We start from the raw sequence: 70,092 nt of genomic DNA on the forward strand, positions 1-70,092 counted from the left end.
TAAAAAAGACAACACATGACCTGTTTTGTATCGTTTTGAAAAATCAGCACTTGAATAAACTGCCTCTTGTTAACTCTGTATTGTGATTCCTGAAATTGTGCTGTTTGCCAAGAGTTTCACGGGAACTTTTTTGGTCCATGCCAGGAGGTACTTTGAGTGCAAGCATTTCCCAGAAGTTGTTCTTCACCCCTTCGTTATGTTTCAATGAACTACATGTGCAGCCCATGCCGTTTGTAGAGTCCAGACAAAGACTGATTGTGATGTTATGCTTTAAGAAAGGACCCCTCTTCTTTACCTTTTACCTGTTTGTGTCCTCAGCCTGACTGAGGTTGATGGCACGAGCTCGTCCAAGAAGGCTTGCGGTAATCTTGGAACGGTGGGTTGTGTGAACTCCACTGAGCTCTGTGTGCAGAGTTACGGGTTGTATTGGGTACTGTCGGATTGGAGCCACAATGGCGGCCGCGCTTGATTTGGGCGCACGGGGCCGCGTTGGCCGCGCGACGGAGCGGCCTGCGGGAACTGGGAGGGAACCACGGCGCTCCCGCGAACCCGCCGCCGTCTCTTCCAGCGCCTGGGGGGAAGCGATAGGACCCGGAGCCTCGACGACTTCTCTGGAAAACTTTTCTGGAAGGTTTTTAAAAGACTTCACCGTCGTTAGTGTCTGAAGAAAAAAAAACCCACTTGTCTCTCTTCCTGCAGTGATTTTAATGCGAAAAATAGAAGTTTAAGTTCCATTTGGGTATTAAACAAGGATCCAGCCGATCATAGGCCTTCGTTTTACAGAAAGCAGACCCGAGTGCTCTTTGAAATGTCTAGCTTTTGGATTAAAAACACCTGGCAAAACATTAATCCAGAACCAACTGGTGTTTGGCTTATAGTGTAACTGTAAACGGAATTTATTTAAAATCTGTAGTGTAGACCTACTGTAGCACTAATGCACAGCCAATGGCAGCACTAGACCGAGCCGTCATGACACAAGCATACTTTGTATTATTAAAATGTGTTTCGCATTCCATCACAGCGTTTTGCCACAAGCCAATGTAATCATGCTCGACTCGTGTAACATTAGGCCAAGACAACTGCGTTTCATTTACCCCTTTGTCTAACCAGCACATCCGATTGCAGAAGTTCTATTTGTATATGCCTTATTCATAAAATGGGTGGGTGGGGGTGGGGGAGCTAATGTTCCTGAAAGGTTCTTGGTTATATGCAGCAAACTGAACCTGCTAATAGATAAATCACTATTTAACAACTCATAAGTATTTGTAAATAAGATGTAGAAATCATTTGTGTACATGTACAACATGTTTTATACTCTTGTATTTACTCATGTAAATACAAACTCATTCACTAGTGTATGTTAAAAATACATAAAATGCATGAACATAATGCTTAAATAGATGCTGTATATAAAAACACGTGGAACATGTTGAGACTTACCCCAGCTTTTGTTTTTTGGCTGGACCGCAGCAGCGGGGCCAGCCCTATAAACGTGCATGTCTGTGACTGAGTGATGAAGTTACACCATTGGTCAGCCGGTTCGGTCCAGCCATATGCTAGGTTTTGACCTGGTCTTGTTTTTTTGTAAATCATGGCACGTGCTTATTTTAGCTGTGGTCGGCAGAAAAAAAGAGAACTCATGGAAAGCTAGATGAATGACACGCTGATGGGTCATCTTCTTTAAATTACATAATGAAAGTACTCCTTTTTGTAGATTCTGGGTTCATGACACATTAAAAAAACAAAAAAAAAAACAACAATCATCATAACTGTGTGACCCTATTCTGGAGGTCAGTCTGACCCACACCAAGACCACTGTCATTTTGGGGAGGGCGGGGGGAATACCGACTTCTCTCTAATCACTCAAAGCATGCGGTTGTGTGTGGGTTTACTAATAATTTTGTGCAAAATCAATTCCCCCTGTCTTCATTCTGAAGGTCCCTGCTGCTTTACCACCCGGGGGGGGGGGGGGGGGACTTGAACCCACAACCTCTGCATTTATAAAAATCAGCTTGCCGAACACCCCTGCATTAATCAGCGCCTGCAACAGTCCCACAAACAGCCTCTGGAAAGCAAACGCTGCAATAAAATAAAAAAAACCCCAATATATCCCCAATGTTTCTCATTTCAATATCTCCTCTGGGGAAGTAGCCAGATAATACAGGGTGGAAAAATGAGATCTAAACCATAAGGGAAGTGTTTATAAATACAATGCAGCGCATATAGAGCGTTGGAGAAGTCATTTTCTCCTCAATTTCAAACGGTCAATCACAGACGTAATCCCGTGAGCCAGGCCTTACGTTTCATATCCCTTTATGCTCCTGTGAGAGCCAGACATTTCCCCTTTTTTTAACGATAACAGGCAGACTTGCTTTTTAGGGGTTTGTGTTTTGAAAGACGTCGCTTTCTCTGCGAGGTGCGTGCTGAATAGAGGTTTTTTTTTTTTGTGCGTGCGTCCGCGGGGTTGCAGCAGGAAGCCGCTCTGTACACACGGGCGGAGGTGAGGGCACAGGACAGGAAACGGAGGCTGGGAGGGTCAGAGTCCTGGGCTGCGCTTTATTCAGTCTGCTCAACACAGAAAGGGGGGAGGCACACCAACACCTCTCTCTCTCTCCCGCGTGCACATCCCAAGACAACAACCAAAAAAAAAAGTTTTGGCAAAAAGACAAAGTGAGTGGGGAAAAAAAAACAACTATTCTGGGTGAACAGCTTGCAGTCAATCATACATACCTGCAGACATAACATTATTGTAAAAGAACAAAAAAAACAATGAAAAAAAATAATTACAGTCCCATTGTTTTGAAAAGAAAAACAAAAACACGGAAGACACACTTACAATATGGTGCCTTAAAAAAATCACTTATCCAGGGGGCTCATGGGGTTCCTCGCTGTGGTGAAAACAAGGGAAACGCCCAGAGACATGCCGAAATGAGGGATTGTAGGCTTATGGTCCGTTAGGCGAAATGGAGGCGGGGCTTGAATAACAAGGCAAGTCCCACTGAGCTGTAAGCCAATCCAGATCAGTTGCTGAGCAGTTGGGATCTCTGGGATTGATTCTAATGGGCTGAGCAGAATGCATGCACACACACACGCACACACACACACACACGCACACACACACACACACATGCTCAGAAAAGGCCTGGGCCATTTTTCACAGTCCAGGTCCCCAAAAGTCACCAAAACCTGTATTCATAAAGCATCTCGGAATAAGAGTAATTGATCTATGATCAGTTTTCTCCATACATGTCCTACATTTACCCCATTATGAGCTAAAGCAGAAAACCTAGTTTCAGTCAGGGGTCTGTATTCAGAAAGCATCTTAGAGACGGGGGGATTTCTCAGATCAGATTTGCCGAACTTTACGCCATTATGAACTAAAGGGGAAAAACCTCAGACAGGAGCCTGTACTCAAAGCATCTCTAATATGAAGGGACAGCAACTGGTCTTCAATTCTTGGCAACAAGTCAGCCCTGGTTTATTCAGGTTCAGTTTGGTTTTGACCAGTCGAAGATTACGATCAAATTCTGTACAAGAACATTCAAAACCAAAGAGGGTCTGCAGCCATGCACATTTCAAGAAGCTTTAATTAAATTTTCTGCCAAAATCTCAATTGCTTCTTTTGGTAGACAAAGGCTGTTTTTTCCTTTTGTTTGGAAAGGCGATAAGATGCTATCACCACAGGCTGATCCTAGATCAGTGGCATTCTTTTACAGAGTGGCCGGGGTTCTGATTGGGAGGGAAGGACAGCTGATCCTAGATCAGTTTTTGGAACATGCTGCAAAACGTTTCACATGGCAGTCTGTCGACGTTATCGACAGTGAAGTAGCAGGAAGACAGAAACTGATTCGAGTGAAAAACTAAATCTAAACTGCAAGGCCACAAATCGCAAAACACAATACTGATAATGGGGGTGGGTCAATGGTGGAAATGGAATTAACCAATGCAGTTGTGCATATTTTTCAAAGGTACAAGTGAAAAAACACACACACACACACACACACACAAAAGGACATGTACACAAACCCTTGGCATCGGGAGGTGAGGGAGCATCCTCATTTTGTTTCGCAGGTTTCCCCCCCAGGGAAACGGTTTTCCCTTTCGGTTTTTTTCAGTTGGGGAAATGGTGTGGAGATTTCAGACGACCCCTTAGGAGGATCCCGAGAAGTCCACACGTGGATCTTTTAAGCAAGAGATTCCAGCATGCGTTTTAAATCTCTAAACTCCCGCAAAAATCACAACACCGGAGGTTCTCAGCTCTCGTCCAGCTTGAGAAACGAGTGAATACTTTCCTTTAATAAAACACACAGCGGTCCCTCCGTGTCCCCGCTCAAAGACAGAGATTAATCGGAGGCTTAACACATTTCTCTAGACATAGTCCAGTAAAGAAGCTGAATGTAGGTTTGAGGGGAGGGCGGGGTGGGAACTTGTGGATATCCGGGCTTCTAAGTGCTAGTCGGTCGGGTTAGGTTGGGTGGAGCTGGGTTGGGTCAGGGGCAAAGTGGAAGAATGGAGGCTTCACCGGATTGGCCCTTCATCCTGTTTAAATAATAAAAATAAAAAACATCAGGATTACCAATTTGAGATTAACCCTTTGAGGTTATGTTTAAGAGTATGTTTATTGTCAAAATTCCTTGTTCTAGAACTTTCAATCACCAGTAGTGATAGTTACATCAGCATTAGAATGTTCAGTTAAGAACATTCTAATCACATATTTGTGACACCTCAAAGGGTTAAAGACCCTTTTCCAAGAGTAGGGTCAATCAGCATTTAGGAAGAAAATTTTTTCTAACAGACCATGCTGTGAAGAATCTTGGTTACCATGTGCAATAGTCATTTAAGCATTAAAAAAATAGTATACGTAATTAAATCAATCCACAACTCAAACCAATTTCAATTTTTAAAATGTTAAAAAGTTGTGCAGAAAATTTATACAATTGTACATTTAAAAAAATTAAGGTGTTAATTTTTTGAGTGTGGATTTGTCTCTGAGAAGCAAATTGAGAGAGAGGGGTGAAGGGAGGGAAGGAGGGGTGAATAAGAGGAGCCATTATTTCCTGGTCGGCCTTCACACTTCAGCAAACTTCCTGAGAGTGCTTTTAAAGATTGAAATGTACCAGATAGACCACTTCCTGTGATGTCACATCCTGTCTGCCTCCAAAAGCCCTTACACAGCTCTCTGCTGTCTTCCCAGGGGCCGGGAACTGGGTGACTCTGCATTTTTTGACTCTGTGACTCTGAAGGTGACTCACAGCGGCCGTGCCCCTGCAGAGCATGTTCGCGCACGAATCTCCAGACGGCAGACGTGTCCGTTTTCCCCTCCCGACAAACGGCTTAAACGGGCGCCTTTCCCCATCAGCGAAACTTTGACTTCTTTGATCCAACCAAAAAACAGATTTCACATTCTACGACCAATCGCAGCTATTGGTTCAAATCGGTCACTGAGCCTATGGTAGCTCAGCCGATTCTAGATCCCATCAAAAGGATCCCGTTATAAATTACTCTACAGCTCAATGTGGTTGACTAGCTGGAATGATTTTAAAACAATATGAAGCAAGTTGATCTGTATTTTTGAATAGTCTATAGTCTGTAGTCTATAGTCTATTTTTGAATGCAGACCACCTATATTCTGCATTCATGAAGAGTACAGGTAGGGGACATAGAAGCGCACCCTGCTGAATTTTGGTAGATTAGTATTCACAAATACACTGTGCTGCCCACAATTCTCATTCATCAAATCTGTTGTACATTTAATTTACATTTGCACCTATCCTCAAATACACACATTCATTCATTTAAAAACTTCACTTAAGAGTGAATTACGTTTCAGTTCACTGTCAAATAACAACATGGATGTGATTGACTACAATGCCTTGTCATCTCAGAAATCTCAACCAAGCTAGGCCAGCCTGAAGACTAGCACAGTTTTTAAGGCGAATCTGACTGCTTGAGCTATGGGGTACTGAGCAGCTAGTGTGAACGTAGGCGCTAGACCCAAAACACGACCAGTATTAGGGGGCAGTATCGTATAATGGGTAAGCAGCTGGTCTTGTAACCTAAAGGTCAAAGGTCAACTCCCAGGTAGGACACTGCCGTGGTACCCTTGAGCAATTTCTTCAGTATATTTTTGCTATACAATGCTATGTAAAATAGTTGTGCAAGTCGCTTTGGATAAGAGCATCTCCTGAATGCCTGTAATGTAATGTAATGCGACCGTCGCTAACCGTTAGCGTAGCGGTTACTCACCCGCTATAACAGGCTTCTCCGGCCATTGGCGCTAGGTCCTTTTGACCTCATCTGTTCCTGGACCGACCCAGACTGCAGAGGAGGCACAAACACATCCGGGTTAAAAGGTCGCTTCCCGGACACGTCCCTTTCCTGCCGGCTCTAGTTAACCTCGAGTCTTGGGTTCGAGAAGGGGTCCAAACGAACAAGCAGTGACAAGCTACCCCCCTCCCCCCAATCTAAAAATACAATTCCACCGTTCGGAATGACAATGGCACGCTTTTCATAATATTTATACAGTTTTGGCGAGAGGCAGTATGAACTATGGTTGTTTTGAAATACGTCTGCAACCCATTAGCACTTCCTATTGTGAGGACAGAATATTCCGGAAGGGAAAGACTAGCGTCGGGAGCCATTTTTACACAGTGAGGCGGATACTTTTCCCCCCAGTGTGCATCCTTTACTAGGCGTCTAATATTCCCACTCTCTCTGAAGAAAGGACTCCTCTAGGAATTTCCCCAGAATATATTTTCGGAAAACACTGTCTGAGAGAGGGGGGAGGACACACAAAGTGTGTGTGTGTGTGTGTTTCCATGCGTCGAACGATCATTATCATTATTCCATCAACGGTTAACCCAGATGTTCATGTGTTCAAAAAAAAATTGACAGCAAGTGAGGGTTGTGCTTCATCCCTTTAAAGGGGAGAGTTCTGGGCCCCGAATAGCCCAATCAGGTACCCCCATCTCGGTTAGTCCCGCCTCCGCGCAAACACCACGGCGGGATCTTAGGGGCCTACAGCTGCCGTAACCGAACACCATTCCCCGTTTCCGTTTCTCCCGTCTCTCTCTCTCTCTCTCCTTTCACTCTAATCGCCAGGCCCTGCATTACTGCGTTTTAGTCGCTAGGCAACCCCTGGCACCGGAATGCTGAAGAGGCCTCCGTTGTCCAATTATCAGATTCTCCCATACTTCACTTGTCCCGAGCGGCTCGAATGACAGCAGCCTTCCTGGCAAACGATGTGCCTGCTCCGGCGGAAGAATTACCTGCCAGCTGGTGTGTGTGCGTGTGTGTGTGTGTGTGTGTGAACGCTGTGTTTTCAGGACTGAGATTAATAAGAGAAAAGAGGGGGTAAAAAAGTCACAAAATGTTCTGTTACATTTCCTTAATCTTCAGGTCCTCATAGAGATGTGAAAACCAGACCGGAGACCATGGGGGAATGGGAGTGGAGTGGGGTGGGGGGGATTAATGTGATTCTCAGTTCCAAGTAGCATGGCAAACAATTTCTACAAATGTTATAAATGTATGTGGTGTATACGTTTGTGCGCGTGTGTTTGAGAGAGAGAGTTGTGAGACTGCTTGTACTGAGAGGAAATCCAGCCTACGCATACACAGGTGGATGGTGACTGGGAATGCTGGTAACTAAGCAACATGCCATGACAACCTCGGAACAAAACCTCCATAGCTCTACCCTACAATTCTAACTTCCCACACACGCACGCACAAACGCACGCACGCACGCACAAACACACGCACGCACGCACAAACGCACGCATTGCCCTTGAGCCTGTTTGCCGCAGCGGGGTAGGGTAGTGTAAAGGATGGCGAATAAGGCAGTAGGAGTTGTGTCGTGCCTCCGCAGGACTAGCGGTGTTATGTAACGAGAGTGCACGGCAGAAATCAGCGCTGCCAGTTCAGCTCATGCACAGAAATACGAGTCCGGTTCTCCTTCCCTTCTCTGAGCTGCTTATAATGGTCAGATGTTACGTGACGATTAATAAACCATCGACCCAGACAGGAGAATTAACTGAGGAATTTACCTTCCTATTATCATGGTGAAATATTTCATAACCTCCCCCCCCCCCCATCCCGCTGTGCCACTGCCCCTCATCTCTTTCGGTCCGGGCCCTGTCATGGGGGAGGATGGGCGGGCTCTATTTTAACCCTTTGAAGAGTAGGACTACATTTTTTTTAAGTCAGTGTTCTAGAACTCCATTGCTTTCAGTCACCAGCAGTGATTGTTACATCAGCATTAGAATGTCCAGTTATGAACATTCTAAATCACATATATTAAAGGGTTAAGACTTCCTGCTACAGCGGTTGGAACAGAGTGGCGACTCCGACCCCAGCTGTGCCCTCGCACAGAACCTTTTCCGGCAGTATTCCAGAACACAGAGAGGGGAAGCTGGTGCCGTGACAACACTCCTCCTGTCAGGCAGCCTGCTACGTGGTTCCGCTGGAGAGCCCAAGTGGAGCGTGCTCAGTCCGCCACGGCCCGATCAAGTAACCCCCTGATACAGACAGCTGGGCCATCATCAAGGATCCCGAGCAAGCCTTCACCCCAGCCCACCCCAAACACGCACACACATACAGGCGCACAGGCGCACGCACACACATACAGGCGCACAGGCGCACGCACGCACACACATACAGGCGCACAGGCGCACGCAGACACATACAGGCACACAGGCACACAGGAGCACGCACACACGCACCTGGATCTAGTAACTACTTTAAATACTTTTACCCTTCATATACCAGCACAATGCCTGCAGATCCACTGACTGTTTCAAAACAAAACTAACCCATTTCCACCAGTATTCAGAACAAAGTTTTTCTTTAATGCAATAGTTCGTGGATAGTAACATAATTAAGCTAGTTAGTCCATTATCAATGATCTAGATCCATTCTTATACCTGTAACTGCTCCCTTAATCACCTGTACCTGCTTTTACACCTGTACCCACTCCTATAATCACGTGTACCAGCTCTTACACCTGTACCCGCTCCCATAATCACCTGTACCTGCTCTTACACCTGTACCTGCTCCCATAATCACCTGTACCTGCTCTCACACCTGTACCCGCTCCTATAATCACCTGTACTGGCTCTTACACCTGTACCCACTCCCATAATCACCTGTACCTGCTCTTACACCTGTACCCGCTCCCATAATCACCTGTACCTGCTCTTACATCTGTACCTGCTCCCATAATCACCTGTACCTGCTCTTACACCTGTACCTGCTCTTACACCTGTACCCGCTCCCTCTCACCCCCTCCTTACCGCCGGCAGTCCCTCTGCCATCTCCCCCGAGCCGATGTGCGTCAGGTGCATGAAGTTCATGGGCTCCCCAATCATGGTGCGGTCGATCTTCCTCCTCCTCTTCCTCTTCTGAAACACAGCAGCAAACATGGGGTTAGCGGCGAGAGAGCGGCTCCAGACGGACCCCGAAGTGTTTTTACAGCGCGTGGATTCATCTGCGCGTGCAAGTAAAGTGCACATGCTGATAGATATAAATGTCACATTATGGATCGCCAACTCTGGTTCTGCAGAGACAGAGACTGCCGTTTATTATTCTTACTGTTATCATCTCACGGGAATTGATACTGATGGATTAATTGCATTTTATATAGTGCCTTTCACGTGAATGATTTTCATGATCTGAGTGCAAAACTCGCCCGCACCAGCGCCACCAGGTGAGGTGAAAGTGAGTTAGCCGTGCAATTAGTGCTTGATTAATTAACCTTCTGAGTACCAACAAAAACCAGCACATCCTGCATCTCTCCAGTACTGGGGTTGGCCACACTTTTATACCACACAAATACTGTACGCATACAGTGTATATATTTTTAAAAGGTTATACATTACATTTCCAAAACCTATGTGGACACCCCTTCTAATCAATGGTTTTGACTATTTCAGCCACACCCATTGCTAACAGGTATAATTAAATGAACATACAGCAATGTAATGTCCATAGACCACCATTGGCAGTAGAATGGGTCATACTGAAAAGCTCAGTGACTTTCAACATGGCACTATCATAGGATGCCACCTTTCCAACAAGTCAGTTCGTCAAAATTTCTGCCCTGCTAGAGCTGCCCCGGTCAAGTGTAAGTGCTGTTATTGTGAAGTGTAAACGTATAGGAGCAACAACAGCTCAGCCGCTAAGCAGTAGGCCACACAAGCTCACACTGCCAAGGGCTGAAGTGCGTAGCACATAAAAATCATCTGTCATTGGTTGGAACACTCACTGCAGAGTTCAAAACTAACTCTGGAAATAATGTCAGCACAATAACTGTTCGTCAAGAACTGTTCACGAAATGGGTTTCTATGGCCGAGCAACCACACACAAGCCAAAGATCACCATGTGCAATGCCAAGCGTTGGCTGGAGTGGTGTAAAGCACACCACCACTGGACAGAAGACCAGTGGAAATGTGTTCTCAGGAGTGATGAGTCACGCTTACTAACTTCCTAACTGGAAGTCTGTCTGGCAAATCTTGTTTTGGCGGAATGCTTGGTGCTAACTGTACTGTTTGTTGGAGGAGGAATAATGGTCTGGGGCTGTTTTTCATGGTTTGTCATGCTACGCCCCTTAGTTCCAGTGAAGAAAAATTTTAATGCTACAGCATACAATGAAATTCTAGAGAATTGTGCGCTTCCAACATTTTGGCAACAGTTTTGGGAAGGCCCTTTCATCTTTCACAATGACAATGCCCCCATAAACAAAGCAAGGTCCATAAAGTAATGGTTTGCTGAGTGTGGTGGGGAACAACATGACTGGCCTGCACAGAGCCCCGACCCCATCCCCATTGGGACACCTTCGGGATGAACTCTAATGCCGACTGCGAGCCAGGCCTTACGCCCAACATCAGTGCCCGACATCACTAATGCTCTTGTGGTTGAATTGAAGTGAATCTTCACAGCCATGTTACAAAATCTACTGCAAAGCCTTCCCAGAAGAGTGGAGGCTGTTACAGCAGCAAAGGGGGGGTCCAACTCCATATTAATACCCATGGTTTTGGAATTAAATTTTCTACAAGTACATAAGGGAGTGATGTTCAGGTGTCCACATACTTCTGGAAATGTAGTATATATTTACAAACACAGCCCCCCCCCCACACAGGAAGTAGCTGCGCATCTGGCAGTAACTTCCTCCTCAGTTCCACAGAAGGGGCTTCGCCCGGCATGGCGGAACGGGCTCGGACTCGCCCAAATAGGGCCGGATGTATCGGCAGCCAACCGGAACCGCCGATTCCTCCCAGCTAATCTGCACAACCAATCAGCATACAAGCGGCACCTGGGACCCGGGACCCGAGGGCTGAATGGTGCGCAAACGGCCAATGAACTGAGCTCTGAGGCCTCATGCACATTAAAAGTTTCAAAATCCACCGAATGCATTCAAGTAAGGGTCTTCAACTAAAGGGTCTCCAGAAACGTTTGGAGACTAACACCGCTAATGTGCCTGAAGGCCTTTATCTCCCTGCCAGAGGAAGAGTGTGAATGCTCTGAAAGCTAGTCTGCTTGCCCTCCTCTTCACCGTACAGGACACATTCAAAAAATGGTTCAGGTCAAGCTTCACATTCAATATATTAAGTCTACAGTTAGAATGGGAAGAGGGCACTGGTGCCGATCACTTCTGAGCTGGAGTCAGTATTAATTTATACTGTTAATAGCCATGTCTGGAAAATAACAGTTACATATTAAGAGTTTACCCAGCATGTATGCAAGAAAAAGCCCACATTAATAATAATTTACACACAAAAATACTATATACTATAACTACTACATTAATAAGCTCTTCATCATGGATCCAAGCAACCGGGTTGGCAATCCGGTGGTGGAAATCACCGGAAGGATAAGAGATTATTATTACACAACTACCGACTCCAAAAACACCCTAACTCAGCCCCCCAGTCAGCCGAACAGCGACAGACCAACTGGAGCTGCCTCATCGTTCCTTACGCACAGCAATAGCGCAAACGCAGGCCTAAAAATAAAGAGGAGGGAGGAATGAAAGAAAAGGGGGTCCCAGCAGGCTCTGAGCCGTCCGCTTCCTGTCTCGCTGGTCATGGTTGCCGTGGCGAGCAGAGGGGGGAAGAGGAAACCGAAACGCGCTCCGCTCATTACGCAACCCCCGGCTCCGTCCAACCCTGGGCCAGGAAAGCAGGGAGAGGCAGGGGATGTCACTCTGAAGGGAGGGTCAAAGGTCAAGAGACAGTCAAGGCCCGGGCAACAGAGAGCTGAGGGGTGGGGGTGTGGGAACCAGCGAGATCGCAACAATAGGGCAGGTCTTTCCTCTGAAACCACGTAAGTCACTGACTCCAGACTATACACAAACAACACACCACCACACTCCCACCCGCAACCTCACACACACACCGCACACACACACCACACACACCACTCACACAAACACACACACGCACACCACCACACCACGCACACACACACCACAACACACCAACCACCAACACACATCCACAACCCGCACACCACACACACATGCATACACCCACACCCGCACACACACACACACACAAACATGCACACAAACACATGCACACACACTCATACACACACATGCATACACAAACACGCACGCAAACACACATGCACACACACACGTGCACACACACACACACACACACACACACACAGAATACCCTCCTTCCGGTCAGTTGCACCTTCCCTTGATATCATCCCATACCTGCAGTGCAGTGGAAATCTGGATTTATTTGTGCTGAAAGTGGATCCAGTTTCAGTCACAATTTAGGTCACCTGAACTACAAAGGACTGAGCGCACGGCAGAGATGTCTTAGAAGGGGAAGGGCTGTCGACCACCCCGACCCGTACAGAGACAGGCAGCAAGTCACATTCTCAAAGAGTCAAAACCGCCGTGACGTTCCTACAAAATATCACCATTACACCAGCATTTAGAATACAGGCTCTCCTCAACAAAAACAACAACAAAACGCACACGTTTGCAAGGAGTGGAAAGGAGTCGGTGGAAAGACATCATTAGAAAAAACGCGTTTCTGGAAACCCGATTTCCTGGCTCCTCGTCGGTCCCCGTCTGTTTACGAGCTCGCGGCCCGAGTCACGAGGGCCCACGTCCGGAACACTGCTGGCACTGTTGCCGCGGCGGCCGTACTCGTTCCCGCGTGGGACGTCCCAGCCCGAGACAGAGCGACCTTTGTCATCCGGCCGTTTATTTCATTTTTTTTATTTATTTATGTTTTTCCTGTGTTTGGGCAGCCCCTCTCGCATACGTCTTGGGGCCCCTGATAGACCACCCCGTTACTGGGCGGGGCCGAATGGAGAGGGGTGGGGCACAAACCCGTTAAAAAGCTTAGGGCAGGAGGTGGGGACAGGCCCATTTGAGCTGCTGGCTAAAATACCAGGGCCTGCACCTTGCATGGTGGACTGACCCGGAGCCAGAACCACTCCCCAAAACCGGACCGCTTCGCTCGTTTCCGTGGTGATGGAATAATAATCAGGAACAAGCTAATAACGAGTGAAGTGTCAGATGTCGGCAGCCATTAACGTCAGCCCCCCCCTCGGCCCCAAACCACCACCCTCCCCAAACCATCATAAACCTTGACCTGAGACTCATCTGGGTGTACATTCTGTGGCGGAAACAAGTAAAAAAAAAAAAAAAAAAAAACGATTTACGTGAAATACTGTACAAGTGAAGGGCTTTGTTCTGCTTGCTAGCTTCCCTTCTACTAGGGTTGGCTACGGTCCCATCCCAAATCAGCCATCTCCTCAATACAAACGCACACACCCCTATAACGCTCGATGGCATAAGAGGGAGACACTCCAAAGGGATTGTGGGTAGAGGCGGCGGCGGGGACCACTCACCGGCGGTGGTTTGGCCACCACGCAGCAGCCGATCTTGTGCCAGAATTCACTCATCCCCGGCACGCCCGGATTGCGCTCCCGGCTCTCTCTCGCCGCCCTGCTGGTTGTGAAGGACACTGCGGGGGAGGGGCCCGCCTCTCCGTTTCCTTCAATGGTGGAAGCCCTGGTGCGTCCCGCTCCGCTCAAAAACTGCCTGCGCCCCCCTGTCCCGGTCCCTGCCCCTTCCCCACCACCCCCCTGCCAGCCGCCAAATGCACCCGTGATTCCTCTCGGACCCTTCCGGCTCTCCGTCCTCGTTTTCCTGCCCTTTTTTGCTCCAAGCTCAACTTCCTGTTTCCTGTTCCTGCGTCTCCGTGGTGATTCCCAGCTACACCTGTTGAGACAAAAGTAGATTCCGTTTTCCAATCGGTTGTAAACAACTGCCCAGTCTGGCGTACAAACTGTGGTTGTGCTCAACACACTGGTTGTTAAGCAAAAACAGAAACAGTCTTAGCATTACCAGAAGCAATGTCGTCAAAATGAGGCCAGAGGAGTATATTGGTAATTGGAAAACAAACCATAAAACAGAAAATAGAATGACCTACTGGAATATTTAATGTTTGGAATTTCCTTGAAAAACAGTGTGTTGCCATACTGATGCCCATGTTCTACACACTGAGCTGGATTAAGGAAATACCATAAGAAAACATGACAGAAGAAAGTAAGACATTTATTCGTTTATTTTAAACTGCGTCTCACACCAGAGAGCAACTCCACCTTCCTCCTTCCTTTTCGTAGAGAACTCTTTATGTACTCAGGTTTGGATCAGAACCAGAAAAATCTCTCTCTGAACGTTCTCACACCAAAATAGTAAGACAGTCCCCCCCCCCCCCCTTCGTGTGGCAAGGAAGGGCTTAAACACCCCCCCCCCAAAAGGCTGTTCTTCACCACTGGGCTCATTCCTGCCACTGATTTTTGGCGCTGAGCCGATTACACCACTTCAAGTGCCTCCACCCCCCCGTGCCTGCCCCAACCCTCACTGCCGGACACAGTTAAGAAGAAGATAAGGACTTCCCAGCATGCATCGCTTCCGTGTCCCACACAGGCTATAGCGAAGGGTTGAATAAAGAGTCACCCTGAGGGATTTGGGATGGGGGGGGGGGTTCTGTCTAAGCATGTAGCACTATGGCTTAAGACCACAGTTTCCATGGAAACCACACAAATATACGTACATCTGAACAAGAGATCCATCCTCTTCTCCCTACAACTGCCACTGGAGATACAAGCTTCATCTCTTTGAAGAGTAGGTTTTGTTGGAATGCTTTTACAGGATTCTAAGTCAGTGTTCTATAACTTAATTGCTCCCAGTTAACAGTAGTGATTGTTACATCAGCATTAGAATGTTCAGGAAAGAACATGCTTATCACACATTTGTGATTTTACCAACGGTAATGATTCCGTTTCCATGGCTTTGCAATAATTTTGAAACCCTGCTGGAATTCATTTTCATGATGGTCACCAAAAATAACAGAAGCAGTACTGAAAGTCCTGTTTAAAAGTGGATTTTCACATGATGGTTTCCCATACATGCAGAATTAATTGGAGCCGGTGGCAGATCAACGGTCACGTTCAGACATTTAAAAGCCACCCAAATGATGTGCAAAACCACATTGAAAGAAATGCAAGATCAACTATTTTTGGCCTAAAGCAAGTTCTCTGGTCTGTCTGTGCAGATATTGCAACTATCCTGTGAAGTAAACAAAGCTAAATTTAGTGGTTTAAGACCAGAGGAAGGAACCTTTCTCGAAGGGGAGGGTTGATTTTCTGCTTGAGCACGACTGGGGTAAACTGGGGTTGTTTACTCTGAAGATGGCCCCTCGAGACCATGGGAGGGTATATGCAAATGAGCAAACAGCTGATTGGCCAAGGCAAAGCTGGGTGGGTGGTGCCAGGACAACAGAGCCTGTCTCCTGGACTGAGGGGCTTGTCCCTTCTACCCATCATGCCTCAGTGATGTTCCAGTCTGAGACCTGGAGCCACAGAATTCTCCAGAATATGACCAGTTACCCTGTACAGTCATCTTACCTCACATGCAACCGTCCTTCACCACATCAAAGGCTGGCCAGTCTGGTGGTGGTGGGGGAACGGGTACAAAGGGCAAACGCCACAGACTAATAGCAGGAACTTAAATGTTAAATTACTTTTTAATCGCGTCAATCTAGCAGCCAGTGACGGAGAGTGTTTGCCCAGGGGCAGCCCCATTTATCCCATTCCCCAAAATAGACACTGTTGAGCCTCCACCCCCCTCCCAATTTCAAAAGATAAACTTGGAGGAGGGACCCCTACGAACGAGACAGGTCCTGCTCGCCATGTTTCTCTGTTGGGGGGTGGGGGGCTTGCCAAAAACAAACAAACAAAAAAAAAAAAACTCACAGATCTGTGAGGAATCTGCTCTAGTGAAGCTCAGGAGAGCAGAGTTGTTTTCAAAACATCAGGAACTCCACTAAAAAGACACCCATTAAACCCTTTAAAGTCCTAGGACCACAAAGCATGCGGTTAGACTGTTCTCAGCAGAACATTCGAAATGGTGATGTAACAAGCCCTGCTGGCGACTGAAACAATGGGGTTCTAGAACACCGAAAAAACAATAAAGCATTCCTAAAAAAAACCCAGTCCTGGTTCAGGAGCAGCGTTGCATCCAAAACCGTGATGTTTTAGAGGGGAAATGACCTCATGATGAGGCCCCTATGACTCACACTCTGTGGGGGGGCTGGTGGTCAAAGCATGGTGTTCAAATATTTCCCCGGTGAGGTAAACTTGACGACGAAACACGCCCCGAGGTGCAGCTGTTGTCTTGACAACACGCTCAGCTTCTGCTCCCACACGCCAGCCCCCGACTTCAAGACACGGACGGGGGTCCAGTAAGACACCAGCACATCATCCTCTGATGTATGTACTCATTACATTACAGGCATTTAGCGGACACTCTTAGCCAGACTTACACAACTTTTTACATAGTATTTACATTGCATCCATTTATACAGCTGGATATGTACTCAAGGTTAAGTACCTTGCTCAACAATGTTCTAACTGGTAATCAAACCTGCGACCTTTAGGTTATAAAACCAGTTCCTTACCCAACATACTACAATTATATATATATATATACACATACAGTGAGCACCATAATTCATTGGACAGTGACACATTGTTTGTTATTTTGGTTCTGTACTCTAGCACTTTGAGTTTGAAAGGATACAATGACAATATAGATAGTTTAAACATCTGCACAATTTTAATTTACCTGCAGAAACCTACAAAATTTCACTGTTCACTTTAACTTGTTGGGAATAACCTGTATATAAGGGCTGGGGGGATATCTGGCCTACTTTGATGAGGAGTGGCCGTGCTTGGCGGACCTCCCTATAAAGTGATTGTGCATGGCCTACTTCTCTATGCGGAGATTGCATCTGGCCTACTTTGTTTTAAATGGAGTGGCTGTGTCTCGCTGCCCCTTCGAATTCCAGTCTCTTTCTGCAGGTCACATGATCCACTTAAACCTCATTAAGTGGCTCTGGCATGACAGCAGCTGCATGAGGAGAAACCCAAAAGGTCAAACCTCTCCCAAAGACTTCTGGGTAAAAGTTTTTAATTAATATTAAACCACAAACAAAATCACCACCTACATCAGGATAAGAAAGTTGGGTGTTGTTCTGATATGGCTATAGAGTTATTACAGATAAACCTTTAAGCGCAAGATCCAAAATATGTGATTTAGAATGTTTTTCATTGAATATTCTAATGCTGATCCAATGATCACTACTGGTAACTGGAAAGCAATGGAGTTCTAGAACACTGACTTGAAAGAAGATTCCAAAAAAAACCTACTTTTCAAAGGGTTAAAACCTAGTTGAACAGCCAGCCATAACCGATACCGGTGTAATAGCTAGGGTTCGTTCACGGATTATAAGGAGTCACCAGATACTTAGCTCCCATGTACCATCCTTAAGTACAGGAAGTTCTGGTTGGTAAAAATATGTTTTTGGTGCAATACTACAGCACAGAAACTGCACAGTTTGTTTCATCGTGCCCCTTAATTTTCAGAAACACGGATCAGACTGGAATGTTTCCACATCAAAGGTAGGGAGAATGTTCCAGAACATTAAGAACATGGCACTGACAATCTGAATAGTCTGTGGTCAGCACAGTCGGAAGAGAACATTGTGTACTGCTTACAAGAATACTTACCGGTAAGCTGAAGAAATAGCACCAACACAATTTTTAGACAGATACCTCATAGATGGCGTCATCACCAGACTAATTATGAAAAACACCACAGACTTAATTCCAGTTGAGTGAGCGAGTTCTTCCTTCAAAACAAAAAGGTGGGGAATACGCAACTTCCTGTTGGCAAATCAGACCCTGGCATGGCTTAATCTTCCCTGCAGCGCAAATGATCTTCCTGCAATTGCGACACTCGTGCAAGAAACAACAAGAAAAAAAGCCAAGTCCTGCACTGACAAGTAGTTTCCTGTTATAATGGCAACACCCCATTTGAGCATCTAGATAGCAGCAGGTAGCACTGTGGGCCCATCACACAAACCATTTCACTTATGATCTGTTGGGCTTCAATGTGAATTTAAAAGATGAAATCTACTGAAAGTGTGAAAGGTTTGGACCACTTTCTGGACCTTGTTGATATCGTTTCAATTTTAGTGTACATTGGTGATCTGCCCAGACAGATTCTGCTTGCAGTGACCCGGGTATAATGGGTAAGGAGCTGGTCTTGTAACCTAAAAGGTTGCATGTTCAATTCCCAGGTAAGACACTGTCGTTGTAGCCTTGAGCAAGGTACTTGACCTGCATTGCTTCAGTATATATCCAGATGTACAAATTGATGCAATGTAAATGCAATGTAAATGTACCCTAAGTCGCTCTGGATAAGAGCGTCTTCTAAGTGCACGTAATGCAATGACCTGTCGGCTCAAGAGCGGCAGGGGGGCTCTCTCAAGCTCATAGTTCACAGCCTCTGGAAACATGACGTCACTGTTCAAACCGCACTGGAGTCACCTGCAGGGTACATCCTCTAACCACAAAAACTCTCTGAAAGTCCCCATCGCATGAAAAAACTGCCTGCCTATCGAAAAACAAAATTTTTTTTTTTTTTTAAATCACAAAATGAAACTGAAATCTCTTTTTCTCTGTTTTAAGTCCAGAAGGCAAACTCTCACCTGAAGAAGTAAGGCCGGGGGGGGGGGGGGTTCACTTGGCAGCTGATCTAAATATTTTGCTTAGAGAATACAAACAAACAAAACAACCAAAATACCACCGCAAACGGGTTGTGTAAATTATCATTTCGGCCTGCTTTTAACATCGACCCAGACCATCTCAAACTTTTAGAGTGAGCTGACCGCAAGTGCTCTTTCACGCATAAATAATACGCTGTTCTGGTGGATGGATTAAGGCCATATATCTAAAACGGGGGCAGCTTTTTAAATCTCTGCTTTTCCATTAATTCTTCCATCTTAGCAATGCGTTTTAGTCACAAATTTCCATGATTTTAGTTTAGTAAGCACAACTAAACCTGTCTCACCCCTCGGGCAGTTCATGGGGGGGGGGGGGGGGGCAAGCAGACCAGCATGCACACTGTCCAGAGCACGCATAACCACCACTGCGTAGCCATTGGCCGATAATCATCTGTGACCATCATCCATCATCATCATCTGTGGCGTTGAATTGCTGCCCCCAGAACACGTCCTTTTAGCTGGACTCCTCTGCCTTGGGGAAAATGGACTTCCATCCATCCATGCATTATCCATACCCGCTAATTCCTGGTCAGGGTTGCAGGAGGTGCGTGAGCCGATCCCAGCATGCATTGGCCGAGAGGCAGGAATACATCCTAGACAGTTTGCCAGTCCATCACAAAAGGTACTTTCTTACTGGTCATGTGTATATAACCACAGGGCTGTCCAGTCCTGTTCCTGGAAATCTACCATCCAGTATCTGCCTGTCCTTTTCAATTCAATCCTAATTTGGCACACCTGATTCAACTAATTAGCAGCTAAATGACATCTCTAACTGTAGGCTGAGGTGTGCTTTGTAGGGCTGGAGTGAAAACCTACAGGACGGTAGACTCCCAGGAACAGGGCTGGGCAGGCCTGCATATAATAATATGTATTTACATAGGACTTTTTTTGGCCAGACTCTAGCCCAAAACTCCCTAACAAAACCAAATCCCTGGTGACAGTGGCAAGGGGAAAAAATACATAAAATTTCCCAAAGTTAGCAAAAGTACCCTTGGGAGGAACCAGACTCGACAGGAACAAGCCCTTCCTGCTCCTAGACGGCTCAGGACGGCGCCGCCAGCGTTCCTGTAAAGCTAAACACGGCAGGGAACGCACTTGGGGGGTGGAGACTATGCCGCGATTCCTCCGTCACCGTCTGTGACTTCTGATTCTGTGACACTGTTCTCAACAAAGGGTCGGGGAATTCTAGCAAACAAAGCACATGGCATAAACAGATAAGGGGGGCTTTTAGTGGGATTAGGTTGAACAGAATTAGAATATTACCATCTGATGAGGTAAAACACAACAATGCAGTGACAATATTGACAAAAGATACAAATGGAACTTTGCTGCTAATTGCACATGCATTGCATGAATCTGATATTTTGTTCACCATTAATGATTCCTGAGATTTCCAATAAAGTTTTTTTTATTTTTTTAAAGCAATCATAACAACTACAAACAAGTGTTTCATGAGATTTTTTTTGTCTCAAAAGGTTTACGAAGTTAAGATGTTTCGTACCTTATTGAACCTGTGTTTTATAGTTGTCCAATGACCATGATATGCACTTTTGTACGTCGCTTTGGATGAAAGCGTCTGCTAAATAAATGTAATGTAATGAAGTTGGCGCAATTGGTTCCTGAAAAAGGCAGCGAGAAGGCTCGGGGGCCACGAGATGAGGACATTTGCAAACTGCTGAAGAGGCCTGGTGCGTGCGCGAGTGCGTCGCCATAGAAACCGTGCTTAGTTTAAGGGGCCAGTAAGTTCAAGGCAGAGAAGGGGGCGGGCTTTAAAAAGTGTGGATTCCTTGAGGGCGAAATTACAAAGAGCGCTTTTCAGCCGGCTACGGACTGCCGACTGTTTAACTACGCTCTAATGCTGCATGTGCCGGGCTCATAGTCCTAATCTGGGAACAAACGACCATTTTCTCTCTCTTTTGTGTTTGTGTTCGCCTGGTCTTAGCAGGACGTCGAAGAGCATAGCGTAGGGCAACAGGAAACGCTAGCTCGGCTCATTTGTGAGGATTCGTGTGCGCCCGCCGCGACGTCGCCAAAGCCAACTTTTTGTTTCTGGTATCTAATTTATGGCCCACGACGAGGAAATCATATAGCTACTGTTGTAAATATTATGGATGAGTGATGGGAATAACTGGGAAATTGAAGTGTATTGTGAAATGTTTATAAAAAATTTAACCCGCACAGTTCTCAAGGGGGAGCATCACGACTGTTCTCCGTTGTCATGTGGCACACACTTCGCTTCGACAGCATGTGGATCAGTTTATAGAGGGAACACATTCAATTCCAGTGTTATCAACAAGTCACGCTTAGACCCGAAATCATGTCCACGCTGTGCTGAAGTTCAGTGCAACTACAACAGATCAGATTACCGCACCAAAACATTTGTAACTAGCGTCGTCTCGATTAAACAAGCACCCTGTGGGAGATTTCTGCCAATATAATAGACGGTCGGAAGTTACCGACAAGGACAACAGACTAGCCAATACATAAACTTTAAAACCATTGTTCGCCATTATCAGGAATGACCAAGTAACCAATGATTTGAACTGGAACCAGAATGTTTCCGGTTAAATTCCAGAGAAGGGCAACTTTACCCTTGAGTGAGGCATAATCCGCGCTCCTCCAATAGGCCACTTACGCAACTGTACATCTGGAAACAAGCTGTGAAACACGCACGCACGCGACTGTCAACTGAAAAGCCAGGGAAATAAATGAAAACAACAAACGCAATTATTTCAAATTCGTAATTCGCCCGTTTTGACACTTCCCTCGCTGCAGAACAATCGTTGTTTAATTTCTGCCTTGTCTGGGGGGCTAGTAGCGCTGTCGGCCCCCCTTCCCAATTTAGCCACACCAACCAACCGGTCGCTGCTGAAAGTACCGTTTAAGGCACCCAAACACTGCACATTTTCGCAGCGAAACATTTTTAATTAATTAACAAGTCCTTTGTGCAACGCGTGAACGCGTCATCAGACTGCATGACACATCTGGGAAACCTTATTCTTCCATCGTGACTCGCATCCGCGTGAAACTGCAGGATCATCACTGAACGCACAAATACACACCCTCAGGTGGATTCAGAGACAGACCAAGCATAAAGACAAGACACAACATTATAGATTATACACCCAAAACAACGGCAGACCGATTCTGCTGAGAGCGTCAATGGCAAGCAAGGACTGTGTTTGCTGAACAAAAAAAGCGGAGACAATACTTGCAGCAGTGCTTAGAAACTAAACATATGACAAATGGCAGTTCAGTAGCCTACGCATGGCTTTCCCGCGACAGCGGGGGTGGGGATGTTAGCAGTTGCTATAACGGGGTTTTTTAGTCGCTGGAACCCCCCTTCAAACCGGAGCTCGCCTTGGAGTGAATGATGATTACACGTTAACACCAAACGTCCAAGAAGCGATACATCCACCTACAACTTGTATTACATACACATGAGGCCACGTACATATACATGCACTGAACATAGCCTACCATTCTGACCTAAAAAAAAAATGGATTAACGCGTGCAAACACGGATCATTTAAACTCGCTCTCTTAGGGAAAATTGCTGGGCCCCGGACGCTAACACAGACAACACTGTCTTATAATCAGTTATATATTTGTTTCATGTGAACAAATATATAACTAATATATTTATATTATATTTATATTTGGGGGGAGGGGGATCACAGAAGACAGAACAACACGACACCAACTAATTAACGTACACCAACAGAACGGAGGAACGGACCGAACGCTTTTTGAACCAAAGAACCTTAATTTTCTGTGATGGTAATTGATATCCACCACAAACTGCACTTCAGGTTTTTGCATCGGGTGACCGCAATAGTTCAGTACGGTTTGAAAAGGACATGACTTCAGTATAAATGTTATCAGCTTCTGTAAGGTATGTAACATAGACTGATTGGGACCAAGACAGTGCCACCACGTAGCAAAAGTTGAAATAAACGGACTTCACGTGCAGTCTAAGAACAACCAGTTCTGTAATTTAACCACGAAGTTTATATTACATACTTCAAGCCAAGAGTGATTTGGCTGGAGGGTATGAACGGAAAAAAACTCAACCAACTCTTAATTTTATTTCTTTTCACTAGGCTATAGCTTGTTCCTGAATGTGGAAATCAGGCGAGACACAGACACATCGGGTTAACGTTTAATCGCCAAACTGGTTAATCATTATCGTTTTCTTGAGGACACTATTAACACAGAAAAGAAAAACATCGCCAGAGTTCTTTGTTATAACGTCAAAACTTTTAGCCTATAAAATGGTATGTATGACTACGACATTGCGCTCAGATCTCCCTTCAGCTCTTAAGTGCAGAATTTAATATCTAAAAATGTATACGGAATGTCATTTTCGTACATTCTTAGGACAAGGATTGTTAACTTACCTCGTTTATATTTTCTTCAAACCGGCTCACTCTGAAATCAGCAATGGTTACACTCCTCCTACTGAAGCGATTCTCACTGTAAAGCGTGCAGCACCGTCATGAACTTCTAAAAGGCAAAGAGGTGTGGTTCCAACTTTTCAATCAGGAAATTCTTAGGTTTAAACTGTTTTTTTTTTCTTTCTTCCTGCCCGTTGCTAATTTCCTTAGAATTAAATAGCGCCTCTAATGGACAAAAACGGAATTGTGTGTAAAAATTAAGAAAGCGGCCAGGAAAAGATGGATTGTTGCGGGGAGACACGAGTGCGCGAGAGCCCTGAATTGACTGATCTTAGAACAAGCACGAAACCGTGCAAACCCACGGCGCACTTGTACAAAGTGTGGCATAGGCGTGTCCTCACCTCTGTAACGTTATTTGTTGTCCTCCGTGTGTCCATGCATCTGTATCGGTGGTATGCGCTAAGTAGGTTAACTAAAGTAGGCGAAACGATAAAGCTGTGCTTAAAAATCTCATGCCGTTCGAAGTGGTGATTTTGGGAGATGCACCTGCGCATGCATCCCACGGGTCGTCCGTGAGTGAGTGACTGAGTGAGTTCCTGCGCGCCGTGGGAAAAATTGACAAGGAAGGAATATATGCAACCTTTGTTGATTTGTGCCCTTAAAACAAATTCATTCCGATTCCTATACCTATATCAAAACGAACATATCAACACAAATGAATCAACCTCCTATCTGAAAAAAAAGGCATTCCACAAATTAATAATAAGCACGTCAGTCTAACTGAAGGATACGTGCTGACAAACACTTTAGGCTGTAAACTTGTATCACATTTGAGAGCTTTTTGTTAGTTTGTTTCAATGTTTTGAAAGGCTGCGGTGTACTATAATAATGGTTAGAGAGCTATGCTTGTAACGCTGAAATTGTTGTACACAGTAAAAATTTCAGTGTTAAATCATCTCTTATAGAGTACATATGGTTCCTGTTGGTCTAATATACTTTGTTAGAGTTGAATTAACCCTGGACATTTTACTGTATATGACAGCACTGAATTGCTTCAGTAAATATTTAGCTGTATGAACTGATTTTTTATGGAAAGGGTGTGAGTCACCGATAATCTGCCAAAAGCTCCCCCTATGCCATCCAAATAGGCTAATATATTAAAGGCATATTACGCAGGATTTCTGCCTTGAAAATATTATAAAATAACCATGCTAAGGCATATCTATAATGCACTGGCAACCTTTGTCTTTATGCACTTTCGACAAATTTGTGGACCTTATTTGTTATTTTAAAATGTTTCTTCCACGCCCATGGTTGCAACCAGAGCCATAGAAAGAGAGAGTTGCGACACTCTTGATCTCATTTACAGTATATGCATTAATATTTTTATCATGCTTCTATGGTCATAATTACTCACATTATGTTAAGATATTCACATAAACATGCACACAAAGTGAATATGGAAATGAGGAGTAACAGCTCGAGGTATGATAATACGATGTACACACTATAGATCAGATATAAACACTATCTAGTTGTGTATTCATATTTATAGTACTGTCTCGAGCTGTTACTCTGCATTTCCTAGTGTTTACATTTCATACTGTTTATACTGGTGTTCACACTGTATATATCTTAGCGTATTCATACCACTCTGTTCATACTGTTCATTCTGTTAATACTGTTCATACTGTATATATCTTAGCACATTCATACCTACCCTTACTGTTTATTATATGTATATATTATACATATGTACATTACACTGCACAGCACTTTACTAGGGGCGACATAGCTCAGGAGGTAAGTCTGTCTGGCAGTCGGAGGGTTGCCGGTTCAAACCCCGTCCTGGGCATGTCGAAGTGTCCTTGAGTAAGACACCTAACCCCTAACTGCTCTGGCGAATGAGAGGCATCAATTGTAAAGCGCTTTGGATAAAAGCGCTATATAAATGCAGTCCATTTACCATTTACCATTACTGCTTCTTTTGCACTTCTGGTTAGATGCTAAACTGCATTTCGTTGTATCAGTACTTGTATTCTGTGCAATGACAATAAAGTTGAATCTAATCTAATCTAAATATCAATCATGCCAGCAACTGCTCAATTTAAGCCAAGAAAGAAGTTTGGTCAATAGTACAGAATATACAAGGCAACCAATTGCATTCATCAAAACATTTTATTATATAATATGTCCAGGGAGAGGGTAAAGGCCCAGTCTGTCCACGCCCTGGTGATCTTCATGTAGTCCATCTTTTTCTGTGAGGAACGCCTGTTCCGCCCAGTACAGCTCGAGTGCCGGCTCACTGTCGCTGTGTGCTGGCCATCCTTCTTCACACAGCTGCATCACTCGTGCGCACACACTGTCCCTCTTCAGCTGCTCTGTCAGCTCTTCCAGGTAGGCAGTGCTCGCCGGCAGGTTCTCCATTATCATGTCCACATAGATGTTTGTGTTCTCAAAGAACTCCTTTTCCTCTGGTGTTTCTCCCTTCTTCACAGGAGCACGTGACAGCGTATCGGCTGTCCACAGGCGCATCCGAAAACTCTGAATCTGTGGAGGGAGAGCATCCAATGCTTGAGACCCCAGGAGACTCAGGAGAGGCTTGTGATCTGTCTCCAGCTGGAAGTGTTTGTCGATGAGAAAGATGCCAAACCTTTCACAAGCCCAGGGCAGTCCTTTTCCACTTGCACGTATCTCTACTCCGTCTGTGTGAGAGACCGCGACACGTAGGCTACCGGTCTCCACTCCTCATCCCATTTTTGGAGAAGCACACTCCCTAAGCCATAAGACGACGCGTCTGCTGAGACAATGCATTCCCTATTCGGATCGTACATGGCTAACACTGGTGGTGGGGATGCATCTTTCAGATCTTGAAAAGCTCTGGCCTGCTCGACGCCCCACAGCCAGCAGTTCTTCTTTGACAGGAGGTCTCGCAGAGCCTTGTCTTTCTCAGCCAGCTGCGGGATGAACTTCCCCAGCTGATTTACCCTGCCGAGAAAGCTCCTCAGCTCTCTCACATTTGTCGGCTCCTCCATGTTCCTTACGGCCTCTGTCTTACTCGGGTCGGGGCTAATGGCGCTGGCGAAGATCACATGGCCAGGAAAGGTTACCTCTTGTTTCGACAGGTTGCACTTATCGACGTTCAGGGTGATGCCCGCCTTCTGGGTCTGCCCCAGCACAACATGCAGACGCGCGTCGTGCTCCTCCTGTGTTTGGCCCCACGCCAGCATATCGTCCATGTGGCAGATGACACCTTCGAGCCCCTCCGTGACCTCAGTCACCATTCTGTTCTGAAAATGTTCGGGGGCAGAGGCAATGCCGAAAGGCAGCCACTTGAAATAATATCGGCCGAAGGGTGTGATGAAGGTTGTGTACTTCGCTGAATCTTCAGTCAGGGGTATTTGCCAAAACCCCATATTGGCATCCAACTTGCTTAATATTCTGGGTCCAGCCAGCATTCCCAGTGTTTCCTCCGCTGATGGCAGGATGTACTTTTCTCGACACACTGACTCGTTGAGGTTAGTGAGATCCACACGTGCGTACGGCACCTGTCTTCTTGGGCACCACTGCGATGCTGGAGTACCAGTCTGTTGGCTCCTCGACTCTGCTGATCACCTGAGGCTTTCCATGCGGCAAAGTTCTTTCTTGACTTTGTCCATCAGTGGCAATGGAATCCTCCTGGGCGTCTTCAACGAGAATGGTTGGCCCCCTGGTTTCAGCCTGATGGCATACCGCTACTGCACCTCACCAAGACTGCTGCGTAGCTTTGGGTAACTTGTCTTTAGCGTCTCCATAGTGATACTGTCTAGACGCGCCACAAGCTCCAGCTTACTGATAACAGGCCTCCCCAGCAACGCAGTGTGCAGGTGTCGAGTGACATACACATCCTCCATCATCTCTTTCTCTCCTCTCCTCAGCAACAACCCGGCGATGCCCACAAGGTCTAGTGGACTTCTCCCTGGTCCCATCAGTGCCTTTGTTGTCTTTAAACACCGTGTGAGGTATGACTGTAAATGTTTTTGCCTGCACTGCCTGATGAAGACCCTGTTGGTTTTGAAATGTTTCTTTTTAGTCAATGAAGTATTGGGAGCTGTAATCCAGTGTGCGGATATCCATTTTCCTTCAGCTTTCTTATGTTTTGTCTGGTAGTGTAAGGTTACTGCTCAAACCTACTTTAACCTAGCTAGTAATGAGGAATGGTTTACATATGACATGTCTTACAGATATGAATGTTAATGAACGCAGGATACATGCCTACCCTGTTCTTGTCTGTTGGACAGGTCACAATAATTTAGTAGTGTTTATTACAATTTAATGGTTAGGAATGGGTTAAAAACTTGAAAGAAATATGAAGAAGGCAATCAATTGTCACTTCTTGGGAATATAACTGCCATTTGAATCAAGTTTCCTGGACCATTACTTTGGAATTGCTTTTCTCGGGTGACGTCAGCTGTTGGCAAATGGGATGAAAAGCATGGAGTTAAGAACGTTTTCTGTTGGAGCTATAACTAACGTTACATCTAGCTATACACACACGCACGCACGCACGCACACATGCACACACACACACACACAGTACCTTCGGAAAGGATTCAGACCCATTCACTTTTTTCACATTTTGTTACAGCCTTATTATAAAATGGATTACATTTTTTGTTCTCATCAATCTACACACAATACCCCATAATGACAAAGCGAAGACAGGTTTAGAACTTTATTAAATAAAAAAATAAACTGTATGTATATATATCACATTTACATACAGTGAGCAAGCACCATAATTCATTGGACAGTAACACATTTTTTGTTATTTTGGTTCTGTACTCTAGCACTTTGAGTTTGAAAGGATACAATGAGGTTGAAGTGCAGACTGTCAGCTTTAATTTGAGGGTATTTTCATACATATCAGATGAACCGTTTAGAAATTATAGAACCTTTTGTATATAGTCCCCCCCATTTTCAGGCATCAAAAAATATTGGACAGTTTAACATAATGTAGAATAAAGTAATCATTTTTAATATTAGGTTGAATATCCTTTGCATGCAATGACTGCTTGAAGTCTGCGATGCATAGACATCACCAGACGCTGGGTATCTTCCCTGGTGATGCTCTGCCAGGCCTGTACTGCAGCCATCTTCAGTTCCTGCTTGTTTCAGGGACTTTTTGCCTTCAGTCTCCTCTTCAGCATGTAAAATGCATGTTCAATTGGATTCAAATCCGGTGATTGACTAGACCAGTCAAGGATTTTCCACTTTTTGCCTGTCAAAAACCCCTTTGTTGCTCTAGCAGTATGTTTCGGGTCATTGTCTTGTTGCATGATGAAGTGCCGTCCAATGAGTTTGGAGGCATTTGGTTTTATCTGAATATCTAAAATATTTCTGTAGACTTCAGAATTCATTGTTCTACTTCTGTCTGCAGTCACATCATCGATGAAGACAAGTGAGCCCGTTCCACTGGCAGCCATACAGGCCCAAGCCATAACACCCCCTCCACCATGTTTCATGAACGAGGTGGTATGCTTTGGATCATGAGCATTTCCTTTTTTTCTCCACATTTTCCTCTTTCCATCACTCTGGTACATGTTAATCTTTGTCTCATCTGTCCACAAGACTTTGTTTCAGAACTCTTGGGGCTCTTTTAGGTGCTTTTTAGCAAACTGTAATCTCACCTTTCTGTTCTTCAGGCTTATCAGTGGTTTGCATCTTGTAGTCCTGCTGGTGTAGTCTTCTATGTATGGTAGACTTCATCTACACATCTACACATCTACACCTGCATCCAGGAGAGTGTTTTTGATCTGTTGGGCTGTTGTCAGGGGGGTTTTCTTCACCATAGAGAGTATTCTCCGGTCATCCACTACAGTGGTCTTCTTCAGTCTACCGGGTCTTTTGACATAATTGAGTTCACCAGTTGTTTTTTTCTTATTAATGATGAACCAAACTGTTGACTTGGGCATGCCCAGGGTTTTTGCAATGTTCCTGATTGATTGATTTTCATTTCTGAGCCTTGTGACGGCCAGCTTAATTTGCATCGATACTGCTGTCTTCCTCATGTTGTCACACCCCAACAACAATCTCCTAAGGCAATTGCAAAGTCTAGAATCAAGACTAGACATCAACAGCTGTCTTCTGCATTCACTAACGACACAAATGAATACACCTGCCTTACAAAACACATCTGTGAAGCCAATTCAACAAATATTTGTAGTACCTTAAAATGGGAGGACCATGTACAAAAAGTGCTGTCATTTCTAAATGGTTCAGCCGATATGGGTGATACCCTCAAATTAAAGCTGACAGTCTGCACTTCAACTTCATTGTCATTGTATCCTTTCGAACTCGATGTGCTAGAGTACAGACCCAAAATAACAAAAAATGTGTCACTGTCCATTGAATTATGGTGCTGACTGTAAGTATTCAGACCCTTTACTCAAATACTTTGAGGCACCTTTGGCAGCGATTACAGCCTCGAGTCTTCTTGGGTATGACGCTACAAGCTTGGCACACCTGTATTTGGGGTATTTCTCACATTCTTCTCTGCAGATCCTCTCAAGCCCTGTCTGGTTGGATGGGGAGCATTGCTGTGCAGCTATTTTCAGGTCTCTCCAGAGATGTTTGATTGAGTTAAAGTCCAGGCTCTGGCTGGGCCACTCAAGGATATTCAGATTAGTCCCGAAGCCACTCCTGCATTGTCTTGGCTGTGTGCTTAGGGTCATTGTCCTGTTGGAAGGTGGACCTTTGCTCCAGTCTGAGGTCCTGAGTGCTCTTGTGCAGGTTTTCATCAAGGATCTCTGTACTTTGCTCCGTTCATCTTTCCCTCGATCCTGACTAGTCTCCCAGGTCCTGCCGCTGAAAAACATCCCCACATCATGATGCTGCCACCACCATGCTTCATCGTAGGGATGATATTGTCCAGGTGATGAGCGGTGCCTGGTTTCCTCCAGACATGATGTTTGGCATTGTGGCCAAAGAGTTCAATCTTGGTTTCATCAGACCAGAGAATCTTGTTTCTCTGGATCTGAGAGTTCTTCAGGTGCCTTTTGGCAAACTCCAAGCGTACGTACCTTTTACTGAGGAGCGGTTTTAGTATAGCCACTCTACCAGAAATGCCTGATTGGTGGAGTGCTGAAAAGATGGTTGTCCTTCTGGAAGGTTCTCCCATCTCCACAGAGGAACTCTGGAGCTCTGCCAGAGTGGCCATCAGATTCTTGGTCACCTCCCTAACCAAGGCCCTTCTCCCCTGATTGCTCAGTTTGGCTGAGCGGCCAGATCTACGAAGAGGCCTGGTGGTTCCAAACTTCTTCCATTTAAGAATTATGGAGGCCACTGTGTTGTTCGGGACCTTCAATGCTGCAGAAATGTTTTGTACCCTTCACCAGATCTGTACCTTGACACAATCCTGTCTAGGAGGTCTACAGACAATTCCTTCAACTTCATGGCTTGGTTTTTGCTCTGACATGCACTGTCAACTGTGGGACCTTATATAGACTGGTGTGTGCCTTTCCAAATCATGTCTAATCAATTGAATTTACCACAGGTGGACTCCAATCAAGTTGTAGAAAAATCTCAAGTATGATCAATGGAAACAGGATGTACCTGAGCTCAATATTGTGTCCATATCAAAGGGTCTAAAGACTTACATAAATGTGATATTTCAGTTTTTTATTTTTTAATAAATTTGCTAAAATTTCTAAAAACCTGTTTTCGCTTTGTCATTACAGTGTATTGTGTGTAGATTGATGAGAATAAAAATGAATTCAATCAATTTTTATAATAAGGCTGTAACTTAATAAAATGTGGAAAAAGTGAAGCGGTCTGAATACTTTCCGAAGGCACTGTATTAGTCTATTGGACATCTCGATGATACCGGCAATTTGGTTTGGCCGGCTGTGGGCGTGGCTATGGCGCTGAAGACCCGCGGTGGGAGCGCGCACCGCGCACTTTCAGCAGAGGCAGGAGTCGTTGGCGCGAGCATTGCTCAGTAGCTGAACAAAAGCGTCTTTTCATTGAGAAGCAAGGAATTGCCACAAAAGGAGGGCTGTTCTGTTCGCTGCTGGGACTAGAGGGGGAAAAAAACGGTAAACTGGCGGCTTTGAATTTCCTAATTTGGCTGGCGACGGGGTCGTGTCATTTTTACCATTGCATGGTTATTATGAGGTCCACCCAATGCACCTGCGCCAATTTTCACAGATGGAGCATTGTCAATTTGTATTTTCAGTTAATATTAGCGATTTATCACGATAGAGGGATATTTCACATTAATACATTTGAAACACGGATCTTTTAGTTTTAAGCGCAATGTTTATGTTCAGTTTAGATGCAGACTAAAATGGTGTAAATGTGAGACGGTTTGCGGCTCATTGGCTTAGTCTATACGCGATTCTTCGCAAATAACCAAATTCGCTTTCCCTGCTTGTAATCATTTGCATGTGATTGCATTTGCGTTTATTAATTGCATGTTCGAAAAGCTTTGTCATAAGCTGTGACGCCCAGATTTGGATGTGAATGCAGTTTCCGACCTATATTTAGGATGAATTGGCACTGCATGACCCGCTGACTTAAATTAGACGTTAGTTGGGCGAGCAGACGTGATGCTGTATACGGACAAGAAAAGGACGAGCGAAACATTGCGAGATAAAATTCGCCGGTGGGTGGGGGACACCGCCTTGTAGTTCCGAAATAAAGGATCACTCAGCGCTGCAGGACGCAGATGGATGATGGATACATAGGATGACGTCAGGTGCCGGTTATATGGTTTCCGTTTTCGCCCATTCATTGCCCGTTTAGTTCTTAAGGATCTCAGTCCAAAAACAGAGGCGACTGAATGCGCGTTGTCCGTTAGTTTCGTGATGTATGGCGGATATTCGCTGGGTGACGAGGCTGTTTGTAATATGCGTCAAACTCGCAGCATCCTAGCGAGCGCAACATAATACGGGTTAGAGACACCAGCGCCTAAAAATAGTGCGAAATGGTATTAAATTGGTAAGGCCATCATCTGTGAATTTACAGGTCAGCTGCGGCTGACCAAACTCTGCATGAGTCTCACTTCTCCTTTATCGGTTGCTAGTTAGACTCAGACCTGGAGGAGATCCGTTTCGGATACTGACTCAGTCGGTAGACAATGTCTGGTTGAGAAAATTCAGCTTTCATGAATCTCAAGTGGGCAGAGCCGTCATAGGTCATCACCAAGGTCCTACTAACCAATCAACACATTGCTGCTCTCCATAGTAATGCACTTATTCCTTAAAATCTGAACAATTGGGGACACAACATGCGTCCATTGCTGTCATTACAGCAGCAGATTAGCTGCATCTCCACTCCTTAAAGATAGGCCATTGGCTTTAAGAAAATAAAATAAATTAACATACAGGAGTTCTCCCATGTCAGACTGTTAATCCTTTTTGTTCCTTTGCTCCCCCACCCTCAGTTTGCAATGCTGGACACCCCGAACACCCAATATGATTCCTTCCACTTCTGGAGGCAGCCAATCCCGGATCTGGATCTGTCCGAGCTGGAGGGCCTGGGATTGATGGACGGGCCGCCAATCAAGGGTGGCCAGGTGGAGAAGAAACAGAAGGGCGGGCAGAAGGGCCAGGATTGGGTGAAGAGCAAGGAGGAGGTGGAGCTATCAGAGTACAACTCCTTCAACTACTGGAGAGAGCCAATCGCCAGCGTCGACTTGCTGGACTTCACCCTGCTGCTGTGAGACCCCGCCCCCCCCCCCCGTCTCCATGGCAACCTTCACCTCTGATCTCACCCGGATAAGACCACGTCTTCGTTTCTGACCTGCTGTAATATGAGAAACTGTGGAATTTAAACTGGTACCATAGTATTTGTAGTTTCAAGAAAATATACTGTGAACTGCCGCACAGTGTTGAACGCTAATTGGTCCAAACTGTAGACACACAAAGTGGTGCACAGTGGTAATGTCCTCACAAGTGTATGAAATTTTGTCCAGTTTGACGTTATCTTGTCACAGCAAATTGCATGGCAACAGGCTCCCTTCAAGCACTTAAGGAAATTATTTCAGCTGTTTTCTGAATTTCCCAGAACACAGATGTCAGGACCTTGTCTGAGTTGGGGAACCAGCTGTACTAATATAAATATGGTTCCTTTAAGAGTTTTGTGAAGAGGTGGTTTTGCGCAAATTCTCTCTAAAGAGAACTAGAGCTGCACTGCAAGGTGACAAAAATGGAAAAGTGGATAGGAGTGATGCCTCTTCAGCTGTGCCTGCTTTTGAATTAAACTAGGTCATGAGTCAGACAAGGAAATTTGCCTTGTCTGACCTTGTAAAAACATAAAGGAAAGAAACAGTCTGATTGTGTTAAAAAGGAAAGCAGATTTATTCGTTCAAGCCTTCTGCAAGCCAAAAACACCATAGTCCACTTTGCGCTTTATACAAACTTTGCCTTTTTGAGACGCTAAGTAATTATTAACATTAAAACAATTATTTATTTGGTAGAATTCATTATGCTGCTTCAGTCTGCTGTGGGCAGCTTGGTTTCTGGGTATTGTAGTTTGAATGTCAGAGGGGGGAAAAGAAAGCAGGTGTAGCTGGTGCCATAGGTGTTACAACTTGGAATGTATGGTCAAGTTGCCGCATAGTATGTATCATTTGAAGGTAAAATGTTACATGTTGGCCCCAAGGTATCAACTCGAAACACTGTCTAACTGGTAACGCTGCCTACACCAGCCAATTGTTTCCAGGGGTGATGGTTAGATCTTGGATTGGCACTTGTGAAATAAAGAAGTCTGAACAATAAAACGCTTGTGTCTGTTACTTTATTCAAATGTTAAATTTATGTTAAGTACTGACTGCATTATGTGAATGTCAAATGATGGCACAGGCATTATCACATGCAAATTAAACAATTTATCCAGTCAGACTGTGGAAATTTTATTTCTGCTGCTATTATGACCAACATAACATTTCACCAAAACCAGAAGTGACTGAAAATTGGCAGGCATCAGTATCGGGGGAACAAAGTAAACTGAATTTGGTGGTGGCCCGATTAGAATCGCAAGAAATTCAAAACTCAACTGGCTTTCGTGCAGTAACCGTTTGGTGTGCCTGCCACCCACAAAACATTCCCAAATAAAGCCAAGTCTGGGCCTCAACCCTCACATAGGTCAGTGATAGGGCTCAATCTATACACATCTCTTGGGGACTCCAGGACCTCTTGCAAAATTTAATGAACCTTTATATATGTAGGGTAGGTTGACTGATACACGTTCTTTAACAACCCCCCCAAATAGCCTAACTTGGGATTTGAACCCAGGACCGTCTTGCTGTGAGGAGAGTGCTATCAACTGCACCACTATGCGGACCAAAAATGGCAGCCATTACTAAGTGGACCATTCTAATCAATTTTTAAAAATAATTTTAAAAAGTCATCGTTGCGCTGGTGGTTGGTTATTTGGTGCATAATTACCAATGAGTCAGAGATTGCAGGTTTGATTCCCAGGTGGGGAACTGCCATGCTATACCCTTGAGCAAAGTTAGTTAAGATGAATTATGTCAGTAAATATCCAGTTGAATAAACAGTATAAAATCAATGTCCTTCTGGATGAGGGGTCATTTGTAATGTAGTCCAGTGTGCTATGCTGGGGAACATCTGCTGGGGAAACTGTGACTTCACAGGTGGAAAACAAAAAAAAAACAAGCCCAAATTCAGATTTTATTAGACAAGCCACGGCACTGAAATCCACCAAGTAACGGGGCAGGGAGAGAACCTGACTTCTAATCTGGGCCCAAAATGAATCTTTGCAAATACCTGTTTATCGCTCCAAAATTATGTAAAAATTCCTGTCCAGTATGGGATCTTTAAAAATAATCATTATTCAGCGATAAATTCGCTTCATTCTTTGCGACCTATGCAGCATTCAAAACGACAATAGCCACGCTTCCCACTCCTGCACCTAAATACTGAGATCATAGTTTAAAATTTAGGGCCCACCCTCAATGAGTTCATGTGCACAGATTAAAGGCCACGTATTATCCGTCCAACTCATCTTTCCGCGGCGAACATTACGCGTAACTAACATCAAACATACATTACTGGGCCCAATTATGATTCTTAACATAGTCATGTTGTGCAGTCTTTTACTATGCGTCACTGCCCCCTACGACTTCATCGCACACGCCAGTGTCCCTTTAGGTTTATCATAAAGTTAATCACTAAAATACTAAAAATGGAAATCACATGTTTGTTTGTTTATTGAGGACTTGTATAGCTGTCGACTATTAAATTCGAACAACATCCCGTAGCCCGAAATTCTATCAAGTATTCATCCGCCCAACGAGAGGGCGTCCGCCTTCAGTTTCCACTTCCGGTGTCGCCAAAGCCGCCATCTTTGAGCAACTGCAATAATAAATATTTATTTTTCAAAAGTTGTAGTAAGGGAAGAAAATGCACGAACTGTTGTCGAAGGAGTAAGATATATGCTCGTAAAGTTAAGTTAGCAAACGACATTTCCCCCACTGACTCAGTGAGGTAAGTAATTGAATCAGTTACAATATTTCAAGACTAGTTCGCTAGCTAACTAGCTAAAATTAAAGGCTGTTAAGTTAGCAAAACTTGCCTTTTTCGCTAGCCAGCTGCTAGCCGAATTTAAAAATGGCTCTTTCGCGGTCTTTGGCGCGTTAGCAATTTGAATTAGTTGCACATTGTTTTGGAGCTTTACAGGGCTCTCGCTAGATTAGCATTTATACACGTGTTCTAGTTAGACCGTTACTTTATTTAGACTATACGATTAGGTCAATAAAACATTCTTATTTTCTGGCTTGTCTGGAGTGGTTGCCAATACCCGAGTACCAATACCAAGAGTTGGCCAATTGGCTAGTAACGTTAACGTAGCTACTTTAAACCTAGCTAGCTAACATTGGCTACTCACTGTTTTGCTGAACTGTGCGCGGAGATCGGAGCGCATAAGTTGGCGAACCATTTGTTTTGGTAAGATGGGTAAAGATGAACTTACTTATGCTGCCGCTTAACAAGGTCACTTACTGAAAATGTAACGTTAGTTAAACGACGAAGCATAAGATTGCTAACCAACATTACGTTGAAAAGTTGTTGAAAAGCATGTCTCCCGACCGTGAGAATGTTTACCGACCGGATGTGGAAGTAGTTTTTTCTCTTCGTGTTTAAATAGGAATTTCAGATCCGACTTCCCCCGGAACACCAACAACTAAATAATAAAGACAGTTTCCTGTCTAGTCTTGTGTTTAAATTGAGTTAATGGTATACTATGTAGGGGAAGTGATTTACACATGCGAACGAACACTTTCGGTGCTGTTTTAGTTCGCTGTGACCTGGCTATAGCAGTAAGATGGCTGCTCGTCCTGCCATGCTTAATTACACTGCTGTTTGTGTGCTCCCCTTGCGCGTCTCCCTGTCTGGAGCGCAATGTACTCAGTCTACAAACAAACGGTTGTTTGTGTAGCGTAGCTAGGAAGCTAGTTGGGTGAACTACCTTGGTGATGCTCTGTTATTGACGCTGATACCCGCGTAAAGCCTCGCTAGTCACGTAGCTAATCGGCTACAATCGAGAAATAAAGGCAAACAAGACAAGAGGACGAGGTCCAAACTAGTCTATGAACGACGCTTAACTTTGGTGGTAGATTGCGCAACTGTATAGCCTCGATATTTATTCTCATTTCTCCAATTAAGTGCATATTAATTGATGGTCGTGTTTTTAAAATATGACCGCTTATAAAACTTTGGTTGATCAGCTTTTGACTATTGACTTTGATGCAAATGTGTAATTTGGTATTTGTGAACGAAATGACGGACAGCAGTTCTTCTCTGACGTTATTCTGGTAAGACATTACTAGGGTCAGTTGTGGAAGGTAACTCGAAAAAACCACACGCTTGCGTGCACCGCTGTTGGAAAGCGCGCCCTTCAGGGAATTCTTGTTACATTGTAGCTCCATACCTGCAATTCACCATAAGGCCTGCAGGGGCACGCTCCAAATTCCTCGGACCAAATGTTAGATTTTTTTAACCCTTCCTTGCTCTCTACCCTTAATGCAAGATAGTGGGTTGTTGGAAGTGTTGGGGGAAGGACACGAATGGGTGTTTTTAAATATCTTTCTATGTATTTAAACCCATTAAACAAATACTTTGAACACAAATATTGAACCTGACTCAACGATGGTAATAATGGATAGCATTTCTATAACGCTGTTCTAAGTAAAGCTTTTTTTCAGAGAAGTGGTACAGTGCAGCATCATGTAGTACCCACTAGGGTGATGCACAGCAGTCATTGTGGACCAGAATGCTCACCACACATCGGCAGAGGGAGGGAATTATTCTGCCAGTTACACTTAGGGTGATTAGTAATAATAAAAGAGTTTTAAATTCACTTGAGCAATGAGTTGTTCAGTGGGGCTTGGCAAAAGTAATCACACAACTGCTTAAACTAAGCTCAATTAAGACTGCAGTACTAGATTTGTGTGTGCGGCTGGTTTACAGTTGACATCTCAGTCAGGCCTAATTCCACACATGAGGTGCAGGACCTGGGGGGTGGGATCTATTGTATGAGTGGCAGGGCCTCTGGCCTGGTGGGGTGGTGCCTCTGGCCTGGGGGGTGGTGTGGGATTGGTGGGTGGTGCCTCTGGCCTGGGGGGTGGGGTGGGGTTGGTGGGTGGTGCCTCTGGCCTGAGGAGGCAGGGCCTCTGTCATGGGGGTGAGAGTGGTGGGTGGGGCCTGTGACTTGGCAGGACGGGGCTGGTGTGGGTGGGAGGTCCCCGCCCCTGTTGTGACCCAGCTATGCTCCGCCTCTCCTCTCTAAGATGTCGCTGGTGGATCTGGGCAAGCGGCTGCTGGAGGCCGCGCGGAAGGGCCAGGAGGACGAGGTCCGGACGCTCATGGCCAACGGCGCCCCCTTCACCACGGACTGGGTAATGCGCCCCCGCCTCCGTCACCGGGACACTGATCCGCACCCCACCTGACTCCGAAACTGAGCAACTCTCAAAAAACCACACTCCACCTCACCCTGAAACAGAGAAATAAAATGGGACCGCAAGGGTTATTTTAAAAATGTATATTTTTAATACTGATTCATTATTTATTTTTTCGTTTTATATTTTGCTGTGGCATGGATATTATCCGGTAGGTTATGTTTTTTGTTTCGGGATGTATGCATTTCAGGTAGCTTTAAGGAAGCCACTGTTTTTATTGAATTATTATTTTTTTCATTTAAGAAAAAACTGAAAGGAAAAGATTGAAGCTGGAGGCGGAAAGCAGTTTGGTTTGTAAACGGTTGTGCAGAGGTTGTGCAGAGGTTTCTTGGGGTCGATTTCATTTCGGTCCAGTGAGTGAAGTTGCCCTCCTGAATGGGAGCAAAATGTTTTCTGCAAACAGACATCACGGCATTCAGCAGACGCTCTTATCTTGAGTGCCGTATGGCTTCATAACTCCATGACTTCGTAGGACTTCATTATGATGTCATAACCGCAGGGTTAAAAAAGAATCATGAGACAACCTCTGCACCTTTACGGTGTAACGCTTTTATAAAAATGTAAATAAAAAAATGGGTTTGAAAACCCATGGGTTTTTCGGTAACTGGGACCTGTTTTTCGGGAACCTTTTTTTGCGGGTAGCTGGGAACGTCGCCCCTGCACCTGGCCGCCCAGCACGGACACTACTCGACCGCCGAGGTGCTCCTCCGGGCCGGGGTCAGCCGGGACGCCCGCACCAAGGTGGACCGGACCCCGCTGCACATGGCGGCCGCCGAGGGCCACTCCTCCATCGTGGAGCTGCTCGTCAGGGTGAGCGCCGCCGCCGCCCGGAAAACCACAGCGCTGAAACGCAGCCGTCCCACGTGTGATCTCCCATTTGTCTTCTTTTCAGTTTTATTGGTGCTCTTTTTAAATACCTGAGTGTGCGTGTGCGTGGCACACCACACCACACAACACACAACAGCGCATCCGACACAATCACACACATCTAATACACCACACATAGCCACACCCATGCGCGCACATACCACGTACCACCCAACACACACACATAGCACAGCACGCAACATACACAAGCGTTCACACACACACACACACACATAAACACACACACACACGCTCACACTAGCGTACGCACACATGCACACACACACAAGTGTACGCACACACACACACACACACACACACATAGGCGCACGCCCACGCGAACATACACAAGCGTACACATACACGCGCACACACACACCAATGCCGCCACCACATACACAGCACACATACACGGACACACAACACACACACACAGCAAACCCCACACAGCGTACACACACACACACAGGCAGTCATGCGCACACACACACACACCACCCTCCAATCACCTTATTTTTAGCCTTTAATATTGAAGCAGCTGTATGAGGACTCTGTTGAGCACATTTGGTTTGTCAGAAGTCAGTTGAGTGCAGTCATTGCAGCTGTTGAAGTGATTATAGTAGGTCTTGTTATGTTCTATATATCATCGTGTCCTCTAACTATTCCTTCATCTCGTACTTTCTCTCACACTCTTCTCTCTCTTCTCCGCTCTTCCTCTTGCTCTGCTTCCTCCTCTCTTCCTCTCACTCTTTGCCTTTCCTCTCACACTCTTCCTCTCCTGCTCTTCCTCTCACGCTCTTCCTCTCCTGCTCTTCCTCTCACGCTCTTCCTCTCCTGCTCTTCCTCCTCCTCCACTCTTCCTCTCACCTTTTCCATCTCTCGTGCTCTTTCTCTCACACTCCTCTTCCTCTCCCGCTCTTCCCCTCACATTCTTCCCCTCGCGCTCTTCCTCTGGGACTCTTCCTCCCCAGCAGAGCGGCGCTGACATCAACGCCAAAGACATGCTGAAGATGACGGCGCTGCACTGGGCGGCGGAGCACGGGCACCGCACGGCGGCCGAGCTGCTGGTCAAGTACGGCGCCGACGTGCACACGCTCAGCAAGTTCGACAAGACGCCCTACGACATCGCCGCCGACAACAACAACGGCCAGCTCATGGCGCTGCTGCAGGTAGCGTACCCTGTGGGGACCTCGCAAAGAGAGGGTGTGTGTGAATGCCCTGTGGGGACCTCGCCAAGAGAGGGTGTGTGAATGTCCTGTGGGGACCCCACAAAGAGAGGGTGTGTGTGAATCACCTGTGGGGACCTCGCAAAGAGAGGGTGTGTGAATGACCTGTGGGGACCTCGCAAAGAGAGGGTGTGTGTGAATGTCCTGTGGGGACCCCAGAAAGAGAGGGTGTGTGTGAATGACCTGTGGGGACCCCAGAAAGAGAGGGTGTGTGTGAATGTCCTGTGGGGACCCCACAAAGAGAGGGTGTGTGTGAATGACCTGTGGGGACCCCACAAAGAGAGGGTGTGTGTGAATGACCTGTGGGGACCTCAGAAAGAGAGGGTGTGTGTGAATCACCTGTGGGGACCTCGCAAAGAGAGGGTGTGTGTGGATGCCCTGTGGGGACCCCGCAAAGAGAGGGTGTGTGTGAATGTCCTGTGGGGACCCCACAAAGAGAGGGTGTGTGTGAATGTCCTGTGGGGACCCCACAAAGAGAGGGTGTGTGTGAATGTCCTGTGGGGACCCCAGAAAGAGAGGGTGTGTGTGAATGTCCTGTGGGGACCCCACAAAGAGAGGGTGTGTGTGAATGCCCTGTGGGGACCCCACAAAGAGAGGGTGTGTGTGAATGACCTGTGGGGACCTCAGAAAGAGAGGGTGTGTGTGAATCACCTGTGGGGACCTCGCAAAGAGAGGGTGTGTGTGATGCCCTGTGGGGACCCCGCAAAGAGAGGGTGTGTGTGAATGTCCTGTGGGGACCCCACAAAGAGAGGGTGTGTGTGAATGTCCTGTGGGGACCCACAAAGAGAGGGTGTGTGTGAATGACCTGTGGGGACCTCACAAGGAGAGGGTGTGTGTGAATGACTTGTGGGTACCCCACAAAGAGAGGGTGTGTGTGAATGACCTGTGGGGACCCCACAAAGAGAGGGTGTGTGTGAATGACCTGTGGGGACCTCGCAAAGAGAGGGTGTGTGTGAATGACCTGTGGGGACCTCGCAAAGAGAGGGTGTGTGTGAATGCCCTGTGGGGACCCCACAAAGAGAGGGTGTGTGTGAATGTCCTGTGGGGACCCCACAAAGAGAGGGTGTGTGTGAATGACCTGTGGGGACCCCACAAAGAGAGGGTGTGTGTGAATGACCTGTGGGGACCCCAGAAAGAGAGGGTGTGTGTGAATGTCCTGTGGGGACCCCACAAAGAGAGGGTGTGTGTGAATGCCCTGTGGGACCCACAAGAGAGGGTGTGTGTGAATGACCTGTGGGGACCTCAGAAAGAGAGGGTGTGTGTGAATCACCTGTGGGGACCTCGCAAAGAGAGGGTGTGTGTGGATGCCCTGTGGGGACCCCGCAAAGAGAGGGTGTGGTGAATGTCCTGTTGGGGACCCCACAAAGAGAGGGTGTGTGTGAATGTCCTGTGGGGACCCCACAAAGAGAGGGTGTGTGTGAATGTCCTGTGGGGACCCCAGAAAGAGAGGGTGTGTGTGAATGTCCTGTGGGGACCCCACAAAGAGAGGGTGTGTGTGAATGCCCTGTGGGGACCCCACAAAGAGAGGGTGTGTGTGAATGACCTGTGGGGACCTCAGAAAGAGAGGGTGTGTGTGAATCACCTGTGGGGACCTCGCAAAGAGAGGGTGTGTGTGAATGCCCTGTGGGGACCCCACAAAGAGAGGGTGTGTGTGAATGTCCTGTGGGGACCCCACAAAGAGAGGGTGTGTGTGAATGTCCTGTGGGGACCCCACAAAGAGAGGGTGTGTGTGAATGTCCTGTGGGGACCCCAGAAAGAGAGGGTCTGTGTGAATGACCTGTGGGGACTCCACAAAGAGAGGGTGTGTGTGAATGACCTGTGGGGACCTCGCAAAGAGAGGGTGTGTGTGAATGTCCTGTGGGGACCCCAGAAAGAGAGGGTCTGTGTGAATGACCTGTGGGGACTCCACAAAGAGAGGGTGTGTGTGAATGACCTGTGGGGACCCCAGAAAGAGAGGGTGTGTGTGAATGTCTTGTGGGGACCCCAGAAAGAGCGGGTCTGTGTGAATGGCCAGTTTTCCTTTCTAATGTGACACTTCCCGACTTGTTTTCTATTGTAGCCACGTATAGAAATGCAATGTCGCCCCCTTGTGGCAAACTAGTGGTGTTAATTTTCTTTCTCTTAAAAGAGTAGGTTTTCCAGAATTCAGTGTCTGGATCAAGTCAGTGTTCTGGAGCTCTGTTTCTTTCAATCACCAGTAGTGATTGTTACATCAGCATTAGAATGTTCAGTTAAGAACATTCTGATCACATATTCTGATATTGCACCATAAAAGGTTAAATCATGCTGCCTTCCTGTTTTCCGGGGAAGGTGAGAAAGTGTGCTTCAAGGCACAGCTCTGATGTGTTCAAGCTCATAATGAAGGACGTGTGATAAATGCAGTGTGTTTTACACCAGGTGTGTCATACCTGGGACTGAACTATGCACCACTGTCAGACAGCTACTGACATCATTGTGTGTGTGCGTGTGTGTGCATGTGGGTGCATGCTTGTCTGTTTGTTTGTCTGTGTGTGTGTATATACGCGTGTGTGTGTCTGTGTGTGAATGTGTGTGTGTATATGTGCGTGTGTGTGTCTGTGTGTGGATGTGTGTGTATCTGTGCGTGTGTCTGTGTGTGGATCTGTGTGTGTATGTGTGTGTGTCTCTGTGCGTGTGTGTGTCTGTGTGTGGATGTGTGTGTGTATATATGCGTGTGTGTGCGTCTCTGTGTGTGTGTGTTTCTGTGTGGATGTGTGTGTGTATATATGCGTGTGTATCTGTGTGTGTGTGTGTGTCTCTGTGCGTCTGTGTGTGTGTGTGTGTGTTTGTGTATCTGTGTGTGTGTCTGTCTGTGTGTGGATGTGCGTGTGTTTCTGTGTGTGTGTCTGTGTGGATGTGTGTGTGTATATATGCGTGTGTGTGCGTCTGTGTGTGTGTATATATGCGTGTGTGTGTGTCTCTGTGTGTGTGTCTGTCTGTGTGTGGATGTGTGTGTGTCTCTGTGTGTGTGTCTGTCTGTGTGTGTGTGTGTGTGTTTCTGTGTGTGTGTCTGTCTGTGTGTGTGTGTGTGTGTGGATGTGTGTGCGTCTCTGTGTGTGTGTCTGTCTGTGTGTGTGTGTGTGTGTTTCTGTGTGTGGATGTGTGTGTGTTTCTGTGTGTGTGTGTGTATCTGTGTGTCTGTGTGTGTCTGTGTGTGTGTGTGTGTGTCTGTGTGTGGATGTGTGTGTGTATCTGTGTGTCTGTGTGTGTCTGTGTGTGTGTGTGTGTCTGTGTGTGGATGTGTGTGTGTATCTGTGTGTGTGTCTGTCTGTGTGTGTGTGTGTATCTGTGTGTGTGTGTGTGTCTGTGTGTGTGTGTGTGTGTCTGTGTGTGGATGTGTGTGTGTATCTGTGTGTGTGTCTGTCTGTGTGTGTGTGTGTCTCTGTGTGTGTGTGTGTGTGTGTCTGTGTGTGTGTATATATGTGTGTGTTTCTGTGTGTGTGTGCGCAGGAGGGGATGCAGAACCAGGTGAATGTGAACGTCGATCGCAGCACCAGCAACGCCATCGGGCCTCAGTTCATCCTGTCCTCCGGGGGCGTGGTCAACCTTGCTGACCTCATCTCCTCCACCAAGAATTCCTCAGGTAAGGCAGGCTGCCCCGCCCCTTCTGCTGCTCAGCCACGCCTCACGCAGGTGAGATGGGGAGAAAGCATCAGACAGGTGAGGCAGCTAGTCAGTCTCTAGCTAGTTAGTAAATCAAAGAAAGCAACAAAAAAAAACTGCCTGGTTAAAACAAATCTAATTAAAAGCGTGAATTTATACAGCTGTTTTATTTAATCCAAATAAGATTTAGACTGAAATGCAAAAATGGAAATGTAAAGAAAAGGGAGTGATGTGATGGAGGGGATGGAAAGGGAGAAGAGTGAGAGCCCAATGTGACCGCTCACTTCCTCTGTCTGTTTGCCTCTGTCTCTCCCTCGCTCTCTTCCTCTCTCTGTTTGCCTCTGTCTCTCCCTCGCTCTCTTCCTCTCTCTGTTTGCCTCTGTCTCTCCCTCGCTCTCTTCCTCTCTCTGTTTGCCTCTGTCTCTCCCTTGCTCTCTTTCTCTCTTGCTTTGTCTGTCCCTCTCCTCACTGTCTCTCCTTCTCACTCTCTGTGTCTCTCCCTTCCTCTCTCATTGTCCGCCCTCCCCTCTCTCTTCTCTCTTCTGTCTCCGCCCCTCCCTCTCACTCTCTCTGTCTCCCTCCCCCCCTCCCTCTCTCTCTGCTCCCCCCTCCTCTCTCTCTCTCTCTCTCTCTTCCTCTCCCTCCCTGTCTCTCTCTCTCTCTCCCTCTCTCTCTCTCTCTCTCTCTCTCTCCCTCTCTCTCTCTCTCTCCAGGAGAGATGGAGGAAGTCATCGCTGCTGACTCGGTGGACTCGGCAGTTCAGCACCTGGTTGGAGACGGGGGTCAGAGGGTCATCACCATAGTGACGGACCAGCATGGCAACCTGCAGTCCGGAGGCCTGGGGCAGCCCTTCTTTGTGACCATGCAGCACGGGCAGCAGAGTGAGCACCACCAGGGGGCGCCCTCGTGCACCCATCACACGGGTCCTGTCCAGTGCAGAACAGGGGCTCCAAAAAGTCTAGCTGAACAGTGGAAGTTGTCCCAGAATCCATTGCGCCACTGAAACGTGAATCTAAAATAGTTACTTAGAATAAGTCTTGCAGATTACTGACGATTTTGAAAAAAAAAAAAAAAGAATTCCTCTTTCCTGTGGTTGTATGCTCTAGTCATCACACGTTTTGATTAGAATTCTCTATCTAAAGAGGATTTACTGGGTTTGGCCCAGGAGTACTCAGGTAGGGAGGTTGGGGGCGGAGTTTGGGGCGGGGCTTGACAGTAGGGCGGAGCCTATCTCTGACCCTGTGTTTTTCGTGCAGTGGTTGCCGTGCCGGCGGGCCAGATCACGGAGGAGGTGGTGGAGGAGGAGCTCCAGCCCCCGCCAGCCCGTAAGAGGCGATTGGACACATCTTCGTCCAATCACACGGAGCCAAAGGGCAAGGTCAGTGAGGCTGAACATGGGTCGTCTGTGTGTCACGTGCTCATGCTGTAACGTAGAGTGACTGAGTGACTGAGTGAGTGAGTGAGTGAGTGAGTGAGTGAGTAAGAGTGTGAGTGAGAGAGTGAGTGAGTGTGTGAGAGTGTGAGTGAGTGACTGTGTGAGAGTGAGTGAGTGAGTGAGTGAGTGTGTGAGTGAGTGACTGAGTGAGAGTGTGAATGAGTGACTGACTGAGTGAGAGTGTGAGTGACTGACAGTGTGAGAGTGTAAGTGATGCGTGAGTGAGTGAGTGAGTGACTGTGTGAGAGTGTGAGTGAGTGACTGTGTGAGAGTGTGAGTGAGTGAGTGAGTGAGTGAGTGAGTGAGTGAGTGAGTGAGTGAGTGAGAGTGTGAGTGAGTGAGTGAGAGAGTGAGTGAGTGAGTGACTGACTGAGTGAGAGTGTGAGTGAGTGAGTGAGTGTGGAGAGGTGAGTGAGTGAGTGACTGTGTGAGAGTGTGAATGAGTGACTGAGAGTGAGTGAGTGAGTGAGTGAGTGAGTGATGAGCGAGAGTTGAGTGAGTGGTGAGTGAGTGAGTGAGTGAGTGAGTGAGTGAGAGAGTGAGTGAGTGACTGACTGAGTGAGAGTGTGAGTGAGTGAGTGAGTGAGTGAGTGAGTGAGTGAGTGAGTGAGTGAGTGAGGAGTGACTGACTGACTGACTGACTGAGTGAGTGAGAGTGTGAGTGAGTGACTGAGTGAGAGTGTGAATGAGTGACTGACTGAGTGAGAGTGTGAGTGACTGACAGTGTGAGAGTGTAAGTGATGCGTGAGTGAGTGAGTGAGTGACTGTGTGAGAGTGTGAGTGAGTGACTGTGAGAGTGAGTGAGTGTGTGAGTGAGTGACTGTGTGAGAGTGGGAGCTGAGTGATGGTGAGAGTTGAAGTGAGTGACGTGAGTGGATGAGAGTGGGAGTGGAGTGAGGTGTGAGAGTGTGCGGGAGCATGGAGTGGGTGAGAGGTGTGGGGAGCATGGAGTGGGTGAGAGTGTGCGGGAGCATGGAGTGGGTGAGAGAGTGCGGGAGCATGGAGTGGGTGAGAGAGAGAGTGTGCGGGAGCATGGAGTGGGTGAGAGAGAGAGTGTGCGGGAGCATGGAGTGGGTGAGAGTGTGGCGGGAGCATGGAGTGGGTGAGAGAGAGTGTGGGGAGCATGGAGTGGGTGAGAGTGTGCGGGAGCATGGAGTGGGTGAGAGTGCGGGAGCATGGAATGGGTGAAAGTGTGCGGGAGCATGGAGTGGGTGAGAGAGAGAGTGTGCGGGAGCATGGAGTGGGTGAGAGTGTGCGGGAGCATGGAGTGGGTGAGAGAGAGAGTGTGCGGGAGCATGGAGTGGGTGAGAGTGTGCGGGAGCATGGAGTGGGTGAGAGTGTGCGGGAGCATGGAGTGGGTGAGAGAGTGCGGGAGCATGGAGTGGGTGAGAGAGAGAGTGTGCGGGAGCATGGAGTGGGTGAGAGAGAGAGTGTGCGGGAGCATGGAGTGGGTGAGAGTGTGCGGGAGCATGGAGTGGGTGAGAGAGAGTGTGCGGGAGCATGGAGTGGGTGAGAGTGTGCGGGAGCATGGAGTGGGTGAGAGAGAGAGTGTGCGGGAGCATGGAGTGGGTGAGGATGCGGGAGCATGGAGTGGTGAGAGAGTGCGGGAGCATGGAGTGGGTGAGAGAGAGAGTGTGCGGAGCATGGAGTGGGTGAAGAGAGTGTGCGGGAGCATGGAGTGGGTGAGAGAGAGTGCGGGAGCATGGAGTGGGTGAGAGAGAGTGTGCGGGAGCATGGAGTGGGTGAGAGTGTGCGGGAGCATGCAGTGGGTGAGAGGAGTGTGCGGGAGCATGGAGTGGGTGAGAGGAGTGTGCGGGAGCATGGAGTGGGTGAGAGTGTGCGGGAGCATGGAGTGGGTGAGAGTGTGCGGGAGCATGGAGTGGGTGAGAGAGAGAGTGTGCGGGAGCATGGAGTGGGTGAGAGTGTGCGGGAGCATGGAGTGGGTGAGAGAGAGAGTGTGCGGGAGCATGGAGTGGGTGAGGGTGTGCGGGAGCATGGAGTGGGTGAGAGAGAGAGTGTGCGGGAACATGGAGTGGGTGAGAGTGTGCGGGAGCATGAAGTGGGGAGCTCTTAGCTGTGTGAGGGACGCAGGGGCTCTGTGGAGCTTTAGCGGGGGGTCGGTGTGACATGAGCAAGAATAACCGCCGTTTCCCTGGGAACGGTCTCCGTGACAGAGAGATGAAGCTCTCTTTCGCTTTCTCTCTCTCTCTCTTTCTCATTCTCTTTCTCTTTCTCTCTCTCTCTCACTTTCCGTTTCAAATTTGGAATTTGTGTTCAAGTACAAACTGCATTATTGGCTGGATTAACATTTGTAAATGTTTCTAAAGTGTACAGCGATACATATAAATGAACAAGCATGAAGTGCTAATTTAAGAAAAATAATCTCTCTTTCTCTCTGTCTCCCTCTGACTGTCACTGTTCCTCTCTCTCCCATTCTTACTCTCCCATCTCCATACCTTCCACCCTAATTCACTCTCCCAATCTCTTTCTGTCTTTCTGTCTCTCCCTTCCTCTCTTACTCGCTCTCTCTCTCCTCTGTCTCTCTCCTTCCCCACCTCCTCTCTCTCCCCCCTCTTCTCTCTCTCCCTGTCTCCTCCCTTCTCTCTCTCCCCTCTCTCCTCTCATCCCCCCTTCCTTTCCATCTCCCTCACCCTCCTGTGTCCCCTGCCCCCCCCCCAGGGGGAGTTGGACAGCAGGGAGGTGCTGCAGAAGCAGCTGCAGGAGGCCAACCGCAAGGCGCAGGAGTACCGGCAGCAGTTCCTGCAGAAGGAGCAGGAGGCCGAGGAGTACCGGCTCCGGCTGGAGGCCATGGCGCACGGCCAGGCCAACGGCACCTCCGCCCCGGGGGAGGAGGAGCAGGAGGAGGTGGAGCAGGAGGAGGTGCAGACGGTGGTGGTGCTGGCGCAGGAGGTGGCTGAAGAGGAGGGGGGGGATGTGGCAGGAGGAGCGGGGGTGAAGGAGGAGGAAGTGGTGGTGGAGGCGGAGGCGGAGGAGGTGGAGGCGGAGCCTGAAGGGGAGGCGGAGCCCATCGCGGAGGTCGCCTCGTAACGATGGAGCCCCGGAGATGGGCGGACGGACGGACGGACGGAAATGGGGATTTGGGACAGACGGACACACCAGCCTGTTTCCAGTTTCATGTCCACAACAATAAACTTTTCTTTTTTTTTTTGTTTTGTATAAAGAAACGGATTCTTTTTTTCGTAATTTTTTTTACATCTGTTGTTGATCTATCTTTTTTTATTAGTTTTTTTTTTCAAAGTTGTGTGATGAAGAATGTCTGGAACAGGCGAAGAGCGCTGGGCATCCCCACGGAACTCGAGCGAGTCACATGATTCTGAACCCCGCCATGCCCCTCCCCCCCAGGCAGCCCCACGGGGGGGGGGCGGTCCTAACGTCCCCCCACGCTTGTCACCCCTCCACCCCCTGACCGCAAGCTTTTTGGGTGTTTTACAGACGCTTGGGGATCTTGTACTCTAAGAAAAACCGTGTTTGGAAACTAGCTAAGCCTGAGAGTCCCGGAGGTGGTGTGGGTGGGGTGGGGTGGGGGGGGGGTCTGCTGTCTGTGCTGGTTTATCCTCAACACTTTCAAACTCTTTATTCATTAGTTCCTTTTGTGTCTTCAGGAACTCCCATATCCATGAAGTTTTTTTTTGTTGGTTTTTAAATTTAATTTAATTTTTTACAAATTTGCCAAGATGCTCGGAATTCCTCTGGAGATTCCTGTGACGTTTTTCCCTCTCTCTGGTCCCGGTGCAGTCTGAGATCGTTCGCTGTTTCGCTCTCCGAGGTGCGACGCGTCACACACGTTCCCAGTGCACTGCGCCCCCCCCCCCACTCATTGTGTGTGTGTCACAGCTCACCTTTTACGCGACCCCCCCCACTCGCTGACTCCATCTCTTTTTCCTCTGTCCTCTTCCTCCGATCTCTTCTTCATCTCACCTCTACTTCTCCTCCCACCCTCTCGTTCCCGTGCCTCTCCTGAGGCTCATCCACGTGCCCATCGCCCACCCCCCCTGCGGTGTCCCCCAGGCCCCCTGCGGTCCCGCACAGCGCTGTAATTAAGGGCTAATTGTTTCTCATTACGCTGTCAGGAGCTTCGCCTTCAGCGTCTCCGGGGTGGTCCTGCTTCCTGGTGCCAGAAAAACATCTCTTCCCCTCTCTTTCTCTCTCTGTCTCCCCCCCTCTCCCCATCCCTCTCTCTCTCCCTCTCTCTCTCTCTCTTCCCCCCTCTCTCCCCATCCCTCTCTCTCTCTCTCTCTCTACCGTTCTCTGTCTCTCGCATGCTTACTTTCTCAGTTTCTGTCTTTATCGGTCAGGCTACGCTGGGTTTTATGTTAGGATTGTGCGAAGCGTTGCCTGCTGGGAAGGGCTTCTGTCCGAGCCCAGTGCATGCTGGGCCTGGTCTGATTGAGGGCAGTCTTCCAGCGCCCGTGGCCTGAGTGAAGGGGCGTGCGATGTGAGCGCCATACGGTCCGTCGGCAGCGGCTTTTCTCCCGCTGGTCGAGCCCGGTCTTCGCTGACGAGTGTGGGCGTGGCTCCAGGGCCTGTTTACCTGACCGCAGCTCGATTGACAGCTCAGCGGCCTGTGACCTCACTAATTATGCTGTTTCAGTGTTGGAACAGGCTCCTCACCATGGAAACAGACCCCCCCCCCCCTTTCACCGTGGAAACATACTCCTCCCCTTTCACCGTGGAAACATACTCCTCCCCTCTTCCTCGTGGAAACAGACTCCTCCCCTTTCACCGTGGAAACATACTCCTCCCCTCTTCATCGTGGAAACAGACTCCTCCCCTCTTCATGATGGAAACAGACTACATCCATTCTCACTCCCCGGCATTGGAGTCAACCGTATATTCTTTTTTTTTCTTGCATAATAGTAAAATATTATATCTATTAAAGACAATAAGTTAGGTCCCCACCCCTCAGTTTGACATGAACATTATACAGGTATATATATATATATTTTTACTCTAGAGACTGGTAATTGTTTTATACATATTGTACATACATGTTTGACTTTGTGTGTGTGTTTTCTGATGAGTGTAAATGGGCTTTTTCCAGGTTAAGGGGATGTCTCTGGGGGGCAGGAGGGGTGAAGTTCTGGTGAAATAAACTAGTTTAACATGCGTAACCTGCGCAGGTGTCAGCCTGGTGTTTTCAGGATATAAAAACTTGACACGACGCCCACTCAGCCCATCTGTGAGTGAGTCTGCCTGTGCTTTCTCCCCAGTGTGAAAACATTATGAGTTTGCTTCTTTATAAACTGATGCCTGCCAGCATACGCCTGTTAAAGTAGGTTATTCTGGGTAGGATCGATTAGCACCCACAAAGCTGGAACAATACCTAATTCCCCCCCCACCATTTGTTTTGTTTTCTACCCTTAACCTGTTTAGATGGGTGAAATGTCCCAGAAATTCCAAGTCAATCTGGAACATAACTTCTAAAACACTTCTGGTTAGTCTTAGATCTTTTAAATTGGCAGCACTCTAACCCTTTAAAAGGGTCCCCTAATGGGTGGAACCGGGGTGCACGGAGCTTTTCGGCTGCTTTTGAGGAGGTTTGGGGAGGTGTTGGAGGGAGGCCTGTCTTTGGGGCCCCTTCACAGTAGGAATGGTGTGGACTTCGCTTTGTCAAACTTCCAGGTCCTCCGATTCCACCATGGCTGCAGTAACTGTGTGTCCTTTCTTTAAACACGTTGTGTTTTTTTTAATGTACGTATGTATGTGTGTATAGGAACACTATCAGGGATCGTTTTACAGGCTTTTTTAAAGAAATGAGACAACAGAAGCCAATTCAGCATAAATGTAAATGTTGCAGAAAGAAAAACAACAAAAAAGGAGGAAGTTAAAGGAATTCCTTTTTTAAGAAAAAATAAAAAAGCAGATCAATTCTTTTTTTTTTAGAATTCAATAAATATGCACTCATTTGCCATTTGTGTTCTATGTGTTCGGTCATTGGCTCGATTGGCAGGGTTCAAACCTTAGAGTATGTAATATGTAGAGACAGCCAATGGAAACCTATGGGGAGCACATCAGAACCAGGAAGTAGAATTTTTTTGCTCAATAGACATGCTCAGTTGTGTCCTTGGTTACATGCCTAAATCACATGTACAACGAGGATAGCACAGACATAAATAATAAAACATTTTTTTCAAATATATTTTAGTCTTCTTCCTAATACAATGCACGGAGTTAGCATCAATATTTCAGTTGAAGTATTTTATTTTTGCTGTCAAAAATGAATGGAGCCCAATGGGGAGACTTGCTTTTTGAGTGTAAATCATAGATTGATTGATTGATTGTATTTGGTTTCAAAAAACAAATATCAGAAGATAACAGCAGGGGGCGGCATTACATCCAGTGCTGAGGTGGAGAACCGAAAACTGGCCCTTTGTTTCAAACCTGCAACCTGCTTGTGTCCTCAACTGTGCTGTCAACTAAGCGTAAGGGTGCACTGTTTAGTGTTTTAGTTTGCAGTATGCAAAAAATATATGCCATACTATTTTCCATCCATACTGGGGAAGACGTCCTCCCCTTGCTCACGTACTGCTGCAAAGCTGCGGCTCGTTTTTAAAGCGATTTATGTGACCAAAATGGTAGTTTGCTTCCTGAAAAGTATGCTCCAAAACAAGCTTTAAATAACAAAACACTTTAAATAAGTGTATCATCCTGGGATTTTAAGTACACTAAAGTTTGAGAGAATTTCACCTACTGAACAATCTCATCCAGTGTACTCAACAAGTATGCTCAACAGTAGGCAAGTGTGCTGCTTTGGACACGGCCCAGGACACAAGGTTGTGACGCTGCGGTGCATGCTGGGAATTTTGCGGCTGATTCCGGCCCTCTCTCTGCGAGTAGTGTGAAATAACAGCGCGTACCAGCAGGGGGCATCCTAAGCATGGTACGCCACAGAGTTGGGTAGTCACTGAATTTAAACTGTAACATAAAAAAATGACTGTGGTGTAGTGCAAGGGAGCAGTTTGGGCAGTGCTGCCATTTGAAGTTGGGAACTAAACCACAACACTTCACAGCAGGATTGAACCCAGGCCTCCTGCCATGTAAACAAATAAAAATGCTGTTCTGTACAGATGCGGAAGAGCTTTTCCTTACTTTCTCAAGACTCATACCCATGCTCTCACTTGCTCTCATTCTCTATTGAGAAGTCCAACAGCGGGAGATGTTTTGCGAATGTTTTTGTGTAACATTTAGTTGGGTGGCGGTGTAGTACAATGGGTAAGGAGCTGGGTTTGTAACTGAAAGGTTGCAGGTTCAATTCTGAGATAGGACACTGCTGTTGTGCCCTTGAGCAAGGTGCTTAGCCTGCATTGCTTCAGTATATATCCAGCTGTATAAATGGATGCATTGTAAATGCTGTGTAAAAAGTTGTGCTAAATGCCTGTAATGTAGTTTAGTCACATTTCAGAGGGCTGAAGGTCAGAGTTCTGGCTTTGGGGATAGTTACTGATAGGGTGATGCACCAGGTGGTCATGGGTCATGGTTTTGATTCTGAGGGCGGAAATGCCCCTGTGTTTGTGGTGAGGAGGCTCCCCCCCCCCCCATCTCCCCGCCATACAAGAGGAAGAAGAGATAAAGAAGAGAGAGTGTGCAGGTATGTGGGACTTCACCGGCATTGGAAACCTCAGGAAGCCATCTGGAGCCTCTGGAGGGTCTGTGTAGGGACTGCTGATCCTGATGTCAGAGACTCGGTGCTGGAGCTCTCAAAATGAGCTCCGTGATTAAATAATCCCCACCGGCGAAGATGCTGAAAGCTTGAATATGAATGTAAAAAAAAAAACAATAAAAAAAACATGTATTTTGCAGATAACTTCTTTTAAGAGGTTATGGTTACAGGAAAAAAAAGGCCGTGTCTGAAGAAGTAAAGAGAAAATCGCTTGTTCTTTCGTGCGCGGTTCATCATCTTTTTGTCAGTCCATTACTCGGTGAATTGATTGAAAATCGTACGCGCTGCACTTACATAATCGGTTTTAATACCGCCGTCTGGTGCCGCTCATGGCGGGTGTGAATAATCCGCTGTTCTTGTTTCGTGCGCTTGTTAATTTATTTATTTGAAAAGATCGCAATCAGCTGGCACGTAGGCCGCATGGCTGTTGACTCTGTTTCTGTTCTCGAAAGCAGCGGGGTTCCGCGATTATGGTAGATAAACTGCTTAAAGCCAGGCCTTCTCGACATCATATTGATGACATACAGTAACATCTTGGGAGAGAAGCTCACTAGACCTCCGTAACTGCTCCGTTTGTGACCTTCAGTTTGGAACCCCAGCACACCATTCCACAAACTGTTACGAGTAGGCGACTCCTTGTGAACTCAGTTGAATATTTGAGTATTTTAAATTTTTTAAAATTAATATTTTAAGATTAATATTTTAAAAGAGAACATAGTAATGTTCAACTGTTAGTTAGAAGTCAGCAAGAAAGCGTTCACTTCTCAACCAAGGGTATCCGGGTTTTCATCTGAACACCTGGGCGGCATTTCACCAACTTTTCACCACAATAATGTTCACTGGGGATTGTTGGCAAGCATGGATCACTGAACCGGCTCGTTGGGCCCAGGGGTCAGGGGTCGGGGGGACCCTCATGGGCCCGCACAAACCCCACTGCGAAATATGTGCTACTTTTTTGGTAATTGAGAGGCCCTAGAGGCCCTCGGACTCATGATACGTCTTCGTCTGTTGGCCATTCAGTCGGTTTGCCTACAACCCAGCTGGCAAGTATAAAATGGCCGGCATTCGGCCTTCTGCAGGCTGGGCTGCTTGTCCAGCAGCAGCAGTCAAGAATGGTGCTGCGGTCAGCTCTATCGCCTCGCAAGAAGGAGGTTCCAGGTTTGAGCCCCGGCTGACTAGATCTTCTCTGTGTGGAGTTTGCATCTTCTACCCGTGTTTTTCATGGGCTTCCCCCCTCAGTCCAAACACATGTAGGCTGCAGGGCTCACTTGCAGAAGAGACGTCTCAATGTGGCTACCCTGGTTAAATGAAGCTTAAATAAAAATAAATAAAATAAGATGAAGAGCGGCTGTTAGGAGAAGACAGGATGGCTGGTGATAGCCTTGAGCTTGGTTGCGAGCGCCCGGCGTGTGGCTTTGGAGATATGCCGAGTGCTGCTGTTAGAGGCTCACAACACTTCAGGAACAGGGCGCAAACTCCAGTCCCGGGGCCGTGATTTCTGGCTTCATAAGCGGTCATTTGCTTGAAAATGCTGAGCCCTCAGCCAATAAAGCCAACTGATCAGTACCAAACATGACTCTGTGGCCCTCGGCTGGTTGACCCTTGGTAGTCTTTCACTTCAATTTTGCTTGCTTCCTGGTCTTTCGTGGCCTGGGCTGACAGGACCTAAATCGTGCAGGTCAAGAGCTGGCTGACTCGGTGGTAGGTGTGAGTATCTGGGGTTGCTCTTTTCATTTTATAGTCGTCCTGTGAGATTGGGTGTAAATGCTTGTATTGTCCAGTGAGCCTATTGAAATTAAGGCCATCATTCCCTTGATGTTCTGAGAATACAATATAGGCTTTGAAATGACTGATAAGTTAGAGCTGTACATGGACTCAGCTCAGATGTTTCAGTATGCTTAGTGTTTCCCACCCAAACATCAGCTCGTTCAATTATTACATTAGGCAGTAAACTCTATGGCACCTTCCAATTGCTTTGGACCTGTTCTTGTTAACACCGCTGAGCAAATTTTAAATGTCATTTTTTGCAGATTAGTGAAATGAAATGTTTATGTTCTGGTTGTCTAGTTGATAACGATAAAATGTGCAGTCTATGGATGCTTACTATCTGTATGAATGATCTACTCCACATATGAAACATTCAGCACGTTTCAAATATGAAAGTAGGACTAGCTAACATTTGTACATATTTAAACATTCTAATTGTTTTTTTAACCCTTTAAGGAGTGAGGTCACAAATATGTGATTAGAATGTCCTTAACTGAACATTCTAATGCTGATGTATCAAGCACTTCTGCTAATCAAAAGAGTTTTAGAGCACTGAGTTTTTGAGAAAGAATAGCAAAAACAAAAAAAAAACAATCTTCAATGGCTTAAACCTGTGAAATGTTCCCAATTGTGGTGGAAATGTACAATCCTGTTTGTTAATTGTGCCATCAAAAAAATTTAATTTGGCTGACACAGGGGCTGTTAAATCTGATGTGTTTAATGTTGAATTTGGCACAGCTCAGCTGAAATCAGAAGCTCGTTCTGTTGGTGACGAAGAACATTTGAGCAGAAAAAGCAGCAGAAAGCAGATGGGGGAATGCTAATTGGGTGATTATGTCTGAGAAATGGATGTGTCGGTTAGGCCTGTTGCCCGTGTGCAACACACAGAGGAGCCGTTCGCAAACCGGCCAGCGTTACGTTTCGAAAGGATTTTTAACGAACGGATGCTGACGATTCTGGACCCCCTCCATTCTTCAGGCTGTCTACAGCTGACTGTCAGCCCCGCCCACAACTTCACCTGACCATTCTATAAAGCATATTTCCCCCCCTCAGGCACGGGGACCTGGAAACCGGAAAAGGTTGCGGGTTCGAATCTTACCCTGGGTGGGGCCGTCATTGGTCCCCCGCTTAGGGCACTTCACACAGGTCGCTCCGATGGAGAGCGAGCCTTTAGGGCCTGTGAGGTTCGTTTGAGCGACCGTAGCCACACTGAACCAGACTGCCTGTAGAGAAAGATATCAGGCCTCTAATGTCCACACGCTTCATTACATCACATTACATTACATTTACCTGGCAGACGCTTTTATCCAAAGCGATGCTTCAAAGGTGCCAGCTCTAAAACAGAGACTGCGCTGAATGCACGATGTTCCATCGTGATCGCCATTACCTGGAGAGCGTAGACACAACCCAGTCAGACTAAATTAATCGCTTCCCGATTCCCTTTGTTCGGATTGAGTCTCATTCCTGGCTTCATTCGTTTAGGGGACAGGTGTTGTAAATTAGCGCCAGTGGTACAGCCAACGCGCCCGATAACTGTGAATTACAAATCCATTATGTCAAGACGCATTTGTGTCTACCCCTAATAAAGAAAAAAACACACAAATGAATTAAAAAATGAAATGAAATACTGTGTTTTGAGGTGCGGCTGATTTGTGATGAAGATCACGGCGCCTGCCCCCTGTCTCGCGCTTAATTACGACGTTAGGGTTCCTCTCCGCGTGACGCGGGCGCGTTTGACTGATGTCGGGGCGCACCTATCAGGGCCTCCCCCCGCCGCTGCTTCGGGGGGCCCCCGCTGTCACTCTGTCACAGACCTGGGGGGCCAGGACCCCCCACAGAGCACTGAAGAGTAGCTCAGAGTGGGGGAGTGGTAGGGAAAGAGGCAGAGGGAGAGAGAGATAAAAGGAGAGGCAGGGTAATCTACAGGGCAGTGAGTGGAATTGAGTTCAGCATTACCTCCTATCAATCTTTAATCCTTATCTCTCTATTTCACATCCTTTGGGGGTGACTGGCTGTACTCTACCTACCCAGTCACGTCTCCCCGTTGCAATGCCTGTCTGTGCTGCCTGTCAGTTCTACCTGTCCGTACTGCCTGACTTTACTGTCTGCCTGCTCTGTCTGGCAGTTCTGCCTAGCCTTTGCCTGTTCATCTGTGACTGCCTGTCTGTATGTCTTCTATCCTTGTCGTACTGACCGAGTGGACGATCTTCAACTGTCAATGCCTTAGCAGAACCTCCACTGTCTGGCAAAGAGACATACTCTGGCCTGCCCTTTCCTTCCTTACTGTCTGTCTGTACTGCCTGTCTGTATTTCCTGTCAGTACTGCTTTCCTGTACTGCACCCCAGAGGTGGAACAATCTCCTCACCAACGTCAAAACAGCAGAATCACTGACCGTCTCCAAACGCAGACAGACATCTTGGTTCTCCTCCCTACCCCACCCTCCAGCATTCAGGTCTTATGTTACTATTCATAGTTTTCTTTATACTTTCTATCATCTTTATGCTTTTTAATGGACCCTGTCTGTACGTGTGTGAGGTCTGCGTTATGCTTCTTGGTTAGCACGATTACCTACATTTAGTGCTTCAGTGCAGTTGAATGCGATCGCTTGTCTGGTAGTGTTAGTAACCAGTTCTGGTGCTACTGCTTTTATATCTCAACGGTGGTTATACTCTCTTACAGGGTCTGCTAAATTAATGCAATACAGTTTATTCTAATGACAGGGAGGGAGGGAGGAAAAGAGGGAAAGAAAGTGTGCGAAGGAGAGAGGAGGTATAGGAAGAGAAAGGTGGAGAGGGGAGGAGAGAAACGGAGTGAAGGGAGGGCATGAGAGGGACAAGAAGAAGGGATGGGGAGGGGGAGGGAGAGAGAGCGCTTTTCGTTTTTTATATTATTTTTCTAACGTTCACCAGAACAGCAGCCCTGTTTTTGAAACACGGAGGAGAGATGGAAGGATTGAAAAGGTACAGGCTGTACCAGAAGAAGGGGGGTGTGTGCCAGGTTGCAGGCCTCCTGTTTTATTAAAACCTGTTCTCTTTAACGCCGTTGCACAGGTTCTTAAAAGCAGTCGGCAGATTCTCGTGATTCGCTGTTAGCTGCAAACGCGGTCAGCTCTCTCCAGCTTGAACGGGATTATGGTCTGTCAGGCCTAAACCGTGCTCCCCTGGGAACCTCAGTCACAAAGATGCGTTCTTGGCTTAAAACAAGCTTTTAATTGCCAGCCCATTAGTAAAAGGAAAAAAAATTCAGAAATGGAAATAGTTCAAATAAAATAAAAAACTTACGTTTCATCGTTATTCACGTGTGAGACCTGCTCCTACTGATAATATTGTTACTGCAACAGCCTTGTAAAGTGCCACCACATTCCAAATGACATCAGCAGGCGTGTGATGTGTTTCTGACAGCAGCGTTTCCACGGTACCCTCGCTTATTTGTCCCCAGTGCGATTCTGAACGTGAGCAATCAATCAAACCCGCGCCGCACTATTTCAGTTTCACACTTTAATCGGGTTCCAAGGTGCGCGTGGCTGATGGCTTTGTGTACGTATGATTGTATGTGTGTTTGTGTTTGGTATTTGTGTCTATGTGTGTGAGCTTGTGTGTACTGTGTGCATGTGTGTGTTAGTGTGTACTCTATGCAGTGTGTGCAGTGTGTAGTGTGTTAGTGTGAACTGTGTCTATGTGTGTGTGTTAGTGTGTACTGTACGTAGTGTGTGAGCGTGTGCTGTGCGTAGTGTATTAATGTGTATGAATGTGTAGTGTTTGTTAGTGTGTATGTGTGTGATAGTGTGTACAGTATGTATGTGTGTGTGTGTGTGTGTGGGGTGGGGGGGGGGAGGTATTCGGAGGGGCGGAAATCGAATTCTCGACCTGGCCCCAGGGGAGAGCAGGGACCTCACTTTAACAGGTTTACAGGAGATGAAGACAGATGGAAGAAATCCTCAATTTCATCACGCCCGCCCCCCCCCCCTCACCACCCCTCAACCCCCCATCACCCCCTCTAACCCCCCCACCCCCACCCCACTCCCCCCACGGCTGGTGCAGCAGGTTAAAGCCAGAACTGGGCAGATCTCTGGAGCTTCGCTGTATTGGTGGAACCGTTTTGGGACAGTACCACCGAGCAGCTGGGGACTCTGCTGTGTGCCTCCGAGCGATCGTAGGAGCGAGTCCACGCTCCGCGGGTGGGAGTGGGAAGGAGCCGGGAAAACTCCACGATCTGTCGTTTTCCGTCGGAATACTGACAGGAATAAGGAAAGATGGAAGGTGCATTTCAAACAGCTTTGCTCTGGTGATCAGTTGTGAGGGAATTGTCTTCTTGTACTTAAGCTTCCATTCTGACATCCCTGCTGGTCCTCCACAGACCAGGGGGGTATTTCAAGAAGCAGGATTACTGAGTTAGCTGGATAACTGCACTGAGTAAAACCCAGAACCCTTCCTAATCTGGAACACAAACTGAAGTAAAAAGAACTGTTCCGGGTTTTACTCAGCTTTGTGAAACACCCCTCCCCCCCCCCAAGATCTTGTCCCACCATTTTTGGTTACCTGTTGATTGTAATTATGTCCTAACACACAGAGATATGATCGTCAACAAGTTAAACATGCTCAACCTATGTGACTGTGGAAAAAGGAAATACAAGTCTGACATGACTGAGAATATCCTTTAATAAAAGCAGGAAATAATAAATGCTGTGCCCTCCTCTATCAATCCAGGAAAGCGCTGAAAAAATGGCAACGTTTTTACAAGGTCTTCTCCTTGATACAAAAAAACCAGTATATCTGCCAGCAATATTGCTTGGATGACAATTAACAATTGACAGAATTTTTGGTGTTGGTGAAGCTGACAAAATCACAGATTTTCATTTAGACAAAAGCTGTCTTAAATCTAAAATTATCTTGAATTTGTTTAGTCAATTTCCTCTCCAGGCAATTGGCCATGTTGAACCGGATAGGATTTGAGGGGGTTTCACACTGTTCAGTAGTCTCAGTATTGTTTTCTATTGCTCTGTGCGATTCTGCTTTCTGTTAAGGGCACTGTGCTAAATGGTAGCAATTAAAAAAAAAAACACACACACACCTTTCCTACCATCTTTCACTGACAAACACAAGTAGCGTGCCTATCACCGTGGCGACGGCGGCGTGAAATCGCCACAAGCTGCCGTCTCTGCCGTCTCCAGATAAGTCGGACTGGGACAGCATCGCCTTGTCAAGGTGTATCCGCTCGGCATCCGCTCGGCTAACGAAACCTGCCATCGGTCTCCATCGGTTTATCAGTCATCCTTCTTTCCCTGTTCTCCCTTACTTTTAGTTTTTCTAAAAACCGTCCCTCCATTCCTCTTTCCCTCCATTTTCTTTCATTTCACTTCTCTCTCTTTATTTCCTCCTCTAAGGCACTGTGCTTTTCTGGTTCTCTCTAATATGATTATTTCACACTTTTTTTTTAAAAGCCAAGTGACTGGTGATGATTCCAAAAGTCTGAAAAAGGTGAATCATCTGTTTGAAGGGTATTTTATAATGATACAGAAAATTAGGTGCTACCAAGCAGTTAGGCCCTCCAAACAAGTACCTGAGTTGAGATACCAAACAAGGCCTGATTCCAGTAAACTTGTTTTCTCTGTCCATTCTGGAACATTCCCAGGTGTTGCCCATTGTACCATAACCAATAAGTCAATAAGGGTAAATATTCCCTCTAAACACGGAAGAGCACCTAATTAAGAAAAATGTACGACTTGTTAAAATTCTAGGATTGCAACTGTGGTTGTAACAAAAAAACACAGGGTCTAAGATTGGCAGCCAGTGCCCTAAACGATTCAAAGTCAAAATGGCAAAGTCCAAACTTCCCGTTCTGGCTATTGCCTAAAGATAAGGACATTAAGAACTAAGGATATTCGAGGAGGAGAGCAGGCGATTTGGCCCACCTACGCCTGTCGGGGTGTGCTAAAACGGGCACTGGCAGTGAATGCCTGAGTCGCGTCTTGGTTGATATCCAAACCTGGAGTCGGTGAGAAGGATCTGATATCAGCTCCTCAGTACAGGCGGAGTGTTTCTCTGCGGCAGACGTACAGGAACCGTGACGCGGTACCGAGACGTCTCTCCCTGACAGAGCTCAGAGTGTGAAACCAAAATCCGCGCGGACAGAAAAGCGCTTTCAGGGCTGTAAAATGCGGGGGAAAGGCGAGTTTTGGACACAGAAGTTGCGACTTGAAGTTCGGGCAAGGGAGGCGATATTGAGAAATTGAGAAAAAGTGTTTGGCTTTCTGTTATGAAAGGGGAAAGGCAGCCGTTGTGAAGGTGTGGCCCGAAGAACGCCCGCACATGAGGTGTTAGACCTGATGAGATGAGGCGTCTGAACGAATTTCAGTTTTTCTGCCGCTTGACTTTTCTCTCCTTCTCTCCATCTCTCTCCCTCCCTCTCTGTCTCTCTCTCCCTCTCACTCCATCTCTCTCTCTCTCTCTCTCATCCTCTTCGTCTCTCTCTCTCTCTCTCTCTCTCTACAGTCTCTGATTTTCTGTAGAGCCGCAATGTTTGCAGGTGCCGTCGAGACTCTATTTTGGGGCAGTTTCCATGGGAACCAGCTGTAACAGTAGAGCGGAAGGCTTGTTGTGGTTCAGATGGGGTTTTGTGTGTGGGGGGGGGGGCATAGGTACCTTGTCAATCACAGTTTCTCCATTCTGAGGTCATGTGACCTCACGCCACCATCCGAGCGGACTTCCTTTTTGTTGATTGGTCGTGTCTGATCTCTCTCTGGAGAGTCTACTTGCAATTGGTGGGGAGGGTGTGACAAAACCATATCAGCCTCCCCGCCCCCTCATACATTTTCTTATCCCCCCCCCCCCCCATGTACAGGTACATTTCTTTCCTACTGTATTTTCACTGATAAGACTTCATTGGCTACCCGTGTTTTTTGAAACATCCGTTGCTATGCTACAAGAGGGCTGCCGATGGGTTCTGATTGGTTGTCTCTGCATGAAGGCAGACTGGATGCAGGTATGAGCCAGTCAATTAAAGAAAAGTATTTCTTTTTATACGGAGGCATTCCAGTGCATTTCCACTACTGGACCGATCAATGTTTCTGCAGAGATTTAAACAAAGTGTGCACTGCCCCTGCCCTGCTCACTGTATATCTCCTACCCCAGCCTCCCCAAGATATTCACTTTCATTTTCTTTTTGTACAGAGCTTTTCGCAGACATACTGTCAAAAAGGTGCAATACAGAAAAATAGGAAAGGTAGGAGGCTGAACCGCAAAAAAAAAAACCAGCAAGTGAAATAACAAAACTCCCCAGAAGGAAGAAAAAACACTCAAATTGTAGTGAGGAAAAATTTCTGAAGAAATCTCAGAGGAAATCTCAGGAGGAAATCTCAGAGGAAATCTCAGGAGGAAATCTCAGAGGAAATCTCAGGAGGAAATCTCAGAGGAAATCTCAGAGGAAATCTCAGGATGAGCTTGGCTACAGAGGGGAAACTCGTCCTCCACTGTCTGGACCTGTGTCACAAGTTAAAATTAGGCTTAAGGGTAATAGGGAAGTACTGTGGAATCTATCAGAGGTAATAATTATAGTGGTGGGGGCGGATTATGTTAGTCTAGCACAGGGGTGTTATACTAAATTCCCAGGGGGCTGCACTGTTTTTCAATCAGCTGCCAATTAAGTTCTTGAGAAAGAGGTGTTTGGGTTCCTTAAAGGGCGTTCACACAGTGAGCAACTTGTCAACCGAGTTGCCGGAAGTCCATTCATTCTCTATGTAGCTGAGCAACGCCGAGCAACACGAGCAACTGGGCAACCAAGCAACCAAACTGTCCGAAAAAGAGTCGGTGAGAGATATAAAGAGATATATGTCTAACGAGATAGACACTGATGAACATTAGTTATTGCTGACATAACTATAGAAACAAAAGGAGATGATATGTGGCTATATGGCAAATATATGTCTTTGATGACGCTGTTGTTTCTCTTCAATAATATGTAGTTGCACGAGACCACTAAGAGGATACAACGGGATGCTCCGGCCCCTCCCTCAGCCTTGTAAACTTGAGCAACCCATCAACCAAGTTACTCGCTGTGTGAACGGCCTGTTACCCAATCCATGACTTAAATGAACCACTGGTGCCAAGAACAGCTCGAAAACCAGCAGACACTGCGGCTCTCCAGGACTAGAGTTTGACACCTGTGGTCTAGTCCAGTGGTAACCAACGTTGTTCCTGGAGGTCCTGTAGGTTTTCACTCCAACCCTAATTTGGCTCACCTTTCTCTACTAATTAGCAGCTCAATGAGCTCTCTATGTGTTGAAGGAGGTGTGCTTTGTTAGGGTTGGAGTGAAAACCTAAAGGATGGTAGATCTCCAGGCACACTGTTGGTTACCACTGGTCAAATGCCATAGGTCCTCAATCTTATTCACAAACGGAGGGTGGATGAGCCACAACCATGGATGGGCCACACAATCCAAGGTTTTAAGTGTTTTTGTTTTTGAAAGACATGTTAATTGTGTCGTATTCAGAGGGCGTGGATAGCTTTTTGCTTTTTAGAGCTCCCTGGTCAGCGATGATTAACTAATACCCCCCCTCCCCCCCCACCCTACAATCAGTGGCCCCCGGTCATTTCCTGTTTAGACCCACTGAAACCCTAGAGCACTCTGGGGTCATGCTCACCTCTCTGCCCCTGGCATTCTGCCACCCAGCCTCTCACGAGTGAACATTAGATTACAGCTCAGAAAAGGTCCCCTCAATTATGTAATTACATCAGGAGCTAATCACACACAGACTATTACACTTCCACTCTAGGAAGTGAGGGGTGTGATGGGTAATGAGCTGTGTATGTGTGTGTGTGTGTGAGTGTGTGTATGAGTGTGAGTGTGTGTGTGTGCATCTCCATGCATGGGTGTGTGTGTGTATGGGTATGAGTGTGAGTGTGTGTGTGTGTGTGTGTGTGTGTGTGTGCATGCGCATGCATGGGTGTGTGTGTGTATGGGTGTGAGTGTGAGTGTGTGTGTGTGTGTGTGTCTGTGTGTGCATGCGCATGCATGGGTGTGTGTGTGTATGGGTGTGAGTGTGAGTGTGTGTACATGTGCGTGCATGGGTTATGTGTGCGTGTGTGTGTGTGTGCGCATGTGTGTGCATGTGCATGCATGGGTGTGTGTGTGAGTGGATCCTGGACTTCCTGACGGGCAGACCCCAGGTGGTGAGAATGGGTAACCTCACCTCTTCTGCACTGACCCTGAGCACCGGAGCCCCTCAGGGCTGCGTACTCAGTCCCCTCCTGTACGCCCTGTTCACGCACGACTGTGTGGCCACACGCAGCTCCAATGCCATCTTCAAGTTTGCAGACGACACCACCATCCTGGGTCTCATCTCCAACAACGATGAGACCGCCTACAGAGAGGAGGTCAGTGTCTTGGCAACATGGTGCCAGGACAATAACCTCTCCCTCAATGTCTGCAAGACTAAGGAGATGATCGTGGACTTCAGGAAGCGACAGGGGGGGGGGGTCACGCCCCCATTCACATCGACGGAGCTGAAGTGGAGAGAGTCTCCTGCTTCAAGTTCCTCGGTGTGGTCATAAATGATAACCTCACCTGGTCCAGGCAATCAGACGCAGCAGTGAAAACTGCCCAAAAGCGCCTATACTTCCTGAGGAGACTCAAGAAGTTTGGAATGTCTGCTAAGACCCTCATCAATTTCTACAGGTGCACCATCGAGAGCATCCTCACTGGCTGCATTACTGCCTGGTACGGCAGCTGCTCCGCTGCTGACTGCAAAGCCCTCCAGAGGGTGGTGAAGACAGCGGAGCGCATCATTGGCTGCCACCTCCCATCTGTGCAAGGCATCTACCACACACGATGCCTTAGGAAAGCACAGAAAATCATAAAAGACTTCAGCCACCCAGGCTATGGTCTGTTCTCACTGCTGCCGTCTGGCAGACGCTTCCGGAGCATCCGGGCACGGACGACCAGACTCACAAACAGTTTTTTCCCTCAGGCCATCAGGCTTCTCAACCAGCAACATTAATCTCTGGGATCACATTGATCACATGTCCTCCTGTGTATGCTATGTACGTTCAATGTACAATCTTATGCACATATTCATCAGCACTCCTGCACTTTATATATGGTTAATATTTAAATATTTAATACTCCTATTCCCACTGTCCATATCCCCCATCTGTACAGGCTGGTACTTATTTGCTGTTAATATTTAACACTATGTTTAATATTATGTGTATTTTTATTATGTGTGATATTTCTTTGATATATTTTAGATATTTTCGATATTTTGCTCTTGCTTCTACGTAGTTGCTGCCTGCCAAGTCACAAGAATTTCTTTGCTCAGAATGACCTGTGTTATACTGTGCACTTGACAAATAAAAACACTTTGACACTTTGACTGTGTGTGTGTGTGCATGCATGGGTGTGTGTGTGTATGGGTTTGAGTGTGTGCGTGTGCATGTGTGTGCGTGTGCATGCATGGGTGTGTGTTTGTGTGTGTGCGTGCATGCGCGAGTGTGTGTGTGTGTTTGTGTGTGTGCGTGTGTATGCATGGGTGTGTGTTTGTGTGTGTGCGTGCATGCGCGAGTGTGTGTGTGTGTTTGTGTGTGTGCGTGTGCATGCATGGGTGTGTGTGTGTATGGGTTTGAGTGTGTGCGTGTGCATGTGTGTGCGTGTGCATGCATGGGTGTGTGTTTGTGTGTGTGCGTGCATGCGCGAGTGTGTGTGTGTGTTTGTGTGTGTGCGTGTGCATGCATGGGTGTGTGTTTGTGTGTGTGCGTGCATACGCGAGTGTGTGTGTGTGTGTGTGTGTGTGCGTGTGCATGCATGGGTGTGTGTTTGTGTGTGTGCGTGCGCATGTGTGTGCATGTGCATGCATGGTATGTGTGTATGGGTGTGAGTGTGAGTGTGTGTGTACATGTGCATGCATGGGTGTGTGTGTGTGTGTTTGTGTGTGTTTTTGTAATTACGCAGTAGCCCTGTGCTGGAGGGCGTTTTATTGTAATTGCACGGCTCTATGAGACAGCGTTTGCCGTGGCGATGGGACAAACGATGGCTGGCGCCTGGAATGCAGCGTAATGCGCTGGCTGTGCGCTCACAGACAGAATCAGGACTGAGGCTGTGTGTTGCCATGGTTGCCTCCAGCAATGTTCTAAACTGCGTAGATTGGAACATATGCAGCATGCTGCATCTGTTTGGATTTATGTTTGATACATGTGTGTGTGTGTGTGTATGTACTGTATTTATAACTCCAATGAAAAGGAAAACCCTTTCTTTGCATGATGTGATGATTGTGACATGAAATTGACAGAAGTGCAAATGCAAACTACAAATATCTATCTATCTATCTATCTGTCTGCTATCTATCTTATCTATCTATCTGTCTGTCTGTCTGTCTGTCTGTCTGTCTGTCTGTTTATATGTAGTTCAGCCCCACTGAGATTGTCATTATCTTGTTTTCAAGGGGGACCAGGCCATGCAAGCAGCATGTATAAGTACAAATACACAAGCATGCGCAGGACACCATTTTACAAAACAGCAAAACAGTCTGTCAGGCCCAATTTCATCCGTTCCTGTAAGGTTTCGTCGCCAAGGTGATGAGTAATTTACAAGCCTTCAGACCACATTCCAGTCATGGACGGGGTATGCTAAAAATGTATAAAAGCTTGTTAGAGTGAAGCCAACCTCTTGGAACATTCCAGAATAAAGAGAACATGGGTAACCATAGGTGTGTTGGATGTGTTGTGTGTCTGTGCGTGTATGTGTGTGTGTGTATATGTGTGAGTGAGTGAGTGTGTGTGTGTGTGTGTGTGTGTGTGTGTGTGTGTGTATGTGTGTGTGTGTGTGTGTCCACACCAATCCAGCAGCAGATTTTCTGTCGTCTCTCTGTAGGGGAGGCTTGTCGGCCAAACGGCAACAGACGAAACTGGTGACACCCCCCCCCCCCCCTTTTGTGATCGCAGGTTTTTGTGTGAGGCGATTTGTCACAGCTCCACAGGGAGGTTTTCTGTGTGAGACCATGCCCTGCTTCCAGCATGTCTAATCACATGATCTTAGTGTGGTCATAGCATGTTCTGAGGTATGAAACAAACAAAAACAAAACAGAAACAACATGAAAATGCAAATAAAATGAAAATATATGTGGTAAAAATCTTTGTAGGCCAGCCTTTTGGCTTAAGGTGGCTTGTCGGTTTTGACTGAATCCATTAAACGGTGAGCTGAATACAAACCTGTGAGCCCATAGGGCCAGAGCCTTCCCCAAATCATTTGCAGTATTGTACACTGCATCATCAACAGAGCAGGACTGGAGGCCCTGTTGGGAAGGGGGGTAAGGGGGGGAAGGGGGTGGGGATTCGCAATTTAGGCATTCAGCTGAAGGCCTTATCCAGAGCAACTTACAAATACTAGACAAAGGAAAGGTCTAGATTCTAAAATTACCAATTATCTATCTATCTATCTATCTATCTATCTATCTATCTATCTATCTATCTATCTATCTATCTATCTATCTATCTGCCTGTCTGCATTTCAGTCTGTCTGTCTATCTGTTTATCTATCTATCTGTTTGTCTGTGTCTGTCTATCTATCATTCTGTCTTTTTTGGGGGGGGTTATAGGGAAATATAAAATAGATAGAAGAAGACGTGAAAAGGGGCAATGGGAATTAGGGTGGAGAAGGGGCGGTTACTGGCTGAACATGAAGCGGGGGGGGGGCAGGGTCTTTAGAACCTTCTGTAAAAAGTTGACAGCTCAGATCAAACGCAGCAGAACAGTGACTCGGACTGCGAAGGAGGAGTGCTGATGTGCTGCTGTGCGTGACGAGCAGCAGTATCTGCCTTAAGGAGAGGAAACAATGAAATAAGTCATTTCTCACGGTTAAGTGGGTCATTACCATACCTAGGACACGGGAAGCAGGGATGTAGGGGGTAGCAGGTCTTGCCTGTAGGGGGTCCTTGGTCTCGCTGTCTTTTGATAGCACCTGCACCTCAGTTTAAAGGCCAGCTCTGTCATGGGACCAATGGGTCACGTTTCCTAGCAACAGGGTACAGCGCGAATCAGAGAGTTTTTTCCTTTGTTATTTTTTTCCATTTGTGTTTTCGTCCCGATTTTCAAATGCTTTTTTCCCAGAAGGATTGCGATCGAACGGAAGGGAGGAAAACAAAGGAGGCAGCGACACGTTTAACTCAAGCACCATTCGTTTATTACAAAGCAAAACAAATAACTCACCATGTTGGAAAAAATCTATATAACAACAGGTTTGAAAAAGTAGGCTGGAACTACAATAGAGTAACAAGCAGAGTAGATCCTACAGATGAGTCAGATAGGGAGATAGATCTCCCTGACACAGGTCATTTACAAGAGTGTGGCAGATATTACTGCAAAACCAACCCAGCCCGCCCACCCCCCCACACAAAAAATCTTTCTGCCAGAAGAAATACTGAGAAATGTCAAGAAGAGAACACCCAACTGTACACGACAGAGAAACCTATTATAGATTCTTTAAAAAAAACACAAAAAAAGTTTCCTCATTTTTTTTTGCACAATAAAGACTGTAGTAAAAAAAAAAGTGCCGCATCATCAGCATAGGGAACACGTGGCTCCAAGCCCCCTGCCGATTGGCTGAAATCTCTGTTTAAAATGCCGCGCGGCGCCTCCGTTGGAGCTCGGCTGACTGTAAACACGCTACTGAATAAGGCAAAGAGCTAGCTAGGAAGGCCGAGAGCTGCAGACATCTTCAGTAAAGGGATAGTACTGTGTGTGTCTGTGCGTGTGTGTGTGTGTCTGTGTCTGTGTGTGTGTGTTTGTGTCTGTGTGTGTGTGTGTGTGTGTCTGTGTGTGTGTGTGTGTGTGTGTGTGTGTGTGTGTGTGTGTGCGTCTATAAACGTTCGACACGCCTGGCTTATTGTGCTAATTCTTCCAGCTGTGTGCTTGTGCTATGACCGTTTAAAGCTCTGACCGAGTCCGTTTGCTGACGGAACTGCGGCGCTCATGTTTTGTGAGCTTTGCCCCCCCCCCCCCCCGCCAGAATTGATGTTTGGTGACCGGGAGCAGCTGAAAAACCGCACAGAAAGGTGAATGCGGCCCCACACCTCGTTCGTTCCGGACCCCAGCACCTGATTAAACGTGAGGTGTTTTTGTGTCTCTCGGTCTGGTGCTCCATTGATTGCGGGGAGGATGCTGAGAATGGTCTGCGCCTTGTGCTTTAAGTCCGAATTCTGGAACATTCTGGCCTGGCCTGTGACATCACCGTGTGACGTCATCACCTGGTTATAATTAAGTGAACTTTTATTTGTTTGTTTTTATTTTTAGTTTATTTGAAAGATTCTACAGATTACTTCGACCGCTGTGGGGACAGAGCTGTTCGTCTCGCGAGAAAACGAAAGTCAGAGTCAGAAGGTCCATTTAAGTGAACTCCCACAAACACCACCCAAAGACCACTGCATATGGATATATATCTATATATGTAAGAAAACATGTAAACATTGAACCTTGGATTAACAGCTTGTAGGCATTCCTGTAATGACACCAAGATAAGTACTTTCTGTCATGCCACAGTAGAGGACACATAGACACCCCCCCCCCCCCTTCTCCACTCCTTTGGTCTCAATGCCCCTGATTGGCTGGGGTCTTCTTCCTAGGTTGTTTTTCCTGTCTCCTGAATGGCCAATTCACATCAACACCAAGCAAAGCCCTCCAATCAAAAAGAGCTCTTTTCCTTGTAATCAGGCCAGTTTGCAAAACGTCACCGGGGGAGAAATGCCCAAAAAGTCTGGTATGTTCATTAAAAGAGAATGTACAAAGAAGAAAAAAGAAATGTACAAAGAGAATAAATTTGGTAAAAATCTGGAAAAGAGATAAAAGTGAAAAGGTCTTGTATTTTAAATCTATGTACAATGGCAATGGATTCACCTCAAAGCTGCCCAACAGAACGTCCTGGGGGGGAGGTGGAGAAACCAAAATTATGCCCCCTCCGTCAAACCCTCGACTGGGCGGGGGAGAGGTGAGGGGAAAGG

General features: G+C 46.7%; 5 protein-coding genes and 1 long non-coding RNA gene across 12 annotated transcripts in view; 3 read left to right on the plus strand and 3 right to left on the minus strand.

Moving 5' to 3' along the window:
- LOC135261841 (BCL2/adenovirus E1B 19 kDa protein-interacting protein 2-like) overlaps positions 1–73 on the plus strand; it is a 19,416-nt gene extending 19,343 nt beyond the window's left edge. For both annotated transcript variants that reach the window (XM_064348491.1, XM_064348492.1), the window contains exon 10: positions 1–73. This exon is cut by the window's left edge and continues 3,200 nt beyond it. The gene's annotated coding sequence lies outside the window, so the exon portion shown is untranslated.
- Positions 74–2,536: 2,463 nt separating this feature from the next.
- On the minus strand, positions 2,537–14,067 carry LOC135261842 (CDC42 small effector protein 1-like). The gene is made up of 4 exons (XM_064348494.1): positions 13,870–14,067; positions 9,288–9,395; positions 6,247–6,318; positions 2,537–4,539 (listed from the first exon to the last, which is right to left on the minus strand). The coding sequence occupies exons 1-3, from the start codon at positions 13,921–13,923 to the stop codon at positions 6,250–6,252; spliced, it is 231 nt and encodes a 76-aa protein (XP_064204564.1). The 5' UTR covers positions 13,924–14,067; the 3' UTR covers positions 2,537–4,539; positions 6,247–6,249.
- Positions 14,068–31,465: 17,398 nt separating this feature from the next.
- Positions 31,466–34,313, plus strand: mllt11 (MLLT11 transcription factor 7 cofactor). Of its 2 annotated transcripts, none has more exons than XM_064348500.1 (2): positions 31,466–31,626; positions 32,976–34,313. In XM_064348500.1, the coding sequence occupies exon 2, from the start codon at positions 32,982–32,984 to the stop codon at positions 33,252–33,254; it is 273 nt and encodes a 90-aa protein (XP_064204570.1). In that variant the 5' UTR covers positions 31,466–31,626; positions 32,976–32,981; the 3' UTR covers positions 33,255–34,313. The 2 variants fall into 2 exon arrangements, with proteins under 2 accessions (XP_064204570.1, XP_064204571.1); XM_064348501.1 differs by lacking the exon at positions 31,466–31,626 and adding an exon at positions 32,148–32,288.
- A 900-nt stretch (positions 34,314–35,213) lies between these two features.
- LOC135261845 (uncharacterized) lies at positions 35,214–36,681 on the minus strand. The gene is made up of 2 exons (XR_010332046.1): positions 36,443–36,681; positions 35,214–35,910 (listed from the first exon to the last, which is right to left on the minus strand). It is a non-coding gene; the product is annotated as an uncharacterized LOC135261845 (long non-coding RNA).
- On the plus strand, positions 35,904–51,809 carry gabpb2a (GA binding protein transcription factor subunit beta 2a). 5 transcript variants are annotated; one of them, XM_064348497.1, is made up of 8 exons: positions 35,904–36,042; positions 38,343–38,450; positions 39,153–39,320; positions 40,349–40,546; positions 44,072–44,204; positions 44,938–45,105; positions 45,481–45,602; positions 48,339–51,809. In XM_064348497.1, exons 2-8 carry the CDS (start codon positions 38,343–38,345, stop codon positions 48,705–48,707), a joined length of 1,266 nt encoding a protein of 421 aa, XP_064204567.1. In that variant the 5' UTR covers positions 35,904–36,042; the 3' UTR covers positions 48,708–51,809. The 5 variants fall into 5 exon arrangements, with proteins under 5 accessions (XP_064204567.1, XP_064204568.1, XP_064204565.1 ...); XM_064348498.1 differs by lacking the exon at positions 35,904–36,042 and adding an exon at positions 36,138–36,501; XM_064348495.1 differs by lacking the exon at positions 35,904–36,042 and adding an exon at positions 36,705–36,872.
- A 16,453-nt stretch (positions 51,810–68,262) lies between these two features.
- The window catches only part of LOC135261846 (cortexin-3-like), a 16,636-nt gene continuing 14,806 nt past the window's right edge, over positions 68,263–70,092 (minus strand). Inside the window, exon 2 of the mRNA XM_064348503.1 lies at positions 68,263–70,092. This exon is cut by the window's right edge and continues 1,026 nt beyond it. The gene's annotated coding sequence lies outside the window, so the exon portion shown is untranslated.

This window comes from Anguilla rostrata, chromosome 8 (genome assembly GCF_018555375.3).
Source record: "Anguilla rostrata isolate EN2019 chromosome 8, ASM1855537v3, whole genome shotgun sequence".
NCBI lineage: Eukaryota > Metazoa > Chordata > Actinopteri > Anguilliformes > Anguillidae > Anguilla > Anguilla rostrata.

What these genes read in the sequence shown, in the direction of transcription:
- LOC135261842 (XM_064348494.1), bottom strand. Translation starts at nt 13,923, where the DNA reads ATGAGTGAATTCTGGCACAAGATCGGCTGCTGCGTGGTGGCCAAACCA. An exon ending in TGGTGGCCAAACCACCGCCG is followed by an intron (nt 9,396 to 13,869) that starts GTGAGTGGTCCC and finishes GCTGTGTTTCAG; the next exon opens with AAGAGGAAGAGGAGGAGGAA. An exon ending in TGGCAGAGGGACTGCCGGCG is followed by an intron (nt 6,319 to 9,287) that starts GTAAGGAGGGGG and finishes CCTCCTCTGCAG; the next exon opens with TCTGGGTCGGTCCAGGAACA.
- mllt11 (XM_064348500.1), top strand. Translation starts at nt 32,982, where the DNA reads ATGCTGGACACCCCGAACACCCAATATGATTCCTTCCACTTCTGGAGG.
- gabpb2a (XM_064348495.1), top strand. Translation starts at nt 36,819, where the DNA reads ATGCGAACGAACACTTTCGGTGCTGTTTTAGTTCGCTGTGACCTGGCT. An exon ending in CATGCAGCACGGGCAGCAGA is followed by an intron (nt 45,106 to 45,480) that starts GTGAGCACCACC and finishes TTTTTCGTGCAG; the next exon opens with TGGTTGCCGTGCCGGCGGGC. An exon ending in ACACGGAGCCAAAGGGCAAG is followed by an intron (nt 45,603 to 48,338) that starts GTCAGTGAGGCT and finishes CCCCCCCCCCAG; the next exon opens with GGGGAGTTGGACAGCAGGGA.